Source organism: Bidens hawaiensis, unplaced genomic scaffold (genome assembly GCF_021521415.1).
Source record: "Bidens hawaiensis isolate Kalapana, Puna unplaced genomic scaffold, B.hawaiensis_p1.1 tig00035476_1, whole genome shotgun sequence".
NCBI lineage: Eukaryota > Viridiplantae > Streptophyta > Magnoliopsida > Asterales > Asteraceae > Bidens > Bidens hawaiensis.
In genome coordinates this window covers 118,853-190,941 of record NW_027496169.1, presented here as the reverse complement: position 1 = coordinate 190,941, position 72,089 = coordinate 118,853, and the positions used below count along the sequence as shown (strand labels likewise).

Below are 72,089 nucleotides of genomic sequence, written 5' to 3'. Positions count from 1 at the left end.
TACGGGCAATCTCCTCCTTAGTCTCGGTTCCGTCTTTTAACATTCTGGAAACGTTCTCCCTCGTATAGCGCATGTAACCCACGTCACGCTCCAAGCATGAAACAACAGCTGCGAGAACTCTCTCTACAGGTTCGGTTATGGGTGGTAGGGTGTTGGGATAAGCAGGGTGGTTCGGGTGAGGCAACGGGGGAACTTGTTCGCGATAGACCATACGTCTGATCATGTTAGGGTACCAATCCCAGTTAACGTCGTTTTCGTAAATGCCTCCGGATAGGCGGTACCTCTTCGGTGCGGGAGCTTCGAGTTCCGGGACTACTCGGGGTGGTGAGGCGGTAGGTAACTGCGGTTCCTTCCCGTGAGCATGCGTCATCGAATCGGATGATGATGAGGGTGGCGTCGACATTCCTACAGGTAAGCCGTGTATGCGCGCGCGTATGAGTGAAAGAGGTAAAGAGATAAGATTACAAGACTACACAAACCTATGCAGTGCGTATCATTATAACTAATGGGTCGTTGCGGTTATAGTCTAGTATGCATGCAGCTTCTAGTTCGCTATAACAAATGGCTCTGATACCAATCTGTCACACCCTCAAAATCCACTAACGGAGTTTTGCCGTCAGAGGGTGTGAACTGGCAGGATCGGAATCATCAGTTATAATCAAACCATAAAATAAAGTTTCAAAACCATGAAAACGTTTACGAGTAATTAAATGCGGAAGCGTAAAAACCTTTAATCAAAAGTTGCGTCACGCAGGACGACTTAAAACCAAAGATAACCGTAAAAAAATAAGTTTGCAGGACAAAAGCGTTTTCAATCAATGCATGTTCCTAAACCGCGCGCCCGCCTCGGCTACCTGAGAATAACATACTAAAAGTGTCAACACAATGTTGGTGAGTTCACAAGTTATATAAAAAATAAATCGTTTAGCGTTTGCGTTCAGCGTTACAGCGTTACAGCGTTTTGCGTTAAGCGTTTTGCGTAACAACGTTACGGCGTTTTGCGTTACCAGATAGTGTTATGTCAAATTATATATCGATAGGTAGCTAGTCTATACAACAAGTATTACTAAGTGTTCGACACCGAAGCTGACTCGTTTAGTAAGTGCCTTGTCACCAGGTCCTCCAGACCATGGTACGTGTTAGCCAAAATTACACCCGCTCGACCTCCAGTCGAGTTTAGCGTTGGGTGGGGTTTGTCAAACCCAGTAGTACTACTCAACAGTGACTCGCTATTCTAAATATTAACCGGTTCGATGTGTAGGACTTCAAATATTTCGTTTTCCACTTAGCCTTTACAAGTGATATATAATTTATAACAAAATCTCAAATGCGTTGTGGAGTATGTTATCTCCCCCAAGTGAAAAACGTTTGAAAACAGTTTAAAGAGGGGAAAGTGAAACTCACTGTTTGCGAAGAATTTCCCAAAATAATTCACCAAGATGCGCGTCACCGAAAAACTCTCTCTAACGTTCTAAAACAACAAAGAGATTTTTCTAAGTGTCGGAATATTATCGAGTCTCTAGACCCGGCACATAATACCTATGCACATAACATGTTTCGTGTTTCGTTTGTGAATCGTGTGTGACTTTAACAAGTGTTTTTGTGACACATCACATTTGTAAGCAATCATATACGTGTCATGTATTCATAACGTACGTTACTAGCAATTATTCCCCGTAAGGGCATTTTGGTCAACAAATAACAATTAACTAGCCATTATTCCCCATAAGGGCATTTTGGTCAAATTATGACAATCAATTAGCAGTTATTCCCCGCAAGGGCATTTTAGTCAAAACACGACAATTATCTTGCAATCATTCCCCTCAAGGGCAATTTGGTCAAAACACGATAATAAATTAGCAAGTATCATATTTCATGCATTTTCACAAAACTCAGCAGCTAGTTTCACCGAGACAGAAATCCTACTAGAAAGATTGTACTATTTCACCGATCATAGCATCTCAATTAATTTACCAAAAATCATCACAGAAGCACATACGTATTAGGTTTCCAGAAAATATTTTATTACATTTTTATTCCTCATAGTTTTCTCACAATCATCAAATCATTACAGCAAACTCATAACAATCAAATTCATGCACAACAGAATGTTATTTGCAATTCCCGTTAAACGAAAAATCCAATAAATGCAAGACCACTTGGGTTAGGTTCCTAACTCAATAAGTCAACTTCCAGAAGTGGAACCAACCCAATTGGTCTAGTAGTTCATGAGATATAACATTTACAACATAACCTAACAGCAGGTCTAACAGCTCAGCTTTGCACAAGTTTTTGTAAAATCATAAAAGTTAACTTCTACTTGTCCAAAAATTACAAGTTTATATTCTTTAGAAACTAGACTCAGCCTAGTTTACTGTAGTACCAACAATCTCAACCAATTTTCATGTTTATACTTCGTTACAGTCACTTAAACATCAAATACACATTCTGTCCAGAAACTGTTTGCATCCAAACTCAATATATTAACAACCTATGAACTATCATGCATTCATATGACCCTCTAGACTCCATAAACACCATCCATGCACATCAATTAACTATTTGCATCCAAACTCAATATATTAACAACCTATGAACTATCATGCATTCATATGACCCTCTAGACTCCATAAACACCATCCATGCACATCAATTACATATTACATACTTGATTAGGGTTTGTGTTTGAATTCAAATCAAAGACACAACAATCAACATGCAACAAGATTCAATCTAGTTATCAAATCATCATCCAAATAACAACAATCATATTAACTATATGCACTCATGAAATCGGCCAGCTAGGGTTTGTTATTAACCCAACAAACATCAAAATCAAGTAGTAAAGATGTATATGATGATCAATTATACCTTCCTAGCACCTAGTTCTTCAATCAAACACTTGATTTGATGTTGTATGTGTGTGTATTGATGGACGGCAGCCGTGAGGGAGGGGTATGGGTTTGCGATCGGAACTTGTGGGAAAGAAGAATATTAGTTAGGGTTAAGGTTAAGGATCTATTTATAAACACTCAAGTTACACTCAAGTCCCTCCACTTCTAAGTATTACTTTTCTAGCCTAACTAACTTGTTTTCATCTTGAGTTAACGTTTATAACCATGTTATCACATAACACATAAGTCTAACACATAATTATCACATAATTACTGTTTTGACGTTTTTTCGTTTATTTATCAATCGTTTGCGTCAACTCGTTTGCGTTTCGGTGCAAATCCCGAAAGACTACACATGTAGTAAGTGTTAAGCGTCATTTAAACCCTAGTTTAAATGTAATGAAGTGTGTGTTATAGATTCAGTGATCTTAAGTTTGACTTGACGGAGTTGAGTTAACGGAGTTAACCCGAAATTGACGATTGTCACAGGTATGCGCAGGTTCACAATTTCTTTACGCTTTTCCTTAGAAGAGTTTTTGATATACTTCTGTTTTTTAGGTTGTGCATCGGGGTGTTCACGAACACATCATATGACGATGCGATGAGCACAGCCCTCAACGCTTCTCATGAGGATGGGGAAAAGGCTGGCTTCCTGCTTGGTCTAGGGTTTGTTGAACAAGGCATTCCGCCTTCCAACTTCCCTCTTTACAATGTGGATACTGAAGCTGCGTATGACCAAGCAGTGAATCAGTATGCCGCCTTCCCGCATCCGGTGGTGGAGAAGGTAAACGAGATTGCTGCTACTGCTGATGGGCTAGCTATCCTCAAAGCTATCCTTGAACCGCCACACTCTACTGATGGTGCGGGTCCAAGTGGGAGTGGTCCTGAAGCTTGATACTTTAGATCCCTTTCCACCATTAGAGTAGATTTTTATGTTTGTAGACTTCTAATCTTGTATGCGGGTATGTACCCAGCAATTCTTGTAATGTTTGAATGTTGATGGAATAAAAATTATTTGTTAATGCCTTGCCTTGTTTATTTCGCGCATATTTTGTTTTAACTTAGCAATTTCTTGAGTACTTAGATAATTTAACTTTTCAACGTGGCAGATAATAAGTTAATGTTTTGCTTCCTCTTTCGTGATTGTGCGGATAAGACCGTCACTTTCACTTAGTAGGATGGCTAAACTTTACCTATATCTGACCTGCGTGGAAGTTTTCCTCATCTTTTCCTTTGAAATTTTCTAAGTGTTTTGAATAAGTTAACCTTTCGACGCGCGGTTGCCAATAGGTCAATGTTCAGTTTCCTCTATCATGATTGTGCGGGTAGGACCGTCACTTTCATTTATTGGGATGACCAAACTTCACCTATAGCTGACCTGCGTGAAGGTTTTCCTTAGAAATTTTTACCGTTTTATGTGTTTATGCGGGTTTTGCCGCCTTCCACACGCAACGACTTACTTCTTCCCATATTTATGCGGTGAACACCGGCATATCAGTGTGTGAAGTTCATAAGTATAAAGGTAAGGCTATCAACACAATGTGATAAAGGAGAATCATTTCCATTAGAAGTGGCTCTAGGCCTTTTCTTTACAAGTTTGGAATTGATCTACATGTAACATTTGCGTAATTGAGCTCCATTCCATGTTCTTGGGATAGGAGTGCCATCGAGCCTTTCGAGCCGGTATGCGCCTTTTCCCAAAACTTCTTTGATAATGTACGGTCCTTCCCAGACCGGTGCCAGTTTTCCTGGGCGCTCTTGGTTTGAAGCCTCGTTGTTACGCAATATGTAGTCTCCTACATTGAAGTTGCAGAGTTTTACCCGCGTGTTGTAGTACTTTTGCATTTGTCGCTTGTATTTTTCTTCACGCGCTGCGGCTAAGTCTCTGCGTTCCTCGGTTAGCATAAAGGCTAACCGTCTTTCCGCATCATTGTCCTTCTGGCTGAATCAAGACCCTTGGTGAGGGCAAACCAATTTCGACTGGGACCATGGCTTCAGTGCCATAAGTGAGGCTGAACGGGGTTTCTCCCGTACTGCCTTTTTCAGCGTTCTGTTTGCCCAAAGGACGTGTGGAACTTCGTCTACCCAGCCGGATCTGTGTTCCAGGAGTCTTTTCTTTATGCCTTCGACGATGCTTTTATTTGCTCTTTCCACCTCACCGTTACCTTGCGGGTGTGCCACTGAGGTAAAGGTGTGGGTGATTTGAAGTTCTTCCAGCCACTTTTGTAGCTTCTTGTCAGCAAAGTTGGTGCCGTTATCACTCACCAAAGTCTGTGGAAGTCCAAAACGACAAATAATAAATCCCAAATAAATTTTTTAATATGTTTTGCGGTTGTTTGGGCTAAGGGTTTTGCTTCTATCCACTTGGTGAAGTAGTCGATGGCTACCACTAGGAACTGAACGTTTCCTGCTGCTGTAGGAAATGGGCCTGTCACATCGATGGCCCACTTCTGAAATGGCCATGAAGAGGTGACTGGAACAAGTTCATTCTTCGGGCGATGCGTGTTGGGTGCGTAGAGCTGGCAAGACCTACACTTTCTGATGTATGCCAGCGCATCCGTATGCATCCCCGGCCAAAAGTACCCCGCGTTGTTTAACTTAGCTACAACAGCGCGTGGACCTGCGTGTACTCCACAGATGCCTTCGTGTACTTCCCTTAGGAGGTAGTCAGCATCTTGGTTGTCCACGCATCTTAAGAGTGGGCCAAGAAAGTTACGTCTGTAAAGGATGTCATCGATGAGTTGATAGTTTAATGCTTTACAACGTATTTTTGTTGCCTGTGTTTTTGACTCTGGTAGTATACCCGCTGCAAGATAATTTATTATCGGTGTCATCCACGTTTCTGTGCCGGTTTGGATGACACAAATTTCCTTGTGCGGGACTGATGGTGCTTCAAGGAGTTCGATGCGGATGTCCTTTCCCAAATGGGTGAAGGCTAATGATGCAAGCTTGCTTAACGCATCCGCAGATTTGTTTTCGCTACACTTGACGTGTATGACTTTACTATCATTAAAATCGCGCATAAGGGTTTTTGCTTGTGCGAGGTACAGGGCCATTGTGTCGTTCACGGCCGTGTACGTTCCGTTTATTTGGTTGGCTACTAACATAGAATCCACGTGGGCTTCCAAGTTTTTCACTCCCATTTTACGCGCAATTCTCAGCCCGGCCAAGAATGCTTCATACTCGGCTTCGTTATTCGTACTTGGAAAATCCAGTCGAATAGCGTAAGTGTATTCTTGGCCTGTTGGGTTGGTTAGTTTCAACCCTGCGCCTGAACCCTCGTTGCTGGCTGCTCCATCGGTGTAGAGTCGCCAGACATCATTGATGTCCTGTGCTGGGGAGGGTTGAGCCTCCTCCTGGCACTCTTTCTCCCACGAAGCGGGGACTTCTGCTATAAAGTCGGCCATGACCTGGCCTTTTATGGCTGGTCTTGGCTTGTACTTTATCGCATATTCCCCCAACTCAATTGCCCATTTGGCTAGACGTCCCGATAACTCGGGTTTGCCTAGAACGTTTGCAAGTTTGAAGTTGGTGAGAATGGTGATTGGGTGACCTTGGAAATATCGTCTTAGCCTGCGTGAAGCCTGTACAAGTGCTAAGACTAGTTTTTCCAGGGTGGAGTACCGGGTTTCTACGTCTGTTAGGACACGGCTAACATAGTAAATAGGCATCTGGATACCTTTTCGCTCTACTAGCAGGACTGCCCCGGTTGCTCTATCTGTGGCAGAAAGATATATGATTAATTCCTCCCCCGCTTCTGGTGCTGTGAGAGTTGGGAGTTCGATCAAGCGTGACCGAATTTCCTGAAAAGCTGCTTCCGCTTCTGGTGTCCAGCTGAAGTGCATTTTCTTTAAACAGTTTCTCAATGTTGACACGAATGGGAACGACCTATCCGCATGGTTTGACAAAAAGCGGTTAAGTGCGACTAGGCGTCCATTCAGTGTCTGGGCTTGCTTGATGGTAGTAGGTGATTCAATTTTGATAATGGCTTCGACCTTTTCAGGGTTCGCTCTGAAGCCATCTTTAGTAACAATGACTCCCAAGAACTTCCCTTCTTCCATCCCAAAGGAACACTTGCTCGGGTTGAGCTTCATGTTTATCTTTCTGAGCGTGTTGAAAGTTTCTTCGATGTCTTTCAACATCGCTTCTGGCTCAGGGCTTTTGAGGACCAAATCATCCATGTAGACTTCCAAGTTTCTCCCAATTTGGGCATGAAACTCTTTATCCATCAGGCGTTGGTATGTGGACCCTGCATTCTTAAGTCCGAATGACATCATTTGATAACAAAATGTGCCATCGGGCGTCTGAAATGCGGTTTTGTCCTGATCATCTACAGCCATGTGGATTTGATGGTACCCCTTATATGCGTCAAGGAAGCATTTAAGGCGAAACGGTGCTAATGAATCCACTTTGAGGTCAATTTCGGGTAACGGGTAACAATCTTTGGGGCATGCTTTGTTTAAATCTTTGAAATCTATACACATGCGCCATTGTTTGTTAGCCTTCGGTACCATAACGGGATTTGCAACCCATGTTTGATATCTACTAACGCGTACGATGCCCGCGTCAAGGAGTTCCTTGACTTGAGTTCTACACGCGTTAGCCTGTTCCGCCCCCATTACTCTGCGCTTTTGTATGACTGGCGTAAAAGCCGGGTCACACTTGAGCTTATGCTCTGATTTACTTCGAGGTACACCAGTCATGTCAGCTGGTGTCCACGCGAAGATGTCAGCGTTTCCTTGTAGTAAGCGTTTGAGTAAGGTGCGCGTAGGATCAGTTATTGTTGGGCCAATTGTAACAGCCTGGTCAGGGTATTTGCCATTGAGGGCCCATTTTTCTGGTTCGGTGATGGTTGGTTTAGCCATCTTTGGTTTGGGTTTAGATGAGACGGATGCGATGCATACCTGGGGGATACCGGTGATCATCGCTACACCCTCAGCAGTTGACCATCCCATCATGCCGTGGACTGAAGATACCACGGCGTTGAATCTTGCCATCCCGTCTCTCCCGAAGAGAATGTCGTATGTGTGATGTGGCTTCCTCATTACGACGAAGTCCACGTCTTCTGTGCGGGAGTATTTCCCGTCCGTGAGAATGACGGGGAAAGATAGGATACCCAGGGGGGTGTTTGTGCTGCCTTCGAACCCTTCCATTGAGGCGTAAACCGTTTCCAGGCGTTCTTTGTCTTCGTCGTCTAGCTTGTCGAAGAACTGCCTGTACATAACCGTTGACGAGGCGCCGTTGTCAGCAAGAGTGCGGGAAGTTATGTAATGCCCCAGCTGGCTTTTGATGATGATAGGGCCTTCCTTGTTGGGTCCTCCTGGCACTCGCGGGAAGCGCACCTCAGCTTCCTTCCATTAGCATGGTTCTGTCGTTCGTCTTTTTCTTCCTCTGATGTTGCCATGAACCATGTGGATGCTGATGTCAACGGGCTTTCGTCCGTTGCCTTTATACCGGTTATCATTCCTTCCTCCATTCTTGATTGATGCCACAAGGTGTGCAAGTCTTCCATCCTTGACGAATGTTTCAACAATATCCTTCAAGGATGTGCACTCCTCTATATTGTGACCCTTTGTCCCGTGGAAGTCACAGGATTTGCTCTGATCCGCATTAGGTCGCTGCCGGATCATTGGAGCATTTGGCCATGGGAGTTTTTCGGTGGCAAATATCTCCGTGACGCTTTTGGTGAGTGGCGTCCACCGGTGTTTTCGGCTTGAAGGGTGCGTGTTATCCCTTCCGCCAACAAGAGGGCGAGAGCTGGATGAGGTGTCAAAGTTTACCCTTGACTGCCAAATACCTAGCTTCCTCTTTTTGTTCTGCCGGGCGATCCGAACATTGTTTTCTCTGGTCCTCTGCGTGTAGAGGTGTGTACTCTGGGGAAGATCCCTACCCAGTTGCTTCTCCGTCTCGGCAAAGCGCTTGGCCGCCGTCATGATGGCATCCCATGTGGATGGCATGCCGTCCTTACCCGTCAACGTGCGGATAAGCTCTGGGTATTCGGCGCCCTGGATGAAAGCGGCGCGAACAAGATCTTCACTTATGTTGCCCAGACTCAGCTTTTTGGAGTTGAAGCGAGTGATGAAGTCTAGTAAAGATTCATCTTCCTCTCTCACGCAGTTGAGGATCGTCCACTGCTCTTCAGTATATTTCCTCTGTTGACTGAAGTGTTGGCTGAACTTGTGTTGAAAGTCCGCCCAATCATAGATGTAGTGGACCGGTAAACGATCAAACCACGCCCTGGCCGCTCCAACCAGCGTCATCTGGAACATATAACACCACGTGGGTTCCGTCCAGTTACTGACGGTTGCCCCCGCTATGAATCTGTTCAAGTGATCGTCTGGGTCGGATAGACCATCATAAGTGCCGATGTTGGACATCTGTTTGGCACTTCTCGGGGCGATTGCTTCCGCAATGTCCCTTTCAAACTTGGATGTTCCCGCATTTGCAGCAGTTGGTCTAAAGGTTTTGGAGAAGTCGCGTGGGTTTCCCCCCGCGTTCCTTGGTTTGAAGGTTTCTCCGAAATTCCTTCTTGGTTGGAAGTCCGTTTCTTTACGCTTCCCTTTCGCCCTATGGCGAGGGTTCGCGTCAGTGTCGGATTCCTCCCGATCATCGTCCGAGTACTCGCACTCACTGTTCATGTTGAGCTGTTGTCGAGTGCTTCCGAATTCGTCAGCCTGTTGGAGTGAACGCAAGCGTTCATCCAACTCAGCTTGGAATTCCTTCTGACGTGCTTCGGCCCACGCCTTAACTTGATCGAGTGTTTGGCGAGGGAGCCTCGTCTGTTTCTCCAACTGGGCATCAGTGAACCCCAGTGAAATATTGTTTACTCCACTTGCCCCGGCTTGGGTAACCGGGGTAGTGTTCGTAAAATTTGTGTAACCGCCGGTGTTCCCCCCAGTAGCTGGGGTTGTGGTTACCGGGGTTTCTTGGTCACTTACTGGCCTTGGAACCGGAGTAACGTTAACCATTTTTTCAGAAGTTTTGAAAAAACTGAATTAGTTCTAGCTTTTATGCACGGATGGCGCCAATGAATAAACACTAATTGACCCCGAGTAGATTATGGATAATCTGGGGGTTAAGTAATGTTTCCCACGAGGGTTAGGTCCGGCAAAGAAGGATGTTCTTCAGATGACCTGCAAAACAGACACTGTGAGCTCGTCACTGAGAAGGGGGGGGGGGGGGTTCCTCCTTGTGACCACCCTCCGGCGTGAGAATCAGACTAGATTGCTCTGAATATAAGTGTATATTGAGAGAAATAGCTAGTGAAGGCAAAATACAAGATGATGATACCGTTCCAAGGTGTTGGAGTATTTATAGCCGAAGGTAGGTTTCCAAGCAGGTACAGCCAGCTGTATAATATTCCTGTTCTACCAACTATGGGCTACGCACGTGCCATGCTGGTTGGTGGGTAGGCAGCGGCTGATAGTGACAAGGCCGGCTGTGTACTGTTTCCTTTCCACCAACTGCAGGCTATGTGCGTGCCACGACAAGGGTTGGTGAGTAGGCAGCGGCTAATAGTGACAAACAGTACTAGAGCATGCTCCTCGTACTGTTGTCGGTGAGCTGTCACCCTGTGATTGGTTCATGGGCTGCTTTGGTCAGATCTTATCTATTTTGTCCATACCTTGGCAGGTATAGTACAAAAGATCTTCCAGAAGCATACGGACTGGCTCATTTGGGCGGGAGTATTCCCGCCTTGCTCATTCTTTCAGGTGACACTGAATTATTGAGAGTTAGTGCCTTGTGCGTGTAGCCTTGCTATTAGTGCGGGTAGCCTTCCCTGATGGCTTGTATCCGCAGCTGCGGGGACAGGCGGGGTACTTCACCATTAGGAGGCTTTCCCTGCGGGAACAGCTGGCGTACTGCGCGTAAGGTCTTCATCTCTGAGCATGGTGGGTCCTGCGGAACCAGTTGGTCCTTGCGCAGACGTCCCTCTTCAAGGTGAGTCTTGCGGGTCCAACTGGGCTCTGCTGGGACCTACCTCTTCATCGTGTCTTCTTACGTATCAAAGGCTCTTGTTGTTCTTCGTCTTTATCCTACATAAATACTTAAAATGGTCACTTTACTACTTAATTACCCGATGTGTAGCATTTGCAAATATTTGCCTACATTATTTCCAGCCCTCGTTTTAAGTTATATGAAAGGCTTAAAATAAATCATTGATAGATTTGTTGCGGATTGTAATATCAGTTGGCCCAAGTCCGGGCCCAATTTGAGAATCTATATTGTATGGTATATTATGGTTCAATTGATAAGAGTACTAACAAATATTAATTTCAATGATATGCTTCTTCATAGCCCATATATTAGTTACAACTAGGGGTGAGTAAGATAAGGGTTGAACCCTTAAAACCCGGTTATTCGACTCACAAAACCCTTAATTAGACCATGGTATATAAAAAGGGTCGGGTTAAGGGTCTTTAAATTTCATCTTAAAGGGTAAACCGGTTTCAAAGGTCTGACCCTTTGACCCGTTTACTAGTTTCTAGATATACATCAGATTCGTGATTCATCTGAAATTAGGAGAGATTTATATGTCAAATATGATTCACCCGCAGTTTCCTAACTACTAAGAAAAATAAAAAATAATTGGCCATACTACTAACTGGAAACAGATATATGAGAGCCATTGAATTGTTCTCTACATGTAATTCATGAATGTGAATTTTATTTGTAACAGTTCAAATGGTTGATAAACGTACGAAGTTAGACTTTACTATGTTATTAAATGAAAATATAGTTTTATGATTCATATGATAAACTAATATATAAGATATGTCATATATATGCAACTAGTAAATGTAGAAAAAAAGATGTGATTAATGTTTTAAGAGGTAAAAGGTTGGACTCTTGAAACCCTTATTTATACCTGACCCTTTTTATTGTTTAGAGAGTAGGGTTTCGGATCTACGTTTCTTTCTAAAAGGGTCCGGGTCAGATATTAGGTAAAAGGGTCGGGTCCTACCCTTTGAACAATCCTAGTTACAACCCTCCATTTATGTTTAATGCTCAAGCATGGCGCCCAACCATTCTAGGAGGAAACTGCTCATAAAACCCCCTGACTTATCTACCCGGAGAAATGCTGGCAATAGCAAGGTTTCTTTATTGGAACGGCTTTTAAAACTTTCTTGTTAGGCTAAATGATAAAGGGTTAGGCTAAATGTACCCCCTGGTTGCTTGTCATACCCCCCCCCCTCCCTTGGAAAAACCAATTTTCATATTAACACTTAAAATCATATAATTACCAAATTAGCATAAAAGTAAGGATTTAATATTTTTTTTTTACAATTTGCGTTTTCTTTTTATGATTTCGAGTTTTGGGTTTTGGGTTTCGGTTTTAGGGTTTAGGGTTTAGGGTTCGGTTTCGGGTTTCGGGTTTAGGGTTCGGTTTCGGGTTTAGGGTTTAGGGTTCGGTTTCGGGTTTCGGGTTTAGGGTTTCGGTTTTAGGGTTTAGGGTTCGGTTTCGAGTTTAGGGTTTAGGGTTTGGTTTCGGGTTTAGGGTTTAGGGTTTTGGTTTATTTTGTAAAAGATAAAATGGTAAAATAAGGATATTATAAATATATATACTATTAAAATTAAAAAAAGATATTATAAATATTTATAATATTAATATTAAAAATATTAATATTAAAAAAATAAATTAATAGTAATACTGATAGTTTTTAATTTGATATATGTAATGGAGGTTATCAAATGAAAGTAATGTTGTAGGGACTAATATGTATATAAATAATGTTAAGAGTTAATTGTAATTTATGTAATAAGTTCAGGGGGGAGTATATTTAGTAAAAATGGAGTAAGGGGGTATGTTTAGCAGCACCCAATGATAAATTTTCATTATGGGATTGATTTATTTTTGTGGAAATGTTCCTTAATGGAGGTTATCAAATGAAAGTAATTTTGTAAAGACTAATATATATATAAATAATGTTAAGAGCTAATTGTAATTTATGTAATAAGTTCAGGGGGGAGTATATTTAGTAAAAATGGAATAGGGGGGTATGTTTAGCAGCACCCAATGATAAATTTTCTTTATAGGATTGATTTATTTTTGTGGAAATGTTCCTTAATGGACTAATTGATTCTTTAGTCTTTCTATTTATATGACTTATCAGGGTAAACAAAATAAAAGCCTACCTCTTGAGGTTTGGTGAAAAACCTAAGGTGGTTATAATCATTCTTAGCGACTGATTTTCTTGCATCATATAGCCACTTTGTAAGTACTCTAACAAACTCTTCCTCTTGAATAAATTCATCTCCTGTAAAGTCAAGTTGATCCATGATTCTATCCGAAAAACCTTGGCTTAGTTCGCCGTTTGTTTGCACTTGAATTCCCACAAGTAAAGTTTTCAACTCAGCCTTGGTCACTTTACCATCGTGGTTATTGTCGAGTTTCTTGTAAAGGCTGCACATCAGATTTTCACTCAATCACAAGATTTTCGGTTCCTAAGAAAGAGAAGAAATCAAGGCAAGTACTAACTATTTGATAAGCCGCACATTTGCTTTTCCGTTTAGAGAAAGAAGTTTTAGTAGTTTGTTCTTGACATATTTTTGTCTCACATAGTCGAATCTTCGGTTTTGGATCCATGGTTGGAAGATCTACACGTGGAAATCGAAATCAATTAGCTAGCTTTACTTAGTACTTAGATATAAAACTTATATATTAATATGTTGATGAAGAAAAGACTAACCTGATACACTACGTACGCAAAGAAGAAACTCAATGTTATAATGAGTGTTATTAAAACTAACACTCGAGTTACTGAAGTCGAATGGATGATTTTTGGGAGTTGGAGAATAAGAAATGGGATCATCGACGCAAGCATGAGTCTTGCAGTGTAGCTTGTCTCACGATCGGTTGTAACACCATAAGCTGAAAAAATAAATAATAGAAAGAACATATAACATTATATATCCATGTACTCTATGCAGGGGCGGACCCACATAGTGTGGATCGGGGTCCCGGGACACCAATGTTTTTTAAAAATTTATTAGAAGCGGTATATTAAATTTTTTGAGGACCCCATAAGATTTAATACTTGGAACCCATACTATTAATGTTGATGTGGTCTGGTGAAAAGTCCCTTGTTTTATCTTTGAAAGGTCATGGGTTCAAGTCTTACAAGGCTCAGTTTTTGGTTTTTTGTGTTAATTTTTAGTGTTAATCAATCATTTGATTGCTAATGTTGCAATGATAACTTTGGAAACATTCAAACACCTCTAAAATACATATCATTGTTTTCAACTTTATGCATGGTTTTCTTTAGAAACATTCAAACACTTTAAAATATCAGTTTTATTTTTCACTGGTTTAAGTTAATGGTTTTCAACACATGCTTATGAAAGGGTGGATCTAGGTTCTATCTCAAAAATGTTTAAGAAAGGGAAAACAAAGTGTTTATGTGTCAACCCGACCCATTTTGACCCGTTCAGGTAGTGATGATTGAAAAGAAAGTTTTATTATGATATTGTTTTTTATTATGTTCTTCGCCTCGACCCGACCTGAACAACGACCGACCCGAAAAATTTGAACACCGAAAATATGGGACCCCATTGGCAAAATATCCTGGGTCCGCCACTGACTCTATGCATTGTTGTATATTAATCAAGTACTTGTTAATCTGGCTAGAAATTGCGGCTGTTCTTCTAGAAATTGTGGCTGTTCTTCAAGATCATAGCTTCCGAAAGCTATTACCGAGGGCCAAATCAATGTTACACTCATGACTGCTGATCCTGCTAGGATACTCATTCCCATTAGAGCACTAGAAGCTGCACCCGCGTCGTCACTTGATAAATTTGATTCTGCAAATTTATCACCAAACATATTATGCCCTTATCCGTTAAATCAAATATAACCAATACCTGAAACTATTATGATATTTATATTGGACATTCTATACATATAATATCACAGCTATGCTATTTTTTGTCAATATTAGTTTTCTAGGCAAGTTTTCCTTGTCTACATAAATGTATCTCAATTGATATGCATGCTAGCTAGCAAAGGCATAAAAGTTATAGTGAAGCTAACTTGTTTATAAGACCATCATTGATGACAAACTAAATGCAATTACAAACACGTCTAGTCAGCTAACACATGTTTTTTCATGAATTCTTTAAAATCACTCATTTTCTGCCTACCCCTAAAATATCCTAACAAATTCTTACATTTCTACGTCATCGCCTCTTTTCACATATATTTTCATATTTAAATTATGATTTTTTATATCAATTCAAGTTATTTGTAAAAGTTTAATTAACTTTTTATATCAAATAAACATTTTGTTTGTAAATTAATGTATACAAAATAAAGTATTGAAAATACAAATAGTGTTGCAAACGTCATAAAGTGTTGAAAATATTGGTATGAATATGTTGACTTTAACTTTTGAGTACTGTTCTCCGTATATTTCCAAGTAAATATGTTTAACATTTTTTCTTTCCAAAAATATCTCTTTACACATATATTTTTTAACTTTCTAAATATGGCAAAATAAATATATGATATTTAATGTTTATGTTAGAATGCAAGTTAATGGAGAAATTTTCTAACACAAGAAAAAAGTGTGAAAATGAGAAGAAATGAAGCTTACCAAGAACAATGTATAAAGTAGGAAAGTTTGCAAGAATATGGAACAAACTGGCTCCAAATATACCCGGTCCGATAAGACTGAAAAATTTATCTGACCCCTTCGAAATATAACTTTGACCTATAGACATCAAGTATTGGAAAACCACAACCAAGAACAGTCTTCCCCAAACACCACTTGTGCACGGCAAGAACCCGTATTCTAGTTCACATGTCACGGTTGCGCCTTCTGTTTTCCCACAAAACCCGATTAAAATCGCAAACAAAAAGCATGTTTTCATCATCCTTTATGGTTTGATAAAAGCACGTTTGGATTTAATCTTGAAAATGTTTGGTTTGGTGGATAAGATTCTTTGTGAGTGTATGAACTATGAAGGGTTGATTTAAACATATTGTTGTACTAGAATCCAAAGGGAAACAAATTGTTGAAAGGTGACAATGGTTGATTCAAAATAAAATAAAATAAAATAATTTTCGTGGTTGTGAAATATCTTAAAAACATTTATCTTAATACGTACACAATATAGGGGAAGATTAATGAGAGAAGAAAAAAGTTGAATGAGTATTGAAATGTTGATGAATAAATAAGCAAACAAGTTAAATAATTTTGTAAAAGTTAAAGAGAACATATATTAGAAATGATAAAAAAAGAAATAAAAACATAAAAATAATTTCGAAATGTAATTCAAAAAAGAATGGGACAATAATATTAAAGTTGTTGTACGATGTTTATTAGTTGATCCGCATTTTCTAATAACAGATAGTTTTATCTTAAGATAAAACACCTTAAAATGGCGAAGAAAACGAACCCAGTTATCATAAACACCTTAAAATTTGTTAAAAAGGACAATGGAAAATTGCTTAACATAGCAACAGTTACAATGATAAACACCAAGAATCAGTCACTTGATATACTAATGTACATACATGATATGAAAATAAAATTTTATAATACACATGAAAGAATACTTGTTGTAATATGCAACATAACCAAAAATTTTGAATATAGACAAACAACACATCTAGTAGAACCTGATTCATAAAGTGTAGTGCGGGATATAGCTAACTAATCTAGCTTATGACCAACCCCAAACCGCGGTAAGAAGATACAACATGAGTAGCGTTGTAGGGTATAACACATAACCCGCGTACCCTGTCCAAAGTGGAAAAACTGTCCTCATACTTGTGAAAACTCCCATCACTCCACAAATGACCAAAACAACTAGAACCTCAGCCGACACGTCCCATGGCAAATCCCTTATAAACACCGTTAACAAAAATGTTGTCAAGCTACTCATATTGCTCATGAACACCCCTGAATAGATCTGCAAAAAGATAAAATCAATAACTAGAGAAACATAAAACTTGAAAGTTGAAATAAATGTGTAATGGGACAAGAATTGATTTAAGAGTAAATATATTATATAGCATTAACAAGAATCTAATAAGTGGATGGATGAATAGATGAGATACCTGAGAAAGAGTTAAAGATGCGGCACGTTGAGTCTTTTGGCTTGCTGAATTAATCGTTGATAATAAACGTGGTATGTTTATGGCGCACGGTATTATAACGTATGGGATAAGGAAGGAAGGGATATTCGCATCAGTAGCAAAACCCGAAACATTCATTATGAGTGGAAGTGCAACGAGAGCCGTCACGAAAGTCCCAAATATTATCATAGCCAAAGCCTTCAAGTATTCCGAAATCAAACCCTGATCATTAGGGTTTTTCGTCTTGGGTATCAAAGGTTGTTGTTGCTCTTCATCTGAAACCTATATAAACACAAGATGATTAATAATTCATTTACATGATATTCAAATTCTGAAATGGCATTCACATGTAATTAAGGCTCTTACCTCTTGAGATTTTTTGAAGAAATGAAGAGGATTATAATCGTTCTTAGAGAGCGATTTTCTTGCCTCCTTGAGCCATTGTGTTAAAATTCTAACAAACTCGTCTTCTTGAATACATTTGTCGCCTGAACTATCAAATTGTTCAATGATTCTTTCGACAAGATCATCGCTTATTTCACCATCTGCTTGCAGCTGTATTCCTAAGAGCAAAGTTTTCAACTCGGCTTCGGTTACTTTACCATCATGATTTTTGTCAAGTTCCTTGTGAAGACTGCACATCAATATTTCAAAATATACCATAAGAATTTTTTTTATTTTTTTTTTCAATTAGAAAGAAAAAAATAACCAAAATTTAAGACAGGTACTGACTCTTTAATAAGTTGCACATTTGCTTTTCCATTTGTAGAGAGTAGTTTCAATAATCTGTTCTTGACAAATTCTTGTCTAATATAATCAAATCTTCTGTTTTGAATCCATGGTTGGAAGATCTACATGTAAATCAAAAACAATTATCTTCACTGAAATACGAAACGCTACGTGTTGTAAACGAGTTAATCATTTCCCTATATATATTTATTCCGGATATTGTTTTGCTTGAAACATAAAAGACTAACCTGATACACGACGTAACCAATAAAGAACGATGCCGAAAGAATGAGAGTGAGTAGAACTATCACATGTGTAACCGAAGTTTGATTGATGATTTTCGGGAGTTGAAGGATTAGAAACGGGATCATCGACACCAGCATTAATCGGGCAGTGTAGCTTGTTTCATTATCAGTTGTAAGACCATAAGCTAAAACAAAATAAAGATAAAAAAGAATTAAACCAAAACTAATAACTTAATTTTGTATTTAATATTGAGTGCGCTTGTGATTTGATTATTGGTTGTGTACAGGGCGGACACAGTACCGCTCTATGACCCCCCCCCCCCCACCACCCCCAATGAAAAATATTTCTAGATCCGTTAATTTGCGGGTACTTATATTTTTATACAATAAATACCTGTTAATTTCTTTATAAATGATGTCATTTCTCCTTGTGGTGAAATGGTATCATCATCATCGGCTAGATCATAACTTCCGAAAGCTATGACCGACGGCCATATAAGTGTTAAACTCATAACTGCTGATCCCGCTAGCACATTCATACCCATTGCGGCACTAAAAGATGCACCCCTGTCGTCGCCCGTTAATCCATTCTCTGAAAAATATTTGTCAATCATATTAGCATATTTTATTAAGATTACTCTGAAAAATATTAATATTAATTAGCATAGTAACATCATAATATTCTGTAAAATACTTTGATCATATTAAAAATATTTCTGCTTATTTGTTTTGTGGGTTTCATTTATTTAGAGAATATTTAAAAGGCTTTCTGTAACTTTTTTTGAAAAGGCGGTATTTTATAAAAATAAATAAAAACAGTCCTAGCAAGTAGCTAGAACAAAAAAACATAAAACATTACAAATACAATAGAGGGTTCTTAAGCCACTCGATCCTAGAAATATTACATTTACGATTTCTGCTACTATACCATAAGAACGAGAAATTTAAAATTTCATCAAATATCGTTTCTTTGTTATGCCGATTCTTCTCAAATACCAAGTCATTTCTGAATCTCCAAATAATCCACCAAGTGACAAATATAATCATCCCGATCATATCTTTCTTATGAGTTTGGACTCTTAAAGTGTCCCACCAAGACATCAGCTCAATCGGAGCCAAAGAGGAAGACAACGGTAGGCCAAGCCAAGAAGCAACAAGACCCCAAATCCGATTAGCCACCGAGCACATACCGAAAACATGGTCAATAGACTCCTCATGATCATTACAGATAGGCTTTCTGTAACTTTTAAAATAAAAAATAAGAATTATTAACATACAAAGCTGTCCACAGGTGACTTGTTTTATGATCACTATGCAATATGCATGCATGGATACAAATACAAGTGGGTCAAGTTGTCATAAATTACCTAGAAAAAATATCAACAACTCACATTAATTATTATAGTATTATACCCTTGAATCGGGCACCAAGTTTGTCTTTGACTTGGTCCAAGAATAATAGCTTGAACATTCTCTTCCAAGTCTTCATTATTTCATAAGGTTATAGCCATTAAAATATACATCTCTAAATATATTTCATAATGTTTTTCACTTTCACCAATGGATCTTCCATCCATGAAAGTTTTTCGTTTTGTAGTGGTTGACTATATATTGAAATTTCGAAAAGGACTCAAATTGATAAATTACTTAGTTTATAGTAATATAAACACGCTACTGTATAATAAGTTTTCTTACCAATACGAGTATACTTATCAATTATGAACGCGCTACTATATAAAAAAGTATTAGTAATATAAGCATGCTATTATACAAGGAAATGTTAGATTCTTTAAACGTAAAAGAAACAGGAGCTGTTTGATAGCTTCATAATGATTCTATTAAGAGAGACTATATCTGAATTAGTCACATACTTTTATTTTTGAATAATAATGTAAAGAAACTATGCTTACCAAGGATGAGGAAGAGCATTGGAAAGTTTGCAAGAATGTGGAACAAACCGGCTCCAAATATACCCGGTCCGATAAGGCTGAAGAATTTATCCGACCCGTTTGATATATAACTTTGACCCAAAGACATCAAATATTGATAAACCATGATCAAGAACAGTCGTCCCCAAACACCACTTGTGCACGGCAAGAATCCGTATTGAGGTTCACATGTCACCGTTGCACCCTCTATATTTTCGAATAAACTCATCAAAACCGCCAACAAAATAATAAAACCACCGAGTTTCCCATATGTTTTCATCTTTTTTTTTTCGGGTTTTTTTTATCCGTTAAAAGCTTGAGAACCCGTGACCGACGGGTTGGATACTTGGATTGCTAAGAGCAAGAAACCAAGATGAAGGAAAGATTCTAAAAGTTTAAGAAAACTTTAGGCCGGGTTTTATAAGGAAAACAGTTTTGATAAGAAGGTTTAGAAGTGAAAATGAATGTGGAGGTTTTTAAGGAATCCTTGGGGCTATTTAAATGGGTTTGTTTAAACAAAATGTTTTATAAGAAGACAAAGCTAGCTTGTTGCTTGTAGGAAGGTGACGATGGTTGAAGCAATTTGTGTCATTAGAAAACCCTAAGGGGATCCGGCCGCCGCCACCCTACGGGGAAAACCCTAATCTCCCACCTTCACTCTTCCCTCTCCTCCACCACACCTCAGCCTCCACCACTCCACAGTCGCTGCCAACCGACCCAGCCGGAAAACCGGAAAACCCTCCACAGTCGCCGGAAACCCCTCTCCACAGCCACCACCACTCCACAGTCGCCGGAAAACCCTCTCCTCCACCTTCACTCTTCCCTCTCCTCCACAGTCGCCGCCAACCGACCCAGCCGCCCAGCCTCCACTTCGACGATCCTCCACTTCGACGATCCACGGCGGCATGGATTCAGAAGAATGGGAACAACCACGTAATCGGAAAGGGAAACGGAATGGTCATCAGTCTCAAGGTAATAACAAGGTTTTATCGAAGTTTTTTGTCTCAAATCTTCCCCCAAAGTGTTCTTCGCAAGACTTAAAAGATGTTATGGGTAGCTTTGGTCGTTACAAAGGTTCCTATATAGCTAGGAAGCTGGATAAATGGGGCAAGAGGTTTGCTTTCGTATCGTTTTCCGAGGTGAAAGATGTCAAACGGTTGGGAGATGAGTTATCTGACGTATGGATCGGTTCGTATAAGTTGTTTATTGCGATTTCTCGGTTTGTGGATGGTGAGAATCTACATAGACCCGACTCTGGTAATAGGAGGAAGACGGCTTCGGTTCCTGTTAATAGCCATGCAAAACCTAGTGGTCAAACAAACCCTAGTTCCGAAGGATCCGATAGGAATGGGGTTCCCTATGCATCAGTTGGTAATGGGCGTTCCTTTGTTGATTCTTTGTTAAATCGGAACAAAGTAGATGAGATTAAGGTGGATGATTCGGTGGAACGGTTTTCTCATTGGAAGGGATGTGCTCTTACGGGGAGGGTGGTGAATCTTCACACGTTAACTTCTCTGAAAAAGTTGGTTCGGAAGCATGGTTGGAGATCATTAGAGATTAAGTATCTGGGAGGGCTTTCAGTGGTGCTGGTATTCTGCGTTAGTGGGGATAGGGATGCCTTCCTGAATGACAAAGACAAATGGTCAGACTGGTTTGAGTTTTTAGAACCTTGGTCTGATAGAACTAGAGTGGATGAGGGTCGGATCGCCTGGCTCCAAGTTCATGGAGTTCCGGCTCAGTTGATGTTAGACGAGGTATTCGATTTGATTGGAAGCAGATTTGGCAAGGTGGTTCAATCGGCTTCCTTATCAGGTGAAGAGAACAACTTATCGTATGCTCTCATCGGTGTGTTGAGTAAAGAGTGCAAACGGATTGTGGATCGGGTGGACATTAATTGGAAGGGAAAAATTTTTAAAGTGTGGGTGGATGAAGATGTTGGGGAATGGATACCGGAATGTGTAGTAGAGTATGAAGAGGATGATGGTTCCGTTTTACCGGAGGAGGATAAGTGTGATGATAATATCGTGCAGGATGAGTTCCATAATGTGCATCGTGAAGAGGGCGAATGTTCTCAAGCTAATGAGTTTTCTGTCAGGGAACATGTTGTTAATGGGTTGGATGGTTGTGTGAACGATAATTCTAACGTGATGGTCGGGGAGTTTTCGAACTCTTATGATCATTCTAATGAGGAGGCGGTCGAGAATGGTAACGTTGATAGTACTAATGTTTCTGTGTTGAAAGGCAAGGGACATAAGAAGTTCAGACGGAAGTCTTTATTTTCTAATCGGAGTGGGGGTAGTGGTTCTAGGGAGCGTCCTAAGAAGAGACCAAGGGAGGATAAAGATATGTTTGATCTTGATAGGTTTATCGGTATTATGCACGTGCCTTCGGATGTTACTAGGGGTATCGAAACAGGTGTTGAAGGAGTGTTCTTAACACCGGATCTTAACAAAGGGATGTCTACTAATACGGAGGTGGTTCGAGACATCGAGGGAGAGACTGCGGAGCCCTCGATGATTGGTAGAGGTATTGATCCGGTGCAACACCAAGGTCCGATTGAGGTGGAGTTGGAGAAGACCATTGAGTTGAGTAAGGCGTTAGGTGTTGAGAATTTGCAAGATTTTGTTTCTAATGTTAAAGAGGTTCTTGTTTCCGAAGGCTATCAAGAAGGTGTTCAATGAATGTTTTTTCTCTGAATATTCGTGGGTTAGGGAGTTCTAGCAAAGCCGATTGGATTCGAGGTCTTCGAGTCCATCATGAGGTTAGTTTTATTGTTTTACAAGAGTCGCAATTTGTTTCCTTGGATTCTGTGGATGTGCGACGGTTTTGGGGTTATGGTGAGTATTCTTTTGATTGGGTTCCTTCATCTGGAAGGTCGGGTGGGTTACTATCGATCTGGGATTCCCAAGTCTTTCGTATGGAAAGGGTGGTCAAGAATAATAATTGGCTTCTAGTTTCGGGCACTGTGAAAGGAAATAGTAGCTTGTTTCATATTCTCAATGTTTATTCTCCTCAAAATCTAGTTACGAAACGAGCACTTTGGGGGGAAATTCGTGATTTGATCGGGGAGGGTAATGGGAGGTGGATTGTGGCAGGAGATTTTAACTCGGTTCGGTGTGCCGAGGATAGGCGGAATTCTTTGTTTAATGTGGGTGAGGCCAATGAGTTTAACGATTTCATTGATGATTCGAATCTTCACGAGTACTCCTTGAAAGGGAGGCGTTTTACTTTTGTTGCAGGAAATTAATTAAGCCATATTGACAGAATCTTCGTTAATTGGGATTTCTTTATGGAATGGCCGTGTGCGGAGTATATTGCTCTCGAAAGGAATAAGCCGGATCATAGTCCGTTGGTTTTGAAAATTGGTTATTCCAAGAACTATGGTCCCAAACCGTTTAGGTTTTTCAATTCATGGCTTGGTAGAGAGGATTTTGGGACGTTGGTTAAGAAGACGCTTGTTGATGGCTCGTTTCATGGTTCTCCGGACGCGAGATTGTTGTATAAATTTAAAGCTTTGCGTGATGCTATCACTAGATGGGCGATCGATTGTAAAGCCAAAGAAAAGGAGGAAAGGGTTTTATTGGAGCAAGAGTTGCGTGATTTGGACCAAACCATGGAGGTCCGGGATTTGTTGGAAGAAGGGTCTTTAAGCGAAATTAAAAGACGGCTAGGCGAGTTGGATAATCATTATTATCGGGATTTGAAGCAAAAGGCTCGGTGTAATTGGGCGATTCATGGAGACGAAAATTCTCGATTTTTTCACGGTTTTATTAATAAACGTAAAGCTTCAAATTATTTTCCGGGTTTGGAAGTGAATGGGGCGTGGGAAACAAACCCGGTTCTCATTAAAAAGGAAGTTTTGCGTTTCTTTGCTGGTAAGTTTAAAGAATCTATTACTCATCGGCCTCGGTTGATTGGATATGGGTTTTCGGTCTTGTCTTCGGTGGAGGTGGATTTTTTGATCAGTGATTTTTCCGTGCATGAGATCAAGAAGGCGGTTTTTGAAGGCGGTGGTGACAAAGCTCCTGGGCCGGATGGTTTTAATTTTAGGTTCATTCGGTTTTTTTGGGAGATGTTCGAGAAGGATTTTGCGGATATTCTTGATCATTTTCATAGGGTTAAAAGTTTTTGCTCGGGGGTTGGTTCGTCTTTTATCACCTTAATTCCTAAGGTAAACAATCCGTCTTCTTTGGGGGATTTTAGACCGATAAGTCTCATTGGTTGTATTTTAAAGACTGTGTCGAAGGTGTTAGTGAATCGACTCAAAACGGTTATGAATAAGATTGTCTCAGAGCATCAGTCGGCTTTCTTATCCGGGAGATATATTCTTGATGGCCCTTTGGTGGCTAATGAGGTTATTGCTTGGGCTAAGAAGCGGGAGAGAAGAATTTTTATGTTCAAGATTGACTTCGATAAAGCCTTTGATAATGTGAATTGGGAGTTCTTGTTGTCGGTTCTTTCTCAGATGGGTTTTCCTTCGGGCTGGTGCGATTGGATTAGTGGTATCTTGTTGGCGACCAGATCATCTGTTCTTGTTAATGGATCTCCTACATTCGAATTTGGGTGTCATAAAGGCATTCGTCAAGGTGACCCGCTATCGCCTTTTCTTTTTATTATTCTGATGGAGGCTTTTTCAGGTATGTTGAAACAAGCCTGTGATATAGGTGCGTTTCATGGTATTACTCTTCCTAATGAAGGTCCTACTTTATCCCATCTTTTTTATGCGGATGATGCTATGATTATGGGAGAGTGGTCTTCTTTTAATTTTGATAACTTGAAACGTATTCTTCGCATATTTTACTTGTGTTCGGGGCTAAAGATTAATCTCCATAAATCAGTGTTATTTGGAGTAGGTGTAGAAGATGGTGAGATCGATATCCAAGCTGGTTTCATGGATTGTAAGCCGGGTAGAATCCCATTTTCTTATCTAGGGATTATGGTTGGCGCTAACATGAATAGGGTGGTTAATTGGGAACCGGTTGTGTCCAAGTTCAAGAAGAGGCTATCTAAATGGAAAGTTAATTCGTTATCTATTGCCGGTCGGTTAACCCTTATTAAATCGGTGCTGGATAGTCTTCCCACTTATTATTTTTCGCTTTTTAAGGCACCCAAGAAGGTTACCAATGATTTAGAAGCTTTGATGAGAATGTTCTTATGGGGTGGTTCGGATGATGTGAGGAAGATGTCATGGGTGGCTTGGGAGGTAGTCACCAAACCTATAAAAGAAGGGGGTTTAGGTATCGCTCGTTTAGAGGTTAATAATCAAGCGCTGATTACTAAATGGCTTGGGAGATTTCTAAATGATCATCATGCGATGTGGAGAAGAGTTGTGTTGTCTATTCACGGGTCCTCGCGCTGTTGGGGGCTTGCTCCGGTTAATAATGGGGTTCCCGGCGTTTGGAAGAATTGTGTTATGTTTTGGAACAAATTTAAGGTTGATGGTGTGGGTTTTAATAGAGTGATCCGGGCCACAGTTGGGAATGGTCGCCAAGTTCGGTTTTGGATGGATTTGTGGTTGGGTTCGGCGCCGATTATGGACAAGTATCCGTCCTTATATGCGGTAGAAAAACATAAAAATGCCTTGTTAGCAGATCGGTTGGTGGTCACTGGATCTTCTCGTCGCATTGTGTGGGATTGGCTTAGAGCTCCTTGCTCCCAACAGGAGGTGATCGAGAAGCAAGAGTTGGAAGATCTCCTTCAAGGGGTGGTGATGGTTGACCGTGAAGATTCATGGTCTTGGGCGGTTGGTAGCTGCAAAGAGTTCGAGGTTTCGGCGATTAAAAGATGGATGGTGCGGTCCGTTGTGGATGCTGGGAGTTTCGGTTTCCAATGGAGCGATTAGGTCCCGAAAAAATGTAATATTTTTATGTGGAGGGCCGTTCTGGATAGTCTTCCAACCAAGCAGGCTTTAGCTAGACGTCATTTGCATTGTGATGATCATAGTTGCGCTTTATGTGAGAGTAATGAGGAATCGCTCGAGCACTTGTTAACCGGGTGTTTCATTTCTATGGCCGTTTGGAATGCGATTGGTTCATGGTGAAACATCCCTAGATCTTTTGTTTTTCATGTCAATGATTTGGTGGAAGTGCATAAGGTTTGTGGTGCGACGAGGAACAAGAGATTGATTATTCATTGAATTGTCATCATTACTTGTTGGAGGATTTGGCGGGCTAGGAATGAAAAGATTTTTTCGGGCAAGAACACTAAGGTGGTAGAAATGGTTGCGGATATAAAATCTTTGGGTTTTCTTTGGTATAAAAATAGATCTAAGATATGGGTAGTGGATTGGAAAAGATGGTGTTTATTTGATGTAACGTGATTGTTGTTTTTGGTTTTTGGATTTCAGCGTCTTTCTCCGTCTTGGTGATAGTCGTTGGTTGTGTTTGTTTTTAATGAAAGTCAATTTTCAAAAAAAAAAATTAAATGTTGAAACTTATAAATATTCAATTAGATCCAATCTTGGAAATTAGATCACATGATTACAATGGCTAATAAAATAAGTAGGTTTGACTATTTTAATTCACTAATACATTATATACGCAAATTCTTTATTATTACATGTATATAAAAGTTTTATAATCATATATATATATGATAATAAGTTGATTTATATTATTAAGAGTAAGCTTTGCCCTTAGAAATAAATCATAATTTAAACCTAAGAAATCGTAGCGAAATCCAACACTGGTCTTTTTCAAATTTGATTAGGCTAATTATGCTATATAACTAAAATTTACACAAGTACACAACACAATAGTTGTGTATCAATTTTACTTCACGTATCTTAATTTTGTTCTGTCAAAGATTGAATTAAATAGTTATGTCGTGGTTCGCGTGACATGTAAGTTGTGTGCAACCTTTATCTTTCATATCAACATTCAAGTTTTTTCATGTATTCGTAAATGCATCTTCTACGCGAGGGCCTCACCTCTTTGGTGTATCTTCTACGTAAATGCATCTTCTAGGCTAGGGCCTTGCCTTTAATATCGTATAGTATCTGTAATAACAATCATTTATTTGCTACAAAAACGTGAATATGTTGAAAATCTTCAATATAAATCTGATATTTATTCAAATATCATATATAGAGATCGATAGACCATGATGTTTGAATCTATGCAGTCGATATCACTGATATATCAGTGATATATCGGTTATCGGTCCCTTGGCGGTATATAAATCAGAATATCGGTTTAGAATATCGGTACCGATAATATCAACGATATTGACCGATATTTGACTGATATTGGACTAATATTTGACCGATATTCCCGATATCAGTGTTTTAAGTCTTAGTAATCAACTTTTAGTGTTCAATGTTAGTGTTTTAAGTCTTAATTATCAACTTTTAGTTTTCAATGTTAGTGTTTTAAGTCTTAATCTATTCTTACTTGCTACGATTGTTAGTGTTTTGCAATTTGCAAATGGTTAATTTGTTAATAGTGGGAGACTATACTGAATTATTAGTGTTAAATTTCTATATATATGATTTTACATGATATTAAAATTACCGATATCCCACTGATATCTCACTGCGATAACCGATATCTCAAATAACAGTCCTTGACCGATATTCGATATTTTTCCGCATTAACTGCTTAGGTTTGAATAGAGGTCTTTTAGAGAGTCCACTTATTTGATATCATATATGGAATAGAGAGAGTGGAGTAATCTTTATCCGCAATTGTTTCATAATATCTTTATCAACTAGCTGGGATGTGTTAACTTGTATGTTTTTTTTACGTATCGACTCGTCATTAGATGTATTTCCTTATAAATGGTGAAGAAATTTTTTTTTCTATTGTCCACACTGTAGTTTGAGCGAAATAGAGCTACGAAATCACCTCATGTTGCCATGTCTTCTAGACTATGGTACATGTATTCATAGTTTGCGAAACTGCGAATATGGAAACCAATGGCCAATACCCATCATTTCTTGACAATTGACATGTACGACTAAAACGAGGCCAAGAATGTGAAGTACTATAAAAGATTTTTTTTTTCTTTTTATCTGCAAATTATCATATCTTTACATGTTTATGGATAAAACATATCTAGGAAATGAAATGCGGTTACTTTGTAATATATGAAAATGCTTATTTCCTTACCTGTTTACGAGTAAAAATGTTTTCAAGTACAAGGAACTACAAAATTGACGTGGTACGAAAATAACTGTACATTTTTAGTGAAAATGTACTAATGTCAAAATAAAAAGTTTTAAAATTATAATTACTCCGCGGTAAGTTAAAATAATACGAATATATAATGATCAAGTATAAACGTTGAGTGGTTGATGAAATAATACTTGTTATCGTTCGAGATTTGAGCCCCGCCCCTCGTTTATGAAAACTTTTATGCTTATTGAGTCTGGCACCTTGACCTTTTTGTCCAAGCTTCACCATTGCGCCTACTATAGGTGAGTGAAATAAGAAACTTAATTAATTTATGCTTAATGAGAAAAATGAAAGTTAAAAGACTAAAGGTTTTCAATGTCCGTGTCTTAAATTGTTCAAAAAGTGAATACTATATTTAGGAAAATTATGTACAAGAAGCAAGGCCGTTTCCGATAACTACTTGAAAACTCGGGGCTAGGATGAGTAAAAAGAAATCTCTAGAATTTTTTGTTTTTGCCTTTTCTTTTTAAAATTTTTTAAGGCCACTCTTAATATTTGAAACCAAAACCTTTGTTTTTATGTACCAACACTCTTTCCATTACACGAAAGAATCGTTTATAAACTTTTGTTTAACAATTTATAACACATGCCAACATCTTTCAGAAAACTGCTTAAAAAAATAAATTATATAATCAGCCCAAAATTCTAAGATTCTTGAGCAAGTCCAAGGCCATTTTGATAAAAGTTAAATTGTAATATATCTTGATGGGTTATTAAACATATTACAGTTTATCTATCTCTATATTTACACTATAAATTACTATATTTTTTTTATCTCATATACAATTAAATAATATTTTTTACATCTTTATTATTACTTTCAAATATATTTAAAAAATAAATAGAGAATGAACAATGTTCATCCAAATTTACAAATCTCTTTAATTTTTTTTCTATCATTCACTCGTAATCATTTACAACTCTCTAAAAAATTTAGAAATTTCTTTCACAATAGTTATAGAGGAGCTTCTATGAATGCTCTTATAAGATGCTTTTCATTTGTACTGAGTAATTATACTAACACTTTATTATTATACTACGAAATATTTTATAGTGTAGTTACTCTAGTTTAAAATTGTAGAGTAATAATCTAGTTATTTATACATTTAGTAAGTTAATTTCATTTGTACCCGAGAGCTCACCTCTAAACATATAATTCTTTTTGATGACGGAAACTATAGAAAATGCATTCACTGGGAGCGAGAAGACTGGCTGTTGTTGGAATGGAACCCTTTGGGTGCATGCCTCTGATAAGGACATTAAAGGATAGTGTTAAATGTGATGAAGAAATGAACCAAGTGGCTCTCTCTTTCAACCTTTTATTGAAAGCAAAGGTGTCTGAACTGGAGACAACATTAGGGATGAGAACTGGCTTTACCGATATTTATGGTCTCATTCAGAATATCTTACGAAACCCATCAAGATATGGTTAGTAATAATTTATACTTCTTCTTAAAATTAATTCTCCTACACATATGCTTTGATTTAATTTATTTACGGTAGATGGGATAAAAACTAATTTAAAACTTGGTTACTGTCTTGCAAAGTTACCATTTTAATAAACTATAATTAACCCGCACTACAAAAGTTTTTAATATTTATATATGAAAGGTATGAGCTTCTTGATTACACCTTAACATGTGTCATTAGGGCGCATATTAAATCCTATAGAATATAAGCATGATTTTAACATAAAAAATACTAGAATATATATATATATATATATATATATATATATATATATATATATAAAAGAAATGAAATTAACGTGCTAAACGTGAGAATCATGTGGAGTAATCATAATTACTCTATAATATAATTACATAATACCCTACTTGTATATATAATTACTTTACTTGATTCTCATTATTAGTACGTTAATTTTATTTGAATTTAATCCATACTCATATATTAAACTATAAACATATATATGGTTTTAATTAGAGTGTAAATAGATTGGATTAATTTATCATATGTTTCATTTGGAAGAAAAATATGTGAATATATTTTATAAATGTTAAAACATTACAAAAAACTTCAGATTCATATATGTATAGATATGGTACAAAACTAAGGACTTATAACTTTGTAAGAACGAAGATTTTTATACAATTATAAAACTATAATAGTAAAAATAGAATTAAAAAGGCTTTTGAAGTATCTAAGACAAAATATATTAAAATTTAAGGCTTTTGCACTATAGGTTAGACCAACATGAAAAAGTCGAACCTGAACTTTATGTTATTAGTTAATTTTGCACTATATATTGGTTAGAACATTATGCATCCCTGCAATGGACAATATAGCTACATATTCTTTCTTGAAGAAATGATTTTGGTTGAATCTAAATTGGCAGGTTTTACTGAAACCAAAAAGGGTTGTTGTGGATCTGGATTAACTGAATTTGGGACGTCCTTAAAAGGGTTGAGTATGTGTGCAGATCACACAAAATACGTCTATTGGGATGCGGTTCATTTCACAGAAAGAATGTATGTTATCATTGCAGACAAGGCAGTGAAATCTATAACTACAAGTCTTAATTAGCACAACATAATTAGAAGTGTTCTCTATGGCTTTAGTTATCATGTTGTCCTGATTTAGTTAACCTCATTCATAAGTTCATTGTGGAAGAAGTTTTATCGGATTAAGTGTGAAATTGTGTTAAGTTATGTTTAGTTACTAGATGCATGATTGTTCTCTGTTTATGATGGAAATTAAATAAAATTCTTTTGAGTGTGATTTCATGATATTTTGCATTTCAATAGAATAAGATGTGTATTAATGTTCAAGGAGCACATGCATTAGTTGGGCCAAATGTGAAGAAACAAGGCTTACATATACATGTTAACCGTAATATGAAGGTTTTTCGTATATATAATTGTATATATATAAGGCACAATATTTAAAAGGAAACCGTAGTATTCTATACATTGTTCCAAGACATATGTATAGAATTCTATGGAGTGTATGATCTGGATTCCAATACCCCATTCGTTCTATTCCATGACATCCACGTAGAACACTACGGAGTGCATGATCCAGATTACAACAATCTAAGACTGATCCTAAACCTTTTAGGATAAAGAGCATTAGTAACACACAATTGGGCAGAAGATTGATGTTTTGGCATCTTTCCACTAAATACGATAGCGTGTGTTTGGAAGAATGTAACAAGGTACATGGACGAAGAACACTTAATTACAATCTTAATCTCTATGGTAGTTTGAGAGGATTCATCAGAAATGGTAAGACCACGATGTTTTTGGTGGACAATGGTTGGAAAAAATGGCAAAGATAAAATGTTCATTTCCGAATTTATTCCTAATTGAGGTGCAGAAAAGGTGCATGCTCGAGAATCGTATATGCATACAGTGAAGCACTCGCTAAGCGGAACATTAATATTCAATTCCAAGCTCGAGTTGTAAATATTGGGGTGCAAATATGCTAGAAAATGAAAACAACTTATTTATAGAATGTAATTTGGCTTCTAAAGTGTGGACGCAGGTTAAAAGTTTGTGAGAAATCACAGTGAGTTGGGGTGCTTCAACTGAAGATGTGTTGCCTGTCCTAAAATTAAGTTGTACACGGAAACAGGTTGTACAAGGAAGTGGTAGAATCTGTTGGGAAGATCAAACAAGAGTGCATATCTCAAGTAAATTAATTGTAGGCGATTGTGTGAAGGCGCGGGTAGGTTTAAGAATAAGAACACATCCAAACATGTTATACGCAAAGTTGCAAACAAGTACTTATGTCTGCAATCTTGTTTATACGGATACACTAACAGTGTTTTAACGGTAATGTCCCAACTGACAAACACCGCCAATAACCATGTAACATCTGGCCAGGCTCATTTTGAGTATTATCCGGACTTGACCCATAACAAGCTAGTGTCCATAATAATAAAATCTAACTATACTGTTAAAGCAATAAGCTTTAAGTCCATATCCCCCTTCCTATTGGTTGATTTTCATACTTTCCATGTATATCAATGCCTTCTGTAATTTTAAGTTAATAAAATAAATCAATAATATATTAAAATAAGATTCATCAATGGTATTAAAGTATTATCTTTCCTCTTTTCTTTAATTTAATTTTTCATTTTGAATATTTTAATTAATGTAATATTTTAAAATCATAGCTATAGTTTCGAATACGAAATATTCAAAATTTCATTTTGAATATTTTATTATTTTTGGTTAATTTCATTCACCACCTTTGTTAATTTTTAGATAATATATAATATATAATTTAATTAGTTATTTGTTATTTCATCAATAGGAGAGATTACGAATTTAATATAGAGATTACGGATAATATATATATAATATAGAGAGATTACCCATTTAAAATATGTTAAATGTTAGAATTCATGTTAAATTTTCGAACACGTTAAATTTAAAATACGTGTATATATATATATATCCGGATTTAATTATTTGTTTGTACCATTCATGTTAAATTTAATAAAGGATGACCCATTTGATTAAGGAAATGTTTTAATTAGGGAATTTGTAAATTTTAAAATTTGATATCCCCCCCCCCCTTCCTATTTGAATTAATTATTGTATAAATTATGGTCTAAATTTGAATGTAAATTTTAATTAATTAACAATCATTAAGTTTTACTATAATTACGTTAGTTGACCAATTGACCCATTGATTTTCACTCACTTAATTACAGTCATTAAGTTATTACAATTAAAATATAAATCCATTGACTTAATATTCTTTAACAGTAACAATTGAGTTACAAATCCATTGCTTACCCATTCACCCATTCACTTATTATTGTAAACATTGACTTATAATTACGATTTACTAATTAACAATTGAGTTACATATATATAATAAAATTAGTAAATTTTTATTTTCACACCTTATATGAATTACAATACATATTATATGGTGTTCTAATTGATGATTAATTACATTATTGTAAATAATAATATAATTAATAACTTATATTTTTACATTATGTAACATTGCATTTTTACGAATTAGGCATTTTATAAAATTCAAAAAAAATATAGAATTACTAATTAGGTGACATTGCATATTGTTTGAAAATCCATTAATTATGATTTCCCTTATATTCCTTCTTACTATAACTTTTTTGAAAATTTTTTAAATTTCCTAAATATATGTTTCTAATCAATTACCTTTATACCTTCCTTCTATAATTTAGTCTACCCTGATTCATTTCGTATAAATACGTACATTTGATAGGCTAATTTTTAACCATCAAAGCATTTTTAGTAAAAACGATTAGCTTTGTGCCAAGGTTTTTAGTTTTTGTTGTTTATATATCTTTCATTTTCATAATTCATTTTTTTGCTTAAAAGTGTTATTGTTAATTAATGATATTTTTGTTTTTTAAAATTTTTCATCACTAGCAAGATAAAGCCAACAAATATCACCATGTTGAACTAACTCGATGTTCTTAACAGTGAGTGTATCTAAAGGTCCGTATTTTGAAATTTTGACGGCTGAAAGGAAAACTCACAAATGTTTTTATTCGTCTATTTCAATTTCATTTTCACGATTGCTTTATACATATATCTGAAACTTAATTGAATGTTTTTAAATCCTGAATGGGCAGCGTGTAAGAAGCATCCGAATTGCATTCGTTCGATTTAAGTGTAAGATTCACTACATGGCTTGATTTTGACGATGACGGTATGCTTATTGTGTTTGTAATCTTAATCAATTTCGATTTTCATTAGCTAATTTGACCTTTAATCGATTTTTTTGTGGTAAATATATTTGCGATGATGATTTAGGGTAAAAAGATTATCGTTGTTTATGGATTCCAAAAAAAAACAATTTGTTCTTAAAGCATATTTCTTAGTGTGGTAGTAACTTCCAAGATCAAGTAAGCAATTTTTTTTGTTGATACTTTTTCTTTGCAAATCTGTTTTGTTTCTGAAATGTTTCATAGTATCACAAAAATCCAGCCATGAATGATATTTAACAATAATTTTGAAAAATCATACATATAGGGGTCACTGTATAAAAAAAATGTTTTAATTATGTTTCAGGTTACTTTCCTAACTCAACTAAATTTATTTGTATTACGTTAGCTATGCTGTGATTTAATTTTGAATATATTTTCCATAATGCTAAAAGAGTCTCTCTCTGAAGATTTCAAAATGGGAGGAAGGTATTCGTTTTTGCATCCTCGATATTTTCTCCGTGATGATTCATTCTTATATAAATGTTTATAGATTGTTGCTTTTTGTTCCTGATTCATAAGGTTTTTTTTATTATTTTCTGTTTTTATAAATGATTAATAACAGCAAGCCAGGGAGCTTTATAATTCCGATTTGTATGTTGTATGGTTTGATGTCTCTAAAAGTGTGATAGTGCCACATATTTTTATCATCTACAAAACTTGTATCTAACAGGTGGCTTTTCTAGGAGGAGTATCTTTGAAGATTAAGTTGTTTAGCAGTTGATAAATCTAGATTTGAGTTTTGCATTTCATTTTTATGTATAATAATAATAATAACAATAATAATATAGTTGGCTCATGTTTTTCAAAAAGTGTGGTCTGTAAATAAATATAAAGTTTTTTTTTATAATTTTTAGTTATGGTTTATGGTGGTTGTGATTTGAGAGTATCCAAATGCAAATTTTGTGTATTATTTTATAAGCACATTGAACTGTAGGTGTGCCATTTGTTGGTAACGAGCTGATATGCTTGATGCTAAGGATGTATGCCACCTAGAATCTAGCTATTTTCTTCTACAAATGATAAGACTTAAAATTTTGTTGTCATCATTTTGCAAATATATGCTATATGATTGATTCTCTCAATACATCTAAGGAAAATGAAATCGTACTACCACAAAGGCACAAAGCTTAATCTTTAATCTGTAGTTGTTAGAAGTTAACTGGTTATGCAAATAAGTGTTGGAGATGGAGACAGTGGCGGTTTCTTAGTGGTCATAAGCAAACCCACTACATATACTCCGATTTAGGTTTGAGAAGAAACTCCAATTTCGTCCTCAACTTCATTTGGTTGTGGGCGTTATACATTGTAGAGGTTAAGGTTGAGAAAATATGTAATTAAATGTCTTATGAAGTGGAAATATGTAAAAATTCCTTCTGATTTTCATGAAATGAAATTTTGTTAATTTGGTTATCTACCTACCGCTAGGAGATCTGTAACATCCTACTTTCGGTTATATTAATAAAATAAAGTTCGTTTATTTTATAGCGGGTCGTTATCGGTTTAGTTGAATAGAATACGAGATGGACTTGTGTTAGGTAAATGGATATGGGTTATGGACCTGGGTTATGGAGGAATGAAGGAAAGACCATGGGCTTAAGCCCATGATCAAAAATATATATACCCTTAATCCTCCATTTAATTCATTTACACATATCCCTTACACCATCCAAAACACACACTTAAGATTCTCTCTCTGGTTCTCTCTCTAAACCGATATCAAGAAGGAAACCGAGAACCGACCCGAGGTAATGATAGTATTTTATTGTTTGAGCTTAAATCCGTTAGATATAATCATGAAACGACGAGCCGACACCGTTAAACCGTTTAAGTCACAAGATCCGGGTGGATTCGGGTATAAACCGAACCTATGATGAGCTTAGGAGTCACCTTAGCTCAGATCTGGATTGAACGGGACGAAAAACGGTGAAAAACGAGCTAAAACCCGTTTTTCCGGCGAAATCGCGTTTTTCCGGCGGCTTTCCGGCAATGACGGCGCCGGAAAGTGGTACGAGGTTAAGGGGGAATGTCAGGGAATGTTCTGACATTCCTGACCTAACCCTAGTTCGCTACAGGAATATAGCGAATTAAAGGTGATTCGCTAGCTAGTTCGTCCATGGGAACATAGCGAACTGATTACAGTTCGTGTTTAATTCGTTAAGGGAAAGGGGTGATGAATCACCCTTGATTCGTTATGACCAGTTCGTTAAAGTAGATAACGAATTAGAAGGTCCAATTCGCTACTTGGACTGATTCGTTAAGAGTCCAGTTCGTTAAAGGTTCCAATTCGTTACAAGAACCAGTTCGTCATGGTAAGTCAGTTCGTTAAGGATAAGTAACGAATTAGAAGTTTAACAGAATGACAGAATGGTCCCTGGACTTAGAAAAGAATGATTTAATTACAAATAAACCCTTGAACTTTTAAGTAGCATATTATTCAATGATTCAAAATGCTAATGGAAAATGTGATAAGTTATTGATACGTATAATTATTATACAGTTAGTCGCGCATAGCTAAAGAAGGGGATAACCGTAAACGGTGAACGCAACTGCCTTGAGGTGAGTTTCTAGCCCCACTTCCTTGTTATGTTTTCGGGGCTGTGTGCATACTCGATGTGATAGTGAATACACTTATCTTAAGTGATAAGTGTATGTCTTGTATGATTTACGTATGATGATGGTTTGACGGTGCGTGAACGATCTTCGGATATTGCAAGTACCGTCAGGTGGTAGTTAAGATATGATTGATAAGTATGATGAAAGATAGGATGTATGTATGAATATATGATGTATGCATAATGTATGTATGTTATGATGATGGTACGTGAACACTCTTCGGAGATTGCACGTATTGTCAAGGAAAGTATGTATGAACAGGTACGGTACAGTTACACGAAACAAAGGGACCAGACCATAATAATATCTGTGATGTTAGGGACCAGACCCTAATAATATCTGTGATGTTAGGGACCAGACCCTAATAATATCTGTGATGTTAGGGACCAGACCCTTATAATATATGTGAGGTTATAGGGCGAAAGGCTCTTTAAAACGTATGAATATGTATGTAAAGGAAGTATGAAGGTAAGAATGAAAGTATATGCACTTACGTGTGTATGTAAGAAAGTTAAGAGGTTAAGTATGAAATGTAAGAAGGTATTGTATGATTATGTGATTAACTATAACTCACTCAGCGTAGCTGACTTTTAGTATGCACGCAGGTGAGTAGGATGAGGCAGCTCGCGTGAGGAGACACGTGGCACTGAATAAGGGGTTGGCATCGGAAGACGCAAGACGTTTAAGTTTAAGGTTTTGTTTATTTTGAAAGACAAGAGGTTGTTTTAAGACAAGAGGTGTTTTGTTATGAAATGTTTTATGAAAGCTTTTATATTCCGCGAATGTTTTAATTAACTCTGATATTTAGAACTACGTTTATGAGTAAATCCAACACGAAAGTAGGGCTACCGGTAACGGGGCCTTACAAGATCCTGAAATTAACATTTCTCAAAGCTATCCTGAAATTAATTTGGTTATCTAATAAGGATTACCTTTTTTCAAAGCTTTACAATATAACATTTGGTTGACATATCAAATTAACGAGCCGATTTTAGGTACGTAACATCATTTATTGCTGATAATACTTTTTTATAAGCAATCTAAATATAATTAATTTAATTAAATTATTTTTAACACATGACCATTTTTCTTACGTAGCAACTCAGAATCAAGTTCAGAAATGTTAGATAAAGAAATAATTAATTTCTTGAAGACAATATTGTATTCTCAAAGTCTTTTGGCTCAAGGATACCAGATGGTAAGTGATTATTTTAAAAACGATCCCGGTATGGATTTAAAATTGCACATTATTGGAACAAGGCAAAAAAAATGCAAGGACTTACAAAAGTTGCAGCGTCAATCGTTGGTGATATTGGTGACACAATAAATAAGTGTGATATAATTATAACAACTCAAAGCGAATCTCTAGCAAGAGTTGAAATATATTTGAGATACCCGTTTCTACTCATGGTTAACGATATGCTGTTTTAACAAGAGTAAATAGTAGAGATTGTATTAAAGTGCTTATTTTGTAAAGTTACAAAAAGGATAACAAATATGATTTATAAGAAAATATTTAATAGTTTATGAATTTGTAATATTATTTAAAGTTTTATATTATGTTTACAAACAATGTACGTTAAATCTTACTTTTTTGTAAGTTTATGTTTTTATCCTTTGTTTACATACAATATGAATTGCAGTTGTATCAAATAATCATCCCAATAAACATGTAAAATAAACCTTTGTCAATTTAATTTATATATCTTTAGTTGACGATTTCTATATTTCCACTCGTGTCATACATGGGTCAATAACCTAGTTAAACATATAAGTCTTTAGTTTACTAATTGATTGTGTTGGTGACTATTTTATATAATACTATTATTATTTATTATTTACAATATTATTTTAATAAAAAATCTTATTTAATAATAACAATATATATTAAAGGTATTTTAGTGTGAAATAAATATTTTAAAACAATCACTTTATATATTCTATCAAAGTTTTAAGTATTTATTTATAATTATAAAGTTTTATAACTAAAATATATCTTATCAATTAACACTGTTAATATAATTATTTGTACAAATATTTTATAAACTAATGTCATTTATATAAGGATAACAATTTTAAACAAATAATAAACTTAGTTAAGGTATTAATTCGTTGTAATCTTCGATTACTATTACTAATTAGGATTCGTTCATTGATACATCTCGAGCGTGACGTTATTTTACCGTCTTATCGCATTTATTTCCTTCGCTTATTGTTAAGGTGAGTATCTCACTCCCCTCTTTTTAACTCATTTTTATTGTTTTGGGGACATATGCGTACTATTTATTTTATTATTATTTAATACTCAACTGCAGCTGTTAATCATGTGTGTATACCAATTTATGTCTAACGTGTTATATGTTTATTTGGTTGAATCGTCGTAATAGCCATTGCCCAATTCATCTGGCATCGCGCTTATTGACAACTTACTTGATTGCTTATTTGGTTGGACTGTCGTAATAGCAATTGCCCAGTTCATATGGCATTGTGCTTATCGACAGCTTAGTTACTTGCTCATTGGTTAAATTGTTTATCTCACTTGACACAGTTGCACTTTTATTTATTATTATATATTCACAAAAATCTTGTGTTTTACTCACTTAACCTAGTGTTGACAAAATTATTGTATTTTTAACGCATATGCAGGTCATCTTGTGATATGATTTCCAAGTTTGTTGGGAGAAACTTAGGATTGAATGCTAGAGAGAAGAAACAAGAACTTGAATTTTATTTTGTTTTTACTTGTTCTATTTATTCAATCATGTACTTTGGTTGTTTGAAGTTTGTTGGGTTATTTGAAATTAAATAATAAATATTGTCATTTTATATATTGCATGATAGTACCTTTAGAGCTGTAAGAAATCAGCTCACGCCCCGGCGTTTTCGCCGTAGGTTGGGGTGTGACAAATTGGTATTAGAGCCGAAGGTTTAAGATAGGTCGTTAGGGTGCCATAGTAACATGTTTAGGAGCCCCATACGTGCCGATCTGTTTGTCTTTCAAAATAAATTGTTTACGGCTTTCCCTAGTTAAATTATTTCTGCTTATTATTGTATTGTCATGCACACACACACACACACAGCTCTGAGGCTATGCCTCAACCTTCAAAGAAAACTTTTCATAAATATTTTAGATTAGATTGCCTTTTATTTTGGGGAAATTCCTTAAGAATTCCCTACTTTTGTTTTTACCCCTCCACTTTAAGGCTAGGTAGTATGACAAGTTCTTGTAGTAAATGGAAGGGGGAGAGTACTGTGAGTTGGACCTTGGCAAACCGATTCTGAGAACCCAAGGTAAGACGTTATTCCTTACCTGGAGGATAACCTGGCCACAATACGCGAGCTTATAGGCCAAAGCGGGAACACAAGTGTCATACGACCGGCACCTTAGGTTGTTTTAAACCGAATTCATGGTGGTTCATGGCTAAACTTGGGTTTTCTGATTATTGTGTTTTGTTATTTTTATATGGTTAGTTGGGTGAAAAATCCATGGAACCCATGGGCACTCATACTATCCATTTCTCAATTTATTTTTTGTTTTTGTTGGAGTTCATCATACGTGGTGGTTCACGGGATGCTCCAACTACTCATATTTTATTTCTTTAGTTCGTTATTTAGTTTGGTCGGTTAAAACGCTATGTACGCTCATCGGGCCGACAAACTATATTGCATTGTTAATTCATTAATTAGTTGGGACAATCATAATGCCATGTAACGCTCATTGGCTATCCAACTAAATTGTTTTTATTCGTTAGTTTTGTTGGGCCATTCAAATTGCCATGGAAAGCTCATGGGAGGCCAACATCCACATTTCGTTAGTTTATTGTAAAGTTAACTTAATCAAATAAAAATCTAAATTTTAAACTGACTTATCTCCTCGTATAGTCATCACACATTAATCATATTGACTACACATCATCTAATAATTATTTACGCAATGTACCTCCCCTCATCTTATAATCTTTTACTTTTAATCCTTATGACGCAAATCCCCTTACTTCTTAAGGCAACGTTATTATAAGTTATCTAAATAATTAAACATTTCATTATTCTAATGTTTTCCTCAACTTATCCTTCATCTTATAAATCTTTATTTTTGGTCATCGTAGAATGTCTCATCTAAGAAACCACCGTCATCCTCGACATCAATCGTCTGGTTCTCATGACCATCGTATGGACGCCTGTATCGCCAAGGAGATAGCTGCTACGATCCCTAGGATAGTGACCCAAATTCAAAACATCAATGCGACCGATCCAACCTTTCCCACTAATTCCTCTGCTGGTGACTACAAACCATCTACCTCCACTCATCCCCACAACAAGATACGTAAGAAACTTGCTGCAACAAAACCTACCCACCCACAAGTCTCCTCAAACAAGAAAACCTTACCTCGATCATTTCCCGTTATGCTCCATTTGTAACCATCACCACCCGTTTAAATCCCTATGCCTGTAACATTCCCAAAATTTTGGTCCAAATTTTACAATTTAGTAAAAGTTGAAAGATCAAAATTATTCTAAAAAATAAGTAATAAGAAAATTTAAATAAAATAAAATCATTTGATAAGGAAATAAAAACATTCCTTAAATAAAGTTAACATATGTTAAGGATATGGAATAAGGAAATTCCATCTCACATTGAAAGATGTAAGAAAGTGAAAGAATTCCACATGGGTATAAATAAGGAAGTTAAAATCCATCCCACATGGAAAGTGGTAAAGATTTGGAAACTCTTTATAAAGAGATAAAATTCCACAGTAATTTTCTTTTATGCCTAGCATGCACCCAGTGGTCCTAGCAGAGGGTGCGAAGCACCCGACGCGCACGCGCACGGGCTCGGGCGATGGGCGCAATGTGGCGCACTTTGCACTTGGCATCGCCGCGAGCCGTATTAGTATTTTTGGACAATGGGAGTTAGTCCCAGAAGTAATAAGCTACCAAAAGACAAGGGACTAAAAGTGAAAGATTGAGTTCAGGGACCCATCGCGCTACGCGATGAGCCCAGAACACAGGTCATCGCGTATCGCGATGAACCTTGATGAGTCAGCGGACACTTGTTAGCACGGGGTATGGCGGCGTAAAAAATTGTTGCGCCGCGATACGGGACGGGATTCCAAGACCCATCGTGTATCGCGATGGGTTGCGGGATCAACCTATAAATAGGGGTTCATGGCATCTCACTTTCTCACACCAAAAACCTTTCTCTCTCTAGAAATACTCTCTCTACATCGATTTCCGTGCCACATACCGACTCACCTCGAAGTACGTGCCGACGAGTCTTGACGACCAGCACACCTCGTTTTGGGTGCTGAACATCGTTTTGCGTGCCGAACCTCGTAAAGCATGCCAAGCTCTGAGGTTCCGACAGTCTAAGCTATAGAACGCGATAGAGAGTGGAAGTTCTGCTCAACCAATCTTAGTAATGGAACTTCGAATACCCGTGTAAGGTAGGAGTTCTGCCTAAGTCATTATTTTATTATTATTTAATATGGCTTAAACCATAGTCAGGGGTATAGCCCAAACCTTGATCATAATTATAAGCTTTAAATATACAAAGGATTATAGTAATGTTTCTTTACAATTAAGAAACACATATTTTTTCATTCATAAGGATATAGTTAGAATATAGTTTCTTTACAATTAAGAAACATAGCATTTTATATTCATGGAATATAATTAAAATATTGTTTATTTATGATTAAGAAACATAAGATTTTACATTCAATACTAGCAGTCAATGTATGTTTCTTCGTGAAGAAGAAACAGATTACAGATGTTTCTTCATGAAGAAGAAACTCAGCATATGATTTGGTAAATAAATAAAAAAGACTATATGTCTCAATATTTTATTCAAACAAATGATCAATTAAGGTTTAAAGCTATCAAAATCAGACTAAGGGTCTGTAGCCGGATCAAGTAACGATCTGGATATTTATATAAACCTATTTTATAATAGGTCAATCATCAATCAATCAATCATTCACAGTCAAGGTTTCAAACGAGATCACCAATCATTCAGAACAGACACTCACAGGTGAATACGTTAACCTTTTCAATCAATCAAAACATATTTTATACTCGATAAGATAAACGAGTGTTTGTCTAACGAGTCAGTCAATGTTTGCATGAGATTATATATTCTCTAAAAACGTTATAATACAATATAGACAATAGAAACAACTCAGACCGAATACACATGTGTCTGGATCCAAACATAACTGTTCAGCCTATAAATCAATGGCCAGTGTGGCCACGGGCTAACGGTCATAACTAGTTCTCCTTGTAGGGGCTATACGCATATAGCTCGGGGGAACAACTGTGTGTGTATAGGGGAGTGGTACAAATCCCAGATGTGGCCGTGCATCTGCTGAGTGTACAGAAAACTATCATTGTATTGTAATTGTCATTCAAAATATTTTATAGAGTCATACGTGTTCACCAGTATATAGCTGACGTATTTTCCCCACATTTAAGGGAAACATATTAACACAGGTAGCAAGGAACATAATCATTCATGATGATAGACGCTCGCAAGGTATAGATGGCTCAATTTTAAATTATTAAAATATTATAAACAAGATTTAAAAATATGATTTTAAATCTAACGCTCGGGTATTTATTACCCGAGGAGTTTTCAAATAAACTAATATTATATTCAAACCAAAGTCTTCTGCTAAAATAAACTGCAACTCTGATATATTTACAAAACAGGTACCAACTATTGGTCATACGCCTAGGCCCTAAGCCGGGGTGTGACAATGCCGTCGTTGCACCCAATGTAACCGTTATGGCCATTTTGCTAACACCTGTCGTCTACCGCCTAATGCACAAGCCGTCCCGCAACAACCTACCCCTCATGCTCAACCCGATGCCCCTACTACTCGTGCTTGCTACCTTTCAGGAGACCCTAATCCTCTCTGCGATATGTGTCCTCATATTATCCGAACTAATCAAGTTTAAACCATAGTTACACCCTACCACACTACTCATCAAGTATTAACCTATTAAATCCTCATCCTTCAAGCTCCTCTCGTTTCGCACCCGCAAGCTCAAGTTTACCAAGTCTACTCTAAACAATCAACTCTCTTGCAAACCGTTCTAGCTCCAGTTTTCCCCGCAATGCTAAATCAATCTACCTCGACTGATCCAACTCCTATGAATGCAAATCCTCATGGTGCTCCAAGTCACGTCAATTAAGCTACACTGAGACTCTTAAGACTTTTGCCGTATTCTTTATCTATCTTACCTTATTAGTAGTTTACTTAATTACGTATTGTAACGCCTGTTTATGGCTTTGAATTATTTCCCCATTTGAACTATTTATCTTCTATCTCTTGAATAAAGTTTCTTTTGTTTAATTAGATTGTTCATTAAAGCCTACATTTATCTTATTTTCTTACCTTCATGAATATTAACTATTAATAAGTGATCTCTTTTTCAACTTTAAATACTTATATTTTTACGATGTCTTAGACATTTCTTTATTAAAATCCACTGCAACTTTTGGAATTGTTGTATACATTTGTGATTTCCTAATTAAAACTTCTTAAAATTTTTGTTTCCTCAAAATCAAGTTTTACGCAAATGTTTTGTAACCCACACAATGGGACGCGTTATGTAGACCATTCAACGATTTAAGTAATTATGAATGCATACGTAATTACCTAAGTTCTCGCATGGAAATCATAATCCGAATAATTGTGTGTCATAATGGAGAACCGAAAGTAGTTGAGATAATGGTACAAATGTAAAGATGATAAGGACATGGTGGATACGCCACTGGTACATCCTATATATAAGTGCCCTTATCGGATTTTCATTTGTAGCATTACTTCAACTATCTAAAGTTATGTATTATGATTAATTTTAAATCTTATGTATTTATATTTAATGTTGTTGTTATAGTATTCCTTAATTTCGGGACGAAATTCCCTAAAGAATGGGAGATTGTAACAACTCGGGTTTTCGAATATATATATATATATATATATATATATATATATATATATATATATATATATATATATATATATATATATATATATATAAATATATATATATATATTAAATACCCGACTCGATTCAATGTTCGAGCTATCTTATTTTCTTAAAATTCGTGTTTATAGAGAAGATTAATTATTAATATATTATCGTTTAAATTATTTATATAAAGTACATTTTACATTTCTTGTTTTAGCACTTTTAACCCAAAATATGAAGTTTAATCCCTTTATTGTGTCCATCCACAAACTCCAGGGTCCTAATTGTAAATTATGTTATAATCCATATTACAATCTGGATATCCATACCCAAACCCGAATCCACATTCCTTTTCTTAATACCCGATTCAATTATGAATTTCTTGGACCATAATGTTCGTGTATTTGTTGTAATTGATCTTGTGTATCTCCTAGTTATAGTAATTTCGACATAATATACGAATTAATCATGTTAAGTATATCATATATGATCTGTTATACCTTATTAATCAAACTGACACTTGTTGATCTTGTAGAACACGAAATAGCTAGTATTAATTCAATTAATTATAAAGATTAGATCCTTAAACCCTAACCGTCCTAAGCCCTATATACAATCGTGTTATAATCGACGTTTATTGTTCATCCGTCATATCTCTTAGCCGTCATCTGTCGCACGCAATTAACACACCTCCAATCATCTAAGAGATAATTGTTTAGTGTTTGTTGATCGCGATCATGTAATGAACAAAAGCCCTATGGTTTATCTGATTTACAATAACAAGTTCAATCTAATTGAATTTGTTAGGGTTCATAATCAAATCTGGGTTATTATGCTTCTGTTTATATTTAATGGGATATGGTTTAGTTTGCACGTCGCTAGTAGCCCAGCTGGTTAAGTCATTGGTTCATTGGGGGCAGGACGCGGGTTCGACCCCCTGCCACCCCAAAATATTAGTTATTTTTGTTATTATTTCTTTTAAATCCTTTAATAAGTATAATAATAATAATAATTAAATAAAATTATTTTATTAAAAACCGATTATTGAACTTGTGTTTTTCTCATCTTTCATCCGTGTATGTATGTATATGTAAACATATATGTATATATACGTATATATAATATCACCCTGCAAACATCGCCGCCTCTTTCCATCTTCAACTTAAAACTTGTCGTGAACCACCATTTCTAAACACCTGTCGATTTCCAATTTCATAATAATGAACATATCTTACTTTTATCAGTATTGACTCTTTCGAAAACACCCACTGTTCTCCGTGTTTTGCACAAAAACCTAAGACGAACCTAAAAATGGCTACGAATTCAGATCTACACACAAGACGAACTTCGAGAATCTTTATTTCCAACTTTATCCAAGATTTCAAACTTTATTTTCAAAACTTCAACGAGATTTCAAGAAATTAACGTCTTTGCTCGGGTAATAGCGGAATTAGAACCCGAATATCAAGAAAAAAGTTGAATCAGTTGATTCAAATCCGCTCTAATTCCACTTGTAGGTCCTTAATCATAGGATCAAACAACTATGTTCTTGGGTCAATCTCACTACTAGTTAACGAAAATTACTAGTAGAGAACCGAGATCTCGGATCTGTTGGTGCATTATGTCAGTAGTTCAGTATCTAGTGTCTGTAATCGTGTTAGTTGGTTTTGTTTTGATATGTATAGGTTGTCTCACAAGTTCGCCTAATATAAGCGAACTTGTGGACAAGCGAAGTTATTGACAACTTCGCCTAGTCTGTTAGGCGAAGTTGTCGAAGGCTTTATAAGCGTTGGCTACGGCTTGTTTAGAAGAGTTTTCTTGTACGTGTAATTGTGATTGAACATCACGTGTTGAAGGGTTGCAATACAACGTGTCTTAAAAAAAAAAAAAAAACAATCACTGTCGCTTAGAATTATGTCGGTTGCTTCAGTCTGAAGGACACATCTTCGGATATGTTTGGTCCTTACTTCTACTAGTAGATTATGAGGATAGCCATTGACCAGATGACTAAAAGTGACCGGGGCGGTTTATGATGGGTTTTGTTCTTTTGCTGAAAAATAGTCGTTCATACTTAGTTAGAAGGACACATACTTGTATGTGGTCGGTCCAGCTGATCCATTGGATCTTCAGGATAGCCGTTTACCTGAAGACTTTGACTTGATCGGGGCGATAGAATCTAAAAGTTTTTTTGGGAGATGATATAATTTTTAAAGTCTATAACTTCGTTAGAAGTTTCAATACAATGTTTAAAAGAAAATTGATCCAACCGTGGAAAGTGATACAGAAACTATTTCTGTGTGCTTAACTAGTGAAGTTATTAGGCCTAAAAGATTCTAGAACAGTCATTGTATGTTATGGTAGCTTTTTATGGTGCGTAAAATTTAAAGTGATACTAACTAAATCTTCTCAATTTAAAGGGAAGACTCATTAAGAGTTGTGTATGTCTCCATATAAATCTTTCCGAATGATAGGCAGAAAAGCGATTAACCAGTCATACACGAGCCCGTGAGTGTTCTGATTTCCCTACTTGCCCTTATCTTCTCACAAGAATGACATCTCTCTTTCTTCTCATCTCCCTGTCATCTTAACTTGAGGCTCAATGTAAATACATTTATGCTAGTTTTCCATGCATATAAACTTGTTGTAGCCGTCAAATAGATTTGCATTTGTAAGCACATATCGTCTCTTACCACCACCAATTTGTACACATGTTTCTAACCAATACAATCAATGGTCACTCATATTTTGTAAACTTTTTTGTATTAATATTTATTTAATTTGTTATATAATAGTCCCGGATTTTTCAATCAAATCCATAGAAGAAGATGCAAAAGATTTTACACATTCATCTAATTGATAGTCAGAATCTGAAACCAAATATATATTTGCATACATATAAGTATGTAATGAATAAGTTGAAACCAAATTGTAATTCATAAGGGAGCTTGTCATAAGAATACTGATTCCCCGTGGATTGACACATTACTTGTCATTGCTAGTAAATGTAATTTTTAAAAATAATATTTTTGGACCTTTCGACATCGATCAATTATCACTCCAAATTAACAGTTTTCAACAAGTTCTTCTCTGATAAGTATGCAATCTATAGAGTCTTTTAGCATTATGCATTTATGGTTTCTTATATGTTATTTTATTGTGATTGCGTTCTTTGGTGTAATCCTCGTAAACTCGATTGAAAATTGGATGTCCGGTAATATTGTTACGGAATATCGATTCTTCACGTGGTCTAGATAATGACACAAGATTAATATGCAAAGGTTTCCACCATAATGCCGAAGAACTAGCTACCAAGCAACATAGTAGAGAAAAAGTATTTTTTATAAGAATCCCTCTACGTCTTTCTAAACACGACATGTTCCCGTTCAACCTGATATGAAAACATTTTCCCGTTTGACTTTTTCTTTTTGATGAGCATCAATAAAGATCAAGATCAAACAATTCTAGATGGTGTTTGTCCACCGGATTCTTTATTTTTATGGCATTGCCTAGAGGTATGTCATGCGAAAATACAAAGGTGTTAGTATATCCCACCAAAGATTTCAAACAAGACGGAGTATACACGTCAAATTTTGTCTCTCGGGAAGTGTTACATGATGGATGATCTGCATGTGTCGATCAAAACGTAAAGATATTCCTCTTTATACGTTTTGTGCGCTCGAGTTTTATTTTTTAAATTTATTTTGAATATATTATGAGATTATTTTTCTTAACCCTCAATAATCAATGACTATATGCACAACAATTGGTTATTCGGAAATTCAAAGAAACCATTTACATCAAAATCCTTCTAAGTAATATATATTGTGACTCAATCAACCATTCGTACAAACTATAAACATTGTGCATTCCAAAAATTAGGACTTTTATCAAAACTAATAAGAATTTAATCAAAACACTAGGAGAAAAATAAGACCAATATTCACATAAATGTCCCTATTCAAATGTGGATGCCCTTTTCTATAACTCGATTCCATTTATCCTCCATTAGCACAATTCACCCACTTAGGAACTACACAGTTCATAAGGATATGTGTAGATGAGAGGCTATAAAATAGGACATTTTATGCCATGTGACGCCCAGTCAGCAAATGATATGTTTTTTGTTTTTTGGGGTGTAATGGTGTTGTAGCTCTATACACACACACACACATCTCTCTCTCTATCACAAACACAATATAATAATAATAGTAATAAAAACAAAAGGGAGTGAGGCAAGAACTGCCCGTTGCAACACCCCCCCCCCCCCCCTTTTGCCCCCTTATCGCTCGGGGTGGGGGGGGGGGTTGAAAATGAAAATCGCCCCATTTAGCCCATTTTTCTCGCCCACTACGGGAAGCCTAAGTGTGGAACCCTTCCCGACTACGTTGTCTTGTCTCTATATTAATGTAATTAAAATCAACCACATAGTGAATATAGTAAATTCATAAAATTATATTGATGTAAGTTTTGAGTTAAACATCATTCTAATCATGTATAAATTGTCACAATGTTTGATTTTATTTGTTTCTTTTTCATGTTTTTTCAACATACTAAGTTATTCATTTTTGTCTTAGATAAAGTAGGGATCTATAATCTATAACGGATGAAATGCAATAACACTTTGAAGCGTTGTCGGGTATGTATACTAGATGCATATAACATTATTGCTTTGATAAAACCTATGTACGAGATTAAACATTATTTTTCAGTATCGAAACCTCCTAAACGAAATATATGTGTGTATGTATGTGCATGTGTGTGTAGCAATGCAAGAGACCAACATAAAAGAAACTCATCCTCCACCAAATATATCAACGGAAGCTAGAAATCTTCTTGTGAATCTTTTTGATAATACGCTCTTCGATGATGAATGGTGATTGAAAAATAAAGATGAGATAATTAAGATATGTGAGAAGCATGACTAAATTTTTAGGTTATTGCACCGTCATATTAGTTTATAGAAGTAGATAAAAATTTTATTGTGAATTTTTTTTATTTCACATGTGTAACACTTATGAAATATATATAACACATTCATGTTACTAACTTGAAATTGTAATAACATTAAAAATTAATATATAATAAAGTTTTGTAGAAATATTACACGGATAACAAAGCTAACTGAAGCACTGTTATCAAATATATCATGAGTTGATTTATGAACCAATATAAATGAGTATGTCGTTGAATAATGTCGCCCCCGCCGCATCGTACGGACATTCTACTAGTAATATAGTATATAATATAATAACTTAGATATATAAAAATAAAAACACCTAAAAGACATAAATACCCCTCAATGACAGAAAACCTAACAAACTTAGTGATTTTGACAGAAATGACAACTTTTAGATCAAGCCCGGATCGGTAATTAAAACGAACTAATGAATAACTCTCGTTTATATTAATTAGAAAATATTACTCAAAAAATTACAACTCTCAAACCCTAACTCGGTTAGATCATGTTCACTATCTATAATATCTAAACATAACTCGGTTTTATATAGACTAACCTAACTTGCTAGCTAAGACATTTCAAATATAATAAAACCTTAATTGCAACCCTATATACACATTACATATAAATGAATCATATGTGCCCAATATGTCTAACCCGGTCACCTACACGTGACATGCCTATTAATTAGTTGGAAATTATGTCAAACATTATAAACCCTGAAGACAAAATTGGCAAAAAAAATTTAAAAAAAAAAATTGGACAAAAATGACAAAAGTGAGTCAAGTGACTGAATGACAATGAACTCTTTAAAAATTTATCTTGACAAAATTGGTATAAGTTCATGTAATCGATGTGAATTACTCATGAATTAGTTACTTATCTTAATCAACCGTTAATATCATAAGATAGTTGTCACATTCAATGATCTGGTATAAAAGTCAAACAGGATTTAATTAGTTTCAATCCAGAGTCATGTCAAATTTAAACACGTTAATTCTTTTAAATAAAATCACCTAAAATACACATCATATTTTTTTTTTCATTTTTGGACAGACTAAAACCCATGGTTTTTTTAGTAGATTCGTTTAAATCACTCACTTTTTGCAAAACCTTAACCTTCTTTTTCTTTTCCTATCACAAAATCTTCGGTATGTTGCAATAAGAGCTAATTAACTTACAATAAATATAAAATTAAATTATAAATTATTGAGAGGAAAGTGAATTATTCTCTTTTAACTCCACAAGACAGAGGCTGGCATGCCAACACTATTATTAGCCTTGGTCCAAACTCACCTCTCTATATATAGATTATATTAAGTACTGTATAAAGTTGTGAGACAACTAAAAAATGACTACTGCCTTCTTCTGTCTTATCCTGATTTTCACTATTTTCTGTGTGCAACATTCTTATGCTCAGAAGAATACAATATCTGCAGTTTTTGTGTTCGGAGACTCCACAGTTGACCCTGGAAACAATAACTATATTCCCACCATATCTAGAGGTAACTTCCCGCCGTACGGGAAAGATTTCGACAATCACAAGCCTACAGGAAGGTTCAGCAATGGCCGGCTTGTCCCCGATTTTGTCGGTATTTATTCTGTCATGTTTGTTTACTCATTGGTACATCTAGTAAATGCTACCAGTTGAATCTTCAGTTTTTTTTTGTTTTGTTTTTTTTTTTTTTTGTATTACTGAAACGTGTTATATGTTCGGTTTTTAGTTTTTACAGTTTATAGTTTGTTTAATAGATTTTTGTTTTATATTTTAATATCTCAATATATTTGTCAAACAGCTGAATTCGTGGGGCTGAAAAAGAATTTGCCACCATACTTGGATCTGAGTTTAACCATTGACGATCTCATGACTGGTTGTAGCTTTGCCTCTGCTGGTGCTGGTTTCGATCCATTTACCTCCCAACTTGGTGTAATATCTCTCTCTCTCTCTCTCACTATATATAAAACGTGTTAACTATCAAGTGATGTATTTATATATACAAGTAGTGTAATTATGTAAGTAATTATATCATGCTGTAATTTTGTCATGTTGTATATATAATTACAATACTTGATTCACACAGTTAGCACATTAATTTAGTGCAGTTATATATATTTAAGTAGTGTAATTATGTAAGTAATTATACCATGTTGTAATTATGTCATGTTATATATATATATATATATATATAATTACACTACTTGATTTACACAGTTAGCATATTAATTTAATTTGTATTTGATTCAAATATTTTGTGTATGATTCACTAAAGTTTTATGCATGGTGTGCATAGAAGTATGAAAACGTTCGCTCTCCAAAATATCAATCTATGTACATGTATATACTATGTCACAAGCTATGAGGTTAAAATTTATTTAATAAATTGATAAATACCATATAAACATTCAAACGATTTACAATGAAGGGGCAGGTAAGCGGGGAACAAGCTGCGCCGCAACCCCTCTTTTGGATAGCAAACCCAATCCTACTAAAAACAAAGTTTCGGTTCTTATGGGCCGATACGTTACTATGCACAACTTTCTGAATTCTATTCAAAAGGTCCACGGCTTCTGGAGCTAAGAAACCAAAAGTGTCAAAGGCAAAGGGAATAAACACGTGTTGATTCTCCAAACAAGCTCTCTCGTGTTTAGCAACATTGCCCGATACCGCCTTCAATGTTGCCTGACCTACTACAAACTCATTGTCCCTAAGCCCAACAAGAGGGGATACTCCTGCTACAAACCCATTATTTAATCAAAGGAAAAAAGGACCAAAATGTCCATGTTGACCACCCGATTCCAAAAATGTCCAACTAAATCCGTATGGCTTCGTTCTGGACTTCTGTCCATTGCAAAACCACTAGGACCGTAGATATATTTAACACCAATAATCAACGGATAAAGTATGTGGACATTTTGGTCATTTTCTTTTAATTAAAACCACGTGGACAATATAAAAACCAATGATTCAAATTATTCAATACAATGTGCTACTGAGTAATTGCATACATATACGAATTAGTGGAACCTAGAGTAATATTTAGTGAAGTGTGGTCCTTGGAAGTTAATGTACAACGTTATGAAGTGAAAGGCACATATACATGCGTCACTATATCATTAGTTACGACTTACCAATCATCTAATTAGCATACGTACCTTTCATGTGGACTTTAGACTTAGAGACTTCTTATAAGGTAACGGCTATATATATGATTTTAAGTGATGTTACATGTGTTATGATCGAATTAGGAATGAACATACAAGTTCATAAAAGATTTTGTAAAATATAGTACTGTGGTATGTTTTTTTGAAAGTGAAAGAGCATAAACGTGATAGTGGTATGTGTATGAATGTATCAACTGTCAAGTTAAATCACTTATCTATCTAACATCTAAAAAGTGACTGATCCTATCATCAATTGCTTAAATGCCAACCAACTTAAGTATGTGTTAAATGCAACTAGATAAAAAAAAAGATATTACTAGCATGCACGGTAAGCATATATACGACGTTCAATTTTTAGTTTCAAGACTTGCATTCCGTTCTTTATATATTGTAATACATATGCAGATGGCCCTGACTCAATCGCAACAACTAGACTTGTTTAAAGAATATAAAGCAAAACTGGAGGCGGCAATAGGCAAGGAAAGGACTGATGATTTGGTTAGGAGGGCGGGGTACCTTGTTAGCTCGGGCACCAACGATTTTACTTTCAACTACTACGGACCTATACCAGTTCGAAAAAAAGCTTATCCGACTATCTCTCAGTATCAGCAATTTCAGTGGCAACTAATTGAACAATTCTTGCAGGTTAAGTTTGCCATCTTTGATCTTCCTTTAGATTATTAATCTTAGTAAATTACTATAAACGTATCATGGTACGAATGACAACTGTTTTTCGCACTTTACGCAACATGTGGAAGTTCATTAACTCAAGGCCACTGCCATTAATACTAGGAGACTATTTCATGTGATTGGTCTACCTCACATTATTGAAGCATATATATATCTAACCCCCGTAAACTCTAGAGGTAACACGTAGTGGTAACGCAACACCTTTCATATATTTAATATTATATATATATATACAATTATCAACTTTCTTATGCATCACAACTTGTACGTTGTGCATAAAAAGTTTTTTTATTTTAATTTTAATTTTCACTTTTAGCCTTATACTTTTAATCTTGTACAACTATGTTACAAAACATTTTTCATTTTTAACCCTAACTCTTTTACATATTCATCTTTGGCCCTTAATACTTCTTTTTTTTACAATTTTCGTTTAACATTTCGGTTTGAATTTTGTGAGTTATAACACTGAAACGCCCGTGTGTGGTTTAATGGTTTTGTCTAATTTTCCACGTTATATATATCATGTTTATGATTTTATTCTTTGTCACTTGCCACGCCCTACGCCCGGGTACCACAACACGCGGGTCAAACCGACGTATGCCGAGGTCGAATGGTGCACTCACAAAAGTGTTATTTTTGTTCAGGCAAACTTGGGTTTTGGCCGAATTGGCTTTGGGTCGGGCGGGTTTTCCTTGGTTCGCGCTGCAAAGCGCGCGGGTCAATATTCTAGTTATGATAACAAGTTTCATATGATTGCTCATTTATACGTTAGACTATACAATAAAATTAATGCATAAAATACTAAAAATAGAAATATGTATACTTATATAACAATACTAATAATAACAACAAAATATATATGAATTTCAAATGCAATTTTAATTTGGCTGAATCATACATGATAAATTCGTAACTCGATTCTGGTTGGATAAGAATACCATCTGGGTTGCGCACTCACGCATACAACCTCCGCTCAGTGGTGAAGGTGGCATACATAAGTTGCGGGTCTATAAAAAATAGTTGACTTAACTTCACTTCTTTGAACCCACTATTTCACTACTAGAAAACAAGTCATTTTTCCATAAAAAATTCCTACAAATTTTCTACGGCAAGTAGTTCCAACAGATTTCCAACAAAAAAATAAGCTCCAACTTTGCTACAATATTATTTAATAAACATTATGTTAAGTCAAAACAATTTTTGTAAGAAAATTGTTGGAAATTTACAACCGCATGTTTTTGTAGCGATTTTGTAAGAAAAGTTGTTGCAAAATGGTTGAAACGATTTTCAAGCATGTGTTTTTGCAACGTAACTTTTTGTTAGAAAACTGTTAAAAACTGGATTTTCCAACAAATTTCCTACGAATTCAGTTGTAGAAAAACATCTCCTTTTCTAGTAGTGTTTTTTGCCACCGTAATACTTTTCTAGACCCGTCACTGCTCTTGCCTTGCTGTTTTTTTATGCCAGACCCAATTTCCGCATGCCCTTATTATAGTTCGCTAAACAATGCCTTAACGTACAATTAGAACTCAACTTATTATATAAATGTTAAAAAAACAAATCCAATCATATGAACATGAATCAAGCAATAGTGAGTACTATCTTTGGTCTTGTCCAACTCCATAGGATAGATCCAATCATAATGTTTACAATGTTTAAAATTACAGGACTTATTGGATGAGGGTGCACAGAAGATAGGGTTCGTGGGTTTGCCCCCAATGGGATGCTTGCCTGCTATCATTACTCTTAACTCGAAGAGCCCGATCTTTGGCCGAGAATGTATAGAAAGTTATAATTCCCTATCAAGAAATGTTAATCAAATGGCACAAAATAAACTTAAAAGCCTTGAAAGACCAGGCACAAAGATTGTGTATGCAGATATATACACCCCTATCATCAACATGGTCGAACAAAAGACTAAATACGGTAAGTTCAACCAAGCACTTTAAGGTTTGGGAAAATGATAAAAATGTCCATTTGAATTTGCCCAACTTTTTTTCCGAAAATGCCTGACCTCAATCTCGTCAACGCGTACACTTTTTAATCATTAAATAACGAGATTTTCAACCAACAATATCCCGCCACGTACGCGTCATAAAATTGTCTGGTCGATAGTTAACGAGATTTATTTTGGCTTCGGACATCATGATATATCTCATCTACCGACGATAATTTTTTGCTTTCGACAAGGTTTTTTTTTGGCTTCCAACAAGATTGACTAGTGGCAGAATTTGTTGGAAAAAATCCTTTCAAGTAATTGATGACTAAAAGCCGTTGATTCGACGAGATTTAGGGGTGAGCTTTTTTAGGAATAAGACATACAAATGAACATTTTCTTGACTTTAACCGTTTAAACAGACATTTTGGTCATTAACTTTCCCTTAAGGTTTTCCTAATGGTCAACAACCTATCTGTGTTGTCTTGATAGGTTTTGAAGAAGCTCATAAGGGTTGTTGTGGAACTGGATTGATAGAAGCAGATTTCGGGTGCAACCCGAAATCTCCATTGTGTGCTGATGTCTTAGAGTACGTATTTTGGGATGCTTTCCATCCGACTGAAAAGGGATACCGCATTATTTTCGAATCCCTCGAATCCCTCATTCAGAACAACCTAGCATGAGCAAGAGTTGTATACTTGGATCTTCTGCTTCAGTTGTTTGCATCTGTATAACACTTGTCAGTATTCTCAAAGAGTATGATGTTTATTAATACGATAAATTTAATAGACTACAGAGATTTTATATTTATAAAAAATAAAATTAAACGTGTACCTAATCATTTAGTGTTCAATTAATATTTGGATGTATGTCAAATCATTTAGTATTAAGACAGAAGTGTTCATGCACCTAAATGGGTTAATGAGATGTAATATGGTACTGTCGCTACGATAAACTGTGTATTTATGACTTTAATTTATTTTATTAATTATTTTTTTTTTTTTTCAAATATGTGCGATCGGTTTCAAACCAGGACTAATAATTTAGTTTTAATAAACCGATGTCTCTTAGTAAGAGCTAACATACGTTATAAACATGTATTGGGTTCACAGTCCCTCACTATGTACAACACGTTACACATACTACAAAACAACTACGCGTATTACCATAAATATCCGTTCAACACGTTACACATATATGTTTACACTACTTTTTATCCCCCGTATTACGGGGATTGTTTTATATTATTTATTCTAATATTTATTTATTTTTTGTATTTATATTTTTTTTATTGTATGGAAGTTAATAATATATTTATGGTTTAATGATAAATTGTTTGACAAATAAATGAGATATTATAACTCGTTTTAAAAACTATATGGTTTTGATGAGACCCAAGACCCGTTAATTTATTTTACTATAAAATTGGTTTTTTAATTATAAATAATATTTATGAAAGTTAATAATATACTTATGGTTTAAAGAGACCCAAGACCCGTTTACTTTTTTTTACTATCAAATTGGTTTATTAATTTAAATAATATATATATATATATATATATATATCTTTTTAAAATAAATAAGATATTAATTTTTAGTATATCCTATTTTATAGGATTTTTACATCAATAATTTGGTGAAAATAATTGTTTTATTTATGGAGATGTTATAACCCGTTTAAGGAATATCTGGGTTTGGTAAGACCCATACCCATGAATTCGGGTCAAATGCATGAGAAGTCTCCATTTAAAAATCAAGCAAATCTGGTGACTCCACAAAAAAGGGGAGCGACCACATCGCGACACGTAGGATTTTTATGTTTTCGTTTATATATATTATAGATAGATTCTTACATTACCAACCGTTAATCTCATTTATTGTTAATCAATTAATCATTTAAGCATAAACCACATTCTTATCTTGTATTAATCATTATATGAGTGTGCATGTAACCCCAAAACATTAAAGGAAAGGGTCTACAAACCCACCTGAATTTCTTAGCTCCTTAGTCAAGTTCTGAATGGTTAAGACTCTTGAACCACTTGTGAGATGAACCGAAGTCCGATTTGAGTTTGATTGCTGAAACGAGCTGATCTCTTGAAGAATCCTTGTAGCTTTGGTGCGATTCACATAGTGGTATAATCAAACTTTGATTCCGCGATGAACTTGATAATGATTATTTGACACCAAAAATTGAAGGAGAGGATGTATGTGTTTAGGAGGGTGTGATAATGATGTAAAAGTTTAGGAATTAGGATTTAAAGGGTATTTATACACCCTTAGCCTATGAGCTTTCATTAATTAAATTATAATTCCTCTATTGATTATTAAAAGTCCGGATGTAACAATATAACACAAAATAAATCATGTATATATAATAACCAAATTACATAAAAACTAGTTTTTATCCCTCGTATTACATGGTTGTTTTACCTTATTCATTTATAATATTTATATATTTTTTGGATTTTAATTTTATTTAATGTAAGGAAAGTTAATAATATCATAAGGGTTTGATGATTAAAGAGTTTCACAAAATGTTATAACATGGTTTTAAAAGCTATTTGGTTTGGTGAGCCTCATGAGTCGCTTAATTTTTTTATTATTATAAAACTGTTTATTAATTATGAATAATATATTTTTTATATCGAATATTGATTTTTAGTATAACTCTATTTAATAGGATTTTTATATCAAATGTTTGGTAAGATTAATTTTTAATTTAATAAAATGTCATAACCCGTTAAAGGGTTATCTGGGTCTGGTGAGATCCATACACGTGAATTCGGATCAAATGCATGAGAAACCTCTATTTACAAATAACGCAATCTGATGTCTTTGTAGGTCCCCCTGGGGGCGTCGCCGATCGATACGAGATCCGCACGAGGTCTAGGAGTGCGGAATCCTCCTAGACTCGTTAATGGTGTACAAGATGAAGAACACAAACACGTACACGAACAAATACACGAACAAATACAAGAACGGGATAAACAAATCTGCAGATTCTTTATAATAATCAAAACACGTTACATACCGTAACCAAACAAAAAACACGACTGACCCGAGGTGAGCTCTACCTCGGGTCGTCTCACACGACTCTCCTTGTCTCTTACTCTCTCTAAACAAACAAACTGCTCAAAACACACACTAATTTCTGGATTACTAACCCTAAACACGACACACATATATATATATAAACTTCACGGGCTTGGGCCTGTAGGCGAAGTTGTTACAACTTCGCCTATGGCGAAGTTGATATAACTTCGCCTATGGCAGAAGTTGTGCAAACTTCGCCTATGGCGAAGTTGTGCAAACTTCGCCTATGGCGAAGTTGTTATAACTTCGCTTATGGCAAAGTTGTTCTAACTTCGCCTATGGCGTTCCGCTGGTCAGAATTGCATAGCGACGGTCACAAAATGCACCAACAGACTCCCCTTTGACCGTTGCTCTCAATTCTAACAAACACGAAAGATCATCTGTTACAAAAACATGCACCAACAGACTCCCTCTTAACTGATGATCTTCTGTTTGCCCTTCAACCAGCCGTGTCTGAAACTGTCATGTAGCTTCACAAATCTACCAATCACCCAGCGTCTTCCATATCAGATCTCCCCTTCAGTGTAAGCTTCTCCGACTATAACGATTGAGGTCTTTGAAATGCATGCATCCTCGTGCCAATAGATCATCTCAACCAATCACGTGAGTCCATCTGACTTCACCAACACGTGAAGTTGGGCTTCCTCCACAACTTCACCAACTCGTCGGCATACGATAAGGTTTAATCTTCAACTACTCAACATCAAGTGATCAATTTCATCACAAAACCACCTTGACAGAATCTAACACATGACCATTAATTAATCCGAAGCATCTTCAATCACCAGGGATAACGATCAAGAACAAAACACTTTAATTCCCGATTAAATCCAACTTGTTCCAGAATTTTCACTCTAATAAATGAGCATCACGTTTCAGGATCCAATTCTCGAACGCCTTGAAAATAACATAAATAATATGCTCTGACCGCAATCCAGTAATGACGAAAACCTTCAGTTCAATTTGACTTTCTTCAGTTGGTCAACCTCGAACAACAACAATTTCATTGCCCACAAACACCCAAATATGTGTCAATATCCAGTTTCAATCAATATCCCATTCTCAAACTCAACTCCATATCCATAGTTGACACGTATTTGTTCACACGTAAGACCCAGAGATAACAAGTTTCACTCGTTGACGGAACAACATCTCCGGTCTCACAATAATCGTGTACACCTGGTCATACAGACGAAAACACCAAAATACTCTTTTTTTTTTTTTTCTTAAGTCAACTTCGCCTAAAGTCAACTTCGCCTGGCTATAACTTCGTCTGTCCATAACTTCGCCAGACCTTATATCTTCGCTGAAACCCTACGAACAGTGACGGCAACTTCGCCTGATAAACAATAACTTCGCCTGCGGCGCTGTTCGGCCAGAAACGCACAGAAACGTGCCAGAAACACCAAAACGCAGATCTCGAACCATAGCATAAGAGCCTAAGGCTCTGATACCACATGTAGGTCCCCCGGGGGGCGTCGCCGATCGATACGAGATCCGCACGAGGTCTAGGAGTGCGGAATCCTCCTAGACTCGTTAATGGTGTACAAGATGAAGAACACAAACACGTACACGAACAAATACAAGAACGGGATAAACAAATCTGCAGATTCTTTATAATAATCAAAACACGTTACATACCGTAACCAAACAGAAAACACGACTGACCCGAGGTGAGCTCTACCTCGGGTCGTCTCACACGACTCTCCTTGTCTCTTACTCTCTCTAAACAAACAAACTGCTCAAAACACACACTAATTTCTGAATTACTAACCCTAAACACGACACACATATATATATATATAAACTTCACGGGCTTGGGCCTGTAGGCGAAGTTGTTACAACTTCGCCTATAGCGAAGTTGATATAACTTCGCCTATGGCAGAAGTTGTGCTAACTTCGCCTATGGCGAAGTTGTTATAACTTCGCCTATGGCGTTCCGCTGGTCAGAATTGCATAGCGACGGTCACAAAATGCACCAACAGCCTTGAAAAAATGCATGGAGCAACCTAGGAGTTTTTAAAGGTTTCATCTATATATATTTAAGATTTTAGATTAGCATGTAATAGGTCCAATTACATACATGAACTATACTTATATTAAAAGTGAAAAATTCTCAATTTTAATGATCGATGCAATTTAAATAAAAAAAATGTTATAAATAATTATTTTATCTCTAACAAACATTTCATACAAACTCCATTTTGATCTCTCTATATTTCCCTGAATTTCTAACATTCATTCCAAAGCATAGAAACAAAAACAATTTGCCATCTATAATATTTCTTCACCTTGTGTTTCCTCATTGATTTATGAACATGGTTTATCCCTCTCAACCATAAACACAAACCCTTGCACAGGAAAGAATTAAAGCCAAATGGGTTCCTTTGCAGACGACGATTACGATTACTTGTATAAGGTTGTTTTGATCGGGGATTCAGGCGTCGGTAAATCCAACCTTTTGTCACGATTCTCCAAGAACGAATTCAGCCTCGACTCGAAATCCACAATTGGTGTTGAATTCGCCACTCGTAGCATTCGTGTTGATGATAAGATCATCAAGGGCCAAATATGGGATACTGCGGGACAAGAACGGTAGTAATATTATTCTTCATTGTATACATATTTATAAACATATGAATACATGATAAAAAAATCATTATGAATAAAACATGCATGTTAAACAAATATTTTGTGTTATTCATCATTTCATTGTAATAATATAGAAACATTTCAGGTACCGAGCTATAACAAGCGCTTATTACAGAGGAACTGTTGGTGCTCTAATCGTTTACGATATTACACGAAAAGTAACGTTTGAAAACGTGGACCGATGGCTAAAGGAGCTTAGGGATCACACGGACCAAAACATTGTAGTCATGCTCGTTGGAAACAAGGCTGATCTTGCTCACTTACGGGCTGTGACAACCGATGAAGCCAAGGTCTTTTCCGAGAAAGAAACTGTCTTTTTTATGGAAACATCCGCTCTTGAGGCGTTAAACGTTGAAAAAGCTTTTACCGAAGTACTGACTCAAATCTATCGGGTTATGAGCCGAAAGGCGCTTGGTGTGGCTAATGATCCGGCTCTAGTACCCAAGGGACAAACGATTAATATTGGAGGTAAAGATGACGTGACGGCTATGAAGAAAGCGGGGTGTTGCTCTACATAAACTAAATACTAGAAAACATGTCACAAGACAAGTGACACAATATTAATGATTTGTAACATGTTATAACTATATCACCAACGGGCGATCTAGATATCTAGACGTGTGAGTGTGAATACTAGAGATCTTTCCCTTTGGATTCCTTTTTCGGTCCACAAGCTTTAGTTCTAATCTATACAATGCACAAGCATCATATTTGTTGATTTCATACTCGTAAAGATGCCATTCGACTAGTTTCATCGGTTGTGGGTCCATGTAGTATGATCTTTTTAGCCATCCGGATTCATTAATCACTTGCTTTCGTGATTCATGCCAGCCCCGACCATTGTAATCCGGGAGTGATCTTTGTTTCCTGTTTCCACTCTCGAACGCCCTTCTTGGTTTATCGAAAAACAACCACTCTCGCAGCATTTCACCCTCAAAAACCGAAAGATCAAAAAGCTCTGAAAAAAACCATTTTGGTTATAAACTTATATATAGTATTAAAATTTTAAACGGGTCGGGTTAAATAAGAAAGACGAGTAGTCGAGTAGACTAACCAGGAGCATTCCATGGTGATTTTGCAATAGCGGCTCCTTCACAAACCGGGACACCAACGTTCTTGCCTTGTGCTTTAGCACTAAGTGCAGCAAAGAGTAGATTATCTTTCAATTCAATGCCTTTAGGCCGCACGACTGGAGTCATGCCCGGTTGACCTTCGTTTTGTGCAACCACCGCGTGCAGACTGCTGCAGTAGCTGGTGCACCACCATTGAACCGGCCTCTCGGACCACCAGCCTTGAGCCGGTCTGGGGCAGTCCCAAAGTGCACATTTTGGTCCAAGGAACGCAGAAGGCGGAGGACAAATGTTTGACAGAAAGTTGGTAACTTGAGGCAAACCATCTTCGCCCCAAACGCCATAAATCCCATTAACACCGTTCGGCTCAAATTCTGGTGGTAAATTGAATGAAAAATAATCTAACTGTGTATCAACACCAATATTCTGTTGTCCTGTCATGTTTATCCCGAAAGGCAAATCTTTGTATTGATCAAGCAACTTAAAGTCATGTTCTTGAGACACTGGAGTTATAATATAATTCTGCAAGATGATGAATATTTTGAATCAGATAATTAGCAAAACAATTAGAAAAATGCATGTCCAAACACCAACTCTATAGTCATATTGTTACCGTGTTGTTCACAATAGAATTTGGAACCGTATGGGCATCCGGGTCAGGTTTTGGGACAGCTAGCCCGCTCGTTACATCATCATCTTCATCACAAAGCTGCAGCAGCCTACTTATGTCCGGAGGAAACGACCCCAAGCTTCCATCCTGCATCAAAATTCAAAATTGCCTAAGTTAAACAAAATTCGACATCCAAACCGCAATAATTTGACCTATTGGTCATGGCCGGCCCTAGGGTAGAGCGAGCCGGACAACCAGCCAAGGCCCGTAATTTTCGGTGGCAAAATTTTTTTTTTTAATAATATAGGTATGGATCTTAATCATCTTAAATATACTGGGACAAAAAAATTTTTATACATGATCCATTTAATCTATCGGGCCCAAACCAAATTTAAAAACTAAAAAAGATAAAAAAACAAATAACTCGTTAGGGCCTACAGGTCTTTTTATTTCAGCTCAGGCGAGGTATTTAAAACCTTGGGGCCGACCCTGCTAACAGTAAATCAATTTACATAGTTGTTTAACAATATAATAAACCTGATGCAAAGAAGATGCAGGGGAAGGTTGATTAAGTTCCTTCTTCCATTCCTTAAGCATCTGATGCACTTGTTCCTCGAGTACAACCATGTCGATATTCCGGCTCTCCTTCCTTGCAGATTGCAGATCCATGAACATGACTTGAAGATCATCGACACGGTTCATGGCCCGGTCTTTGAGTATTCTGTGTGACTTCACACCTCTCCCCATTCCAACAACTTAACAATAATAATAATATAACTATATCAACAACATGATAATGATTAGATAATATATAAACATATATTAATTACCTGTTTTGAATTGGTGATATATATGAACTGAGAGAACAAGTTTATGAGAGAATTTGTATACCCAAAAGTTGGGCAGATGAGATGCAGATCATAATACCCTTTGGTGGTCTAGTGCAGCTTGGCGGTAAAAGTATGTTAAGGAGAATATGTCCTGAAGCTTTTGTTTTTTAATATTCTTTTCAAACTTATGATAGGCATAATAATATATGAACTGTAGAGTTGTCGAATTTTTTTTTGTAATGAAATAAAATCTTTTAAATTTAAAGATATTTTTTTCTTCATGGGAAGATCTAAATATTTCACTATATTGATATTTTGAAACCCATTTTCCAATGAGCTTTACATTAACTAGTTTTGAAGGGTAAGTGAAGATTTGGGCTGGTTTTGGAGGGTAAGTGGAGATTTGGGCTGTAGAATGCAAGGTCTTAAATTCGAATCTGATTCTAATTTGATTAAGCCTCCGGGCGGCGGGTTTTCTCCGGAACAGGAAATTGTAGACTTTGACTACCAGTAGTGTCTGCGATCACGGACATGTGGGGTCAACTTTTGTCATTGGGTTACCTCGGGTACCTGAGCTATATTTACCCTGCGCTATTTTCGTTGATCGTTCAAATAAAAAATCTCTAGTTGTTTAACATAGGATTTTTTTATTTTTTTTTACTTTTTTATTTTTAGTATAGACATTACACGTTGTGGAGTTCTGTTTCATGTGAAATTCGGTCAAATATTATATACGAGACACACGATAATGTGGAATCATCTTATTTCGGTACATAAAATGGTACTTTCTTTACTCGTTTGGTACATTGAAAGATTCTAGTTCACTACACAAAATTGTAAAATATGTTAAGCTAAGTACGTGTCGTGCGGTTAGCCTTTACTTGACACATTGTTATTGTTTGTATTGAACTTTATCTTTTTATACGTTAGATTTGGATTTTATATATGGTTTAGGTCATTAAGTAGCCGGTCAATTTTATATAACTTTTTGTCAAATGAACTAATACGTCATGTTATCAAAAACCATGTCACATCATTAATTGGAAAACTCTTTTTCCGTCACACGAGTCAAATTCCTCTTTCTTTCCTCTCGCCTGCGTAATAAGCACCCCATTTCTTCCCACATCCTTATTATTCACCACATTCTTTCTCTTTCCGTCCAAATTCTTATTCTCTAGAAGCGATTGAGGTGGGGTGTCACGGTCATGTATCGGCCAATCATTTTTTCCAACCAGGTCTAAGGGTCTATGACTGTTTAAAATTTCACGGCCAATTGTCACACATCCTACACGCTTACAAAATAATAAATTCCCAAATAAATTTTTTGATATGTTTTGCGGTTGTTTGGGCTAAGGGTTTTGCTTCTATCCACTTGGTGAAGTAGTCGATGGCTACCACTAGGAATTGAACGTTTCCTGTTGCTGTGGGAAATGGGCCTGTCACATCGATGGCCCACTTCTGGAATGGCCATGAAGAGGTGACTGGAACAAGTTCATTCTTCGGGCGATGCGTGTTGGGTGCGTACAGCTGGCAAGACCTACATTTTCTGATGTATGCCAGCGCATCCGTATGCATCCCCGGCCAAAAGTATCCCGCATTGTTAAGCTTAGCTACAACAGCGCGTGGACCTGCGTGTACTCCACAGATGCCCTCGTGTACTTCCCTTAGGAGGTAGTCAGCATCTTGGTTGTCCACGCATCTTAGGAGTGGGCCAAGAAAGTTATGTCTATAAAGGACGTCATCGATGAGTTGATAGTTCAGTGCTTTACAACGTATTTTTCTTGCCTGTGTTTTTGACTATGGTAGTATACCCGCCGCAAGGTAATTTATTATTGGTGTCATCCATGTTTCTGTGCCGGTTTGGATGACACAGATTTCCTTGTGCGGGACTGATGGTGCTCCAAGGAGTTCAATGCGGATATCCTTTCCCAAGTGGGTGAAGGCTAACTATGCAAGCTTGCTTAACGCATCCACATATTTGTTTTCGCTACGCTTGATGTGTATGACTTTACAATCCTTAAAATCGCGCATAAGGGTCTTTGCTTGTGCGAGGTACAGGGCCATTGTGTCGTTCACGGCCGTGTACGTCCCGTTTATTTGGTTGGCTACTAACATGGAATCCACGTGGGCTTCCAAGTTTTTCACTCCCATTTTACGCGCAATTCTCAGCCCGGCCAAGAATGCTTCATACTCCGCTTCGTTATTCGTACTTGGAAAATCCAGTCGAATAGCGTAAGTATATTCTTGACCTGCTGGGTTGGTAAGTTTCAACCCTGCGCCTGAACCCTCTTTGCTGGCTGCTCCATCAGTGTAAAGTCGCCAGACCTCCTGGATGTCCTGTGCTGGGAAGGGTTGAGCCTCCTCCTGGCACTCTTTCTCCCGCGAAGTGGGGACTTCTGCAATAAAGTCGGCCAAGACCTGGCCTTTTATGGCTGGTCTTGGCTTGTACTTTATCGCGTATTCTCCCAATTCTATTGCCCATTTGGCTAGGCGTCCCGACAATTCGGGTTTGCCAAGAACGTTTGCAAGTTTGAAGTTGGTGAGAACGGTGATTGGGTGACCTTGGAAATATCGTCTTAGCCTGCGTGAAGCCTGTACAAGTGCTAAGACTAATTTTTCCAGGGTAGAGTACCGGGTTTCTATGTCTGTTAGGACACGGCTAACATAGTAGATTGGCATCTGGATGCCTTTTCGTTCTACTAGCAGGACTGCTCCGGTTGCTCTATCTGTGGCGGAAAGGTATAGGATTAATTCCTCCTCCGCTTCTGGTGCTGTGAGCGTTGGGAGTTCGATCAAGCGTGACCGAATCTCCTGAAAAGCTGCTTCCGCTTCTGGTGTCCAGCGGAAGTGCGTTTTCTTTAAGCAGTTTCTCAATGTTGACACGAATGGAAACGACTTATCCGCATGGTTTGCCAAAAAGCGGTTAAGTGCGACTAGTCGTCCATTCAGTGTCTGAGCTTGCTTGATGGTAGTCGGTGATTCCATTTTGATAATGGCTTCGACCTTTTCAGGGTTCGCTCTGAAGCCATCTTTAGTAACGATGACTCCTAAGAACTTCCCTTCTTCCATCCCAAAGGAACACTTGCTCGGATTGAGCTTCATGTTTATCTTCCTGAGCGTGTTGAAAGTTTCTTCGATGTCCTTCAACATCGCTTCCGCGTCAGGGCTTTTGATGACCAAGTCATCCATGTAGACTTCCAAGTTTCTCCCAATTTGGGCATGAAACTCTTTGTCCATCAGGCGTTGGTACGTGGACCCGGCATTCTTAAGTCCGAATGGCATCATTTGATAACAAAATGTGCCATCGGGCGTCCGAAAAGCGGTTTTGTCCTGATCATCAACGGCCATGTGGATTTGATGGTACCCCTTATACGCATCCAGGAAGCATTTAAGGCGAAACGGTGCTAACGAATCTACCTTAAGATCAATTTCGGGTAACGGATAACAATCTTTGGGGCATGCTTTGTTTAAGTATTTGAAGTCTATGCACATGCGCCATTGTTTGTTATTCTTCGGTACCATAACGGGATTTGCAACCCATGTTTGATATCTGCTAATGCGTACGATGCCCGCGTCAAGGAGTTCCTTGACTTGGATTCTACACGCGTTAGCTTGTTCCGCCCCCATTACTCTGCGCTTTTGTATGACTGGCGTAAAAGCCGGGTCACACTTGAGCTTATGCTCTGCCTTACTTCGAGGTACCCCAGTCATGTCAGCTGGTGTCCATGCGAAGATGTCAGCGTTTTTCAGTAGTAAGCGTTTGAGTAAGGTGCGCGTAGGATCAATGACTGTTGGGCCAATGGTAACGGCCTGGTCAGGGTATTTGCCATTGAAGGCCCATTCTTCCGGTTCGGTGATGGTTGGTTTAGCCATCTTTGGTTTGGGTTTAGATGAGACAGATGCGATGCATACCTGGGGAATGCCGGTGATCATCGCTACACCCTCAACTGTTGGCCATCCCATCATGCCGTGGACTGAAGATACCACGGCATTGAATCTTGCCATCCCGTCTCTCCCGAAGAGAATGTCGTACGTGTGGTGTGGCTTCCTCATCACGACAAAGTCCACATCTTCTGTGCGGGAGTGTTTCCCGTCCGTGAGAATGACGGGGAAAGATAGGATACCCAGGGGGTGTTTGTGCTGCCGTCGAACCCTTCCATCGAGGCGCAGACCGTTTCCAGGCGTTCCTTGTCTTCGTCGTCTAGCTTGTCGAAGAACTGCCTATACATCACCGTTGACGAGGCGCCGTTGTCAGCAAGAGTGCGGGAAGTAATGTAGTGCCCCAGCTGGCTTTTGATGACGATAGGGCCTTCTTTGCTGGGTCCTCCTGCACTCGCGGGAAGCGCACCTCAGCTTCCTTCCACGCGCATGGTTCTGTTATTCGTCTTTTTCTTCCTCTGATGTTACTATGAACCATGTGGATGCTGATGTCAACGGTCTTTCGTCCGTTGCCTTTGTATCGTTTATCATTCCTCCCTCCATTCTTGATTGATGCCACAAGGTGTGTAAGTCTTCCATCCTTGACGAATGTTTCAACAATATCCTTCAAGGATGTACACTCCTCAGTGCTGTGACCCTTTGTCCCGTGGAAGTCACAGGATTTGCTCTGATCCGCATTAGGTCGCTGCCGGATCATTGGAGCTTTTGGCCATGGGAGTTTTTCGGTGGCAAATATCTCTGTGACGCTTTTGGTGAGTGGCGTCCATCGGTGTTTTCGGCTTGATGGGTGCGTGTTATCCTTTCCGCCCACTAGAGGGCGAGAGCTGGATGAGGTGTCAAAGTTTACCCTTGACTGCCAAATACCTAGCTTCCTCTTTTTGTTTTGCCGAGCGGTCCGAACGTTGTTTTCTCTAGTCCTCTGCGTGTAGAGGTGTGTATTCTGGGGAAGATCCTTACCCAGTTGCTTCTCCGTTTCGGCAAAGCGCTTGGCCGCCGTCATGATGTCATCCCATGTGGATGGCATGCCGTCCTTACCCGTAAACGTGCGGATAAGCTCTGGGTATTCGGCGCCCTGGATGAAAGCGGCGCGAACAAGATCTTCGCTTATGGTGCCCAGACTCAGCTTTTTGGAGTTGAAGCGTGTGATGAAGTCTAGTAAAGATTCATCCTCCTCTCTGACGCAGTTGAGGATCGTCCACTGCTCTTCAGTATATTTCCTCTGTTGACTGAAGTGTTGGCTGAACTTGTGTTGAAAGTCCGCCCAATCATAGATGTGGTGGACCGGTAAACGATCAAACCACGCCCTGGCCGCTCCAACCAGCGTCATCTGGAACATATAACACCACGTGGGTTCCGTCCAGTTGCTGACGGTTGCCCCCGCTATGAATCTGTTCAATTGATCGTCTGGGTCGGACATACCATCATAAGTGCCTATGTTGGACATTTGTTTGGCACTTTTCGGGGCGATTGCTTCCGCAATGTCCCTTGCAAACTTGGACGTTCCAGCATTTGCAACAGTTGGTCTAAAGGTTTTGGAGAAGTCACGTGGGTTTCCCCCTGCGGTCCTTGGTTTGAAGGTTTCTCCGAAATTCCTTCTTGGTTGGAAGTCCGTTTCCTTACGCTTCCCTTTCGCCCTATGGCGAGGGTTTGCGTCGGTGTCGGATTCCTCCCGATCATCGTCCGAGTACTCGCACTCACTGCTCATGTTGAGCTGTTGTCGAGTGCTTCCGAATTCGTCAGCCTGTTGGAGTGAACGCAAGCGTTCATCCAACTCAGCTTGGAATTCCTTCTGACGTGCTTCGGCCCACGCCTTAACTTGATCGAGTGTTTGGCGGGGGAGCCTCGTCTGTTTCTCCAACTGGGCATCGGTGAGTCCCAGTGAAAGATTGTTTACTGCACTTGCCCCGGCTTGGGTAACCGGGGTAGTGTTCTTAAAATTTGTGTAACCGCCGGTGTTCCCCCCAGTAGCTGGGGTTGTGGTTACCGGGGTTTCTTGGTCACTCACTGGCCTTGGGACCGGAGTAACGTTAACCATCTTCTCAGAGGTTTTTGAAAAAACTGAGAATTAGTTCTAGCTTTTATGCACGGATGGCGCCAATGAAGAAACACTAGGTGACTCCGAGTAGATTATGGATAATCTGGGGGTTAAGTAATGTTTCCCACGAGGGTTAGGTCCGGCAGAGATGGTTATTCTGATGACCTGCAAAACAGACACCGTGAGCTCGTCACTGAGAAGGGGGGGTTCCTCCTTGTGACCACCCTCCGGCGTGAGAATCAGACTAGATTGCTCTGAATATAAGTGTATATAAAGAGAGATTGCTAGAGAAGATAAGATACAAGATAATGATACCGTTCCAAGGTGTTGGAGTATTTATAGCCGAAGGTAGGTTTCCAAGCAGGTACAGCCAGCTGTATAATATTCCTTTTCCACCAACTGTGGGCTACGCACGTGCCACGCTGGTAGTTGGTGGGTAGGCAGCGGCTGATAGTGACATGGCCGGCTGTGTACTGTTCCTTTTCCACCAACTGCAGGCTATGTACGTGCCACGCAAGGGTTGGTGAGTAGGCAGCGGCTGATAGTGACATTTTGTACTAGAGCGTGCTCCTCGTACTGTTGTCGGTGAGCTGTCACCCTGTGATTGGTTCATGGGCCGCTCTGGTCAGATCTTGTCTATTTTGTCCATACCTTGGCAGGTATAGTACAAAAGACCTTCCAGAAGCGTACGGACTGGCTCATTTGGGCGGGAGTGTTCCCGCCTTGCTCATTCCTTCAGGTGACATTACTGAATTATTGAGTTAGTGCCTTATGCGTGTAGCCTTGCTGTTAGTGCGGATAGCCTTCCCTGATGGCTTGTACCCGCAGCTGCGGGAACAGGCGGGGTACTTCACCATTGGGAGGCTTTTCCTGCGGGAACAGCTGGCGTACTACGCGTAAGGTCTTCTCTGAGCATGGTTGGTCCTGCGGAACCAGTTGGTCCTTGCGCAGACGTCCCTCTTCAAGGTGAGTCTTGCGGGTCCAACTGGGCTCTGCTGGGACCTACCTCTTCAGTGTGCGTGAAGACAAAGCTCTCATAAAATCGGTTATGCTAATTAGCAATCTGATGGCACGCTAGAATAACACAAGAGAAGCACTAGTAAAAAGATGAAATTTATGAAACAAATGAACTTTTTTGAATGCGACTACTAATCCAACGAAATCAAACCAACGAGTTAGCATGTGCGTAAGAATAAAGATAACAATTTTTGTTATGGTCGAGGCTAAGAATCATAAAGTATCATAAAGGTACGAGGAGATATTTGGCAAGCGTCCTAAAAATGTGTCACATCATGAAAGTTAGATACCATCTATGGCATGTTAATAATTTATCACCCAATATATACCACGGGTAAAGTTAATATACAAATTGAGACAAAAATGAGAAGTGACACGGGTAAAGTTAATATACAAATTAAGACAAAAATGAGAAGTGAGAGAAGGATTTGTGATCACATAAAAAACTCCTTAAATATAAATTAAAAAAGTAATAATAAAAAATCATAACTCAAAAAATAAATATATAACGAAAAAAATTTTAAAACTAAAATGTTTCCGCCATCATTTCCGTTCCAAAAAAGAAAAAGAAAATGACGAAAAGACACAATGCTAAGATCGAAAGACACAATAACGAAAATGAACAAAAGACACAATTATAACTAAAAAGGACACAATATAACACAATGTTGAGTAATATAACACAATATAAAGAAAAAATGACACAATTTCAAGGGAAAAATACACAATCAATGACGAAAAAAACCAAAATACAATAATAAACAAAAAGACACGACTTTTTCACTCACCATTGTGTGTTTTTCTTTTTTTTTTTTGAGAACGAGAAAGACAGTTGAAACATTTTAGTGTTTTTACTTTTTTCGTTTTTTTATTAAATTTTGAGTTATGATTTTTTTTATTAATTTTTTTCAACTTTTTTAGAGGGAGTTTTTTGTGTGGCAAAAAATCATTCTCATACTTCTCATTTTTACTCCCCTTTATAGAATAGCTTGACCATATATACCACACCACATTTTATTAATAATTTAAGATTGTTGAACACAATTACAAGTATCAAATTCAATACATTTTTAGAAGGTTAACCATATTGAAAAAGTTGTAATATGTTCTAAAAAAATCTAGGAAGCTTAAAAACATTATCTTATATAGTTAGTTTAAAAGAATTCCTCCTTATATTTGAGAAAAATGTATAAGTAAGAAGAATAATGTTTTACAACTTTATAAAAGGACCCAAGAGCATAAAGGAACATAAAACACACCTTTCACCACCATTCATTAGATTCTTTTGGCTCAATTTATTATTCTCCAAACTATATACTAAAGTCTTGGAAGAACACATGTGATAATCAATTAAATCATTCTCTAATCTTAAGTATGCATCTTATAATCAAAATGAATATATCCTCATCACCTTTCCAAGAGAACATCTACATAATGAAGAGAATAAGCATTATGTTCCACACAAGTTTTATTCTTCTAATAATCATCATCATCATCATCATCATCATCATCGTACTCAGTATATCCCACCAATAGCAATGCTATGGTAGGGTCTGAGGAGGGTAAGATGTAGACAGTCTTACCTCTATCCCATAGGAGTTTAGAGACTGCTTCCGGTGAGACCCCCGGCTCGATAGTAGTTTTGCATCAAGCCTTGGACATAAGGCACATAGCACTCAATCATCGGGACACCGGCTGATTGGTGCATGTGCCCTTGTCTT

General features: G+C 37.1%; 5 protein-coding genes across 5 annotated transcripts; 2 read left to right on the top strand and 3 right to left on the bottom strand.

Moving 5' to 3' along the window:
• Positions 1 to 10,879: 10,879 nt before the first annotated feature.
• On the bottom strand, positions 10,880 to 15,847 carry LOC143587390 (sodium/calcium exchanger NCL2-like). The gene is made up of 6 exons (XM_077068691.1): positions 15,488 to 15,847; positions 14,508 to 14,696; positions 13,586 to 13,767; positions 13,375 to 13,493; positions 13,032 to 13,299; positions 10,880 to 10,930 (listed from the first exon to the last, which is right to left on the bottom strand). Exons 1-6 carry the CDS (start codon positions 15,765 to 15,767, stop codon positions 10,880 to 10,882), a joined length of 1,089 nt encoding a protein of 362 aa, XP_076924806.1. The 5' UTR covers positions 15,768 to 15,847.
• A 530-nt stretch (positions 15,848 to 16,377) lies between these two features.
• On the bottom strand, positions 16,378 to 20,157 carry LOC143587387 (sodium/calcium exchanger NCL2-like). Its single transcript, XM_077068687.1, has 7 exons — positions 19,859 to 20,157; positions 18,343 to 18,540; positions 17,952 to 18,133; positions 17,707 to 17,825; positions 17,341 to 17,608; positions 16,957 to 17,256; positions 16,378 to 16,808 (listed from the first exon to the last, which is right to left on the bottom strand). The coding sequence occupies exons 1-7, from the start codon at positions 20,154 to 20,156 to the stop codon at positions 16,560 to 16,562; spliced, it is 1,614 nt and encodes a 537-aa protein (XP_076924802.1). The 5' UTR covers position 20,157; the 3' UTR covers positions 16,378 to 16,559.
• Positions 20,158 to 50,602: 30,445 nt separating this feature from the next.
• Positions 50,603 to 55,957, top strand: LOC143587386 (GDSL esterase/lipase At5g45960-like). The gene is made up of 5 exons (XM_077068686.1): positions 50,603 to 50,923; positions 51,128 to 51,258; positions 52,899 to 53,138; positions 54,851 to 55,109; positions 55,612 to 55,957. The coding sequence occupies exons 1-5, from the start codon at positions 50,683 to 50,685 to the stop codon at positions 55,800 to 55,802; spliced, it is 1,062 nt and encodes a 353-aa protein (XP_076924801.1). The 5' UTR covers positions 50,603 to 50,682; the 3' UTR covers positions 55,803 to 55,957.
• A 4,379-nt stretch (positions 55,958 to 60,336) lies between these two features.
• LOC143587382 (ras-related protein RABA1f-like) lies at positions 60,337 to 61,385 on the top strand. Its single transcript, XM_077068682.1, has 2 exons — positions 60,337 to 60,810; positions 60,953 to 61,385. The coding sequence occupies exons 1-2, from the start codon at positions 60,593 to 60,595 to the stop codon at positions 61,383 to 61,385; spliced, it is 651 nt and encodes a 216-aa protein (XP_076924797.1). The 5' UTR covers positions 60,337 to 60,592.
• On the bottom strand, positions 61,357 to 63,481 carry LOC143587380 (transcription factor VOZ1-like). The gene is made up of 5 exons (XM_077068681.1): positions 63,378 to 63,481; positions 63,085 to 63,302; positions 62,551 to 62,694; positions 61,922 to 62,459; positions 61,357 to 61,825 (listed from the first exon to the last, which is right to left on the bottom strand). Exons 2-5 carry the CDS (start codon positions 63,292 to 63,294, stop codon positions 61,452 to 61,454), a joined length of 1,266 nt encoding a protein of 421 aa, XP_076924796.1. The 5' UTR covers positions 63,295 to 63,302; positions 63,378 to 63,481; the 3' UTR covers positions 61,357 to 61,451.
• Between the last annotated feature and the right edge of the window lie 8,608 nt (positions 63,482 to 72,089).

Coding starts and splice junctions, on each gene's coding strand:
- LOC143587382 (XM_077068682.1), top strand. CDS start 60,593: ATGGGTTCCTTTGCAGACGACGATTACGATTACTTGTATAAGGTTGTT. Junction 60,811..60,952: donor GATACTGCGGGACAAGAACG/GTAGTAATATTA, acceptor GAAACATTTCAG/GTACCGAGCTATAACAAGCG.
- LOC143587387 (XM_077068687.1), bottom strand. CDS start 20,156: ATGAAAACATATGGGAAACTCGGTGGTTTTATTATTTTGTTGGCGGTT. Junction 18,134..18,342: donor ATTTATAAAGAAATTAACAG/GTATTTATTGTA, acceptor ATTTTGTTTTAG/CTTATGGTCTTACAACTGAT. Junction 17,257..17,340: donor TCTTCAAAAAATCTCAAGAG/GTAAGAGCCTTA, acceptor GTGTTTATATAG/GTTTCAGATGAAGAGCAACA.
- LOC143587380 (XM_077068681.1), bottom strand. CDS start 63,294: ATGGGGAGAGGTGTGAAGTCACACAGAATACTCAAAGACCGGGCCATG. Junction 62,460..62,550: donor ATTCTATTGTGAACAACACG/GTAACAATATGA, acceptor ATCATCTTGCAG/AATTATATTATAACTCCAGT. Junction 61,826..61,921: donor ATCACCATGGAATGCTCCTG/GTTAGTCTACTC, acceptor GGTTTTTTTCAG/AGCTTTTTGATCTTTCGGTT.
- LOC143587386 (XM_077068686.1), top strand. CDS start 50,683: ATGACTACTGCCTTCTTCTGTCTTATCCTGATTTTCACTATTTTCTGT. Junction 50,924..51,127: donor GCTTGTCCCCGATTTTGTCG/GTATTTATTCTG, acceptor TTTGTCAAACAG/CTGAATTCGTGGGGCTGAAA. Junction 55,110..55,611: donor CGAACAAAAGACTAAATACG/GTAAGTTCAACC, acceptor TTGTCTTGATAG/GTTTTGAAGAAGCTCATAAG.
- LOC143587390 (XM_077068691.1), bottom strand. CDS start 15,767: ATGATGAAAACATGCTTTTTGTTTGCGATTTTAATCGGGTTTTGTGGG. Junction 14,697..15,487: donor TACTTTATACATTGTTCTTG/GTAAGCTTCATT, acceptor ATAAATTTGCAG/AATCAAATTTATCAAGTGAC. Junction 13,300..13,374: donor AATGTGCGGCTTATCAAATA/GTTAGTACTTGC, acceptor TCTGATGTGCAG/CCTTTACAAGAAACTCGACA.